Source organism: Rhyacophila brunnea, unplaced genomic scaffold, assembly GCF_057557595.1.
Source record: "Rhyacophila brunnea isolate RB1 unplaced genomic scaffold, BYU_Rbru_1.0 scaffold_18, whole genome shotgun sequence".
Lineage (NCBI taxonomy): Eukaryota > Metazoa > Arthropoda > Insecta > Trichoptera > Rhyacophilidae > Rhyacophila > Rhyacophila brunnea.
Genome location: NW_028232837.1, coordinates 31,302,724 through 31,374,812, shown reverse-complemented (window position 1 = coordinate 31,374,812; position 72,089 = coordinate 31,302,724). Strand labels below are relative to the sequence as shown.

The 72,089-nt window shown below is 33.5% G+C and overlaps 1 protein-coding gene across 1 annotated transcript; it reads right to left on the bottom strand.

The window, feature by feature from the left end:
- Positions 1-43,174: 43,174 nt before the first annotated feature.
- Positions 43,175-51,896, bottom strand: LOC147073435 (pfs47 receptor-like). The gene is made up of 4 exons (XM_085945547.1): positions 51,521-51,896; positions 46,504-46,712; positions 44,421-44,570; positions 43,175-43,336 (listed from the first exon to the last, which is right to left on the bottom strand). The coding sequence occupies exons 1-4, from the start codon at positions 51,696-51,698 to the stop codon at positions 43,244-43,246; spliced, it is 630 nt and encodes a 209-aa protein (XP_085801673.1). The 5' UTR covers positions 51,699-51,896; the 3' UTR covers positions 43,175-43,243.
- Positions 51,897-72,089: the final 20,193 nt, after the last annotated feature.

Genomic DNA, 72,089 nt, shown 5'->3' with positions numbered 1-72,089 from the left:
TAAAATATTTTACGAAAAAACTAACGGTTAAGTGAGCAAGCAAAGCCAAGATAGTACCTACCCACAGAACAAATAATAAATAGAATTCCGATTGGCTCTATACCAATACAGTAAAGTTTGACCCAGGGTTTTGAATGTGTGAGTGTCCTTCAAAAATTAGCCACGCATTATATACGTGCAATAGTGTGTGTCATACACCAATATTAAATGAGCGCCATTGCATAAACCGAGAGCAGTTGTCAGTATTCGACGTGTGACGTATTCTTGAAACGTGTTTAAATTTATTCCGTATTCCTCCTTACTCGAGAACGGTTGCCTGCTTCTCCTTACCCGTTAGGTATTTCAGTTCCCATTATTTCTGAGTTCCCTAATAGTACTCTTCATTCACTAATAACATAGTATACTGATAGCGACAAAAACAGTTTTTTGAACCCCCTGAAAAATTGACTATAAATGTCAGATAGATACTATTGTCAGATCAACGTCGAAGTATCACATACTTCCATATAAAATAGATAGGTAGTTATCGTGATTCAGTAATAATTGTATTATTTTTACATTTAGGTAGGTAAATGAAATTGATGTGACGTTTAATACAAGTAATTAAAAATTAATGATGTTTATATATTTTATAATAATAATTATTGCATATAAAATTACAATAACCTTTCTTCTTCTTTTATATCATTAGTAACTATTAATACCTACTCAATAAAAATAACATTCTAATAATGCTTCTTATTATGTATGTTTGCTATTTTATCATTCATCACTTATAAGTGAAATATAATATACTTATAGTCAATTATGACATTTTTATTACACAATTAGGTGCAATATGTAAGTAGATACCTGCTACTTTTTCCAATTTTGTACATGATAAAAATAATACTTTTTTTATTTCCCAGATAATTTGTTAAATAATAAATTTAGCAAGTTGGAATTTATTCATGAGTATATTAAGTACTTTGAAGAATTTTAAAATAAAATACCATTTTTGTTCCTAAGCAAAGCATAATATGGACACACCGCTTCAGGGTGGTAATTACGAGTATCTTAAAAGACATTATGAGAAATAGTTTTTACATTTTTTCAATCTAATAGAATCTTCCCCCATTGAATAAATAAAACGTATTATAACGCAATAATCTAAATGTATGAAAAATTAGACTATCCTGAAGTGGCGATGGGTGGAGGTAGGGTGGATCCACCATAGATAGTACAGAATAAACTTTGTCAGTTATACGTATGTGTTTACATTGAACTAAGACTACAATTTACAGATGGTGTTGGTTAGTTTTAAAATTCAAATACCCCCTGGGAAAACCAAGCCATAATACGTATCTGTCCATAAAATATTTAAAATTATGCTATTAAATCATAAATCATTTTGGATATTTAATAGATAGAATAATATTTCAACTACTATTGTTTGGTTTAGGCAGGGCTTAATGAATTATAAAAAAACTAATCAACAACATGACGTGTAATGTATGTTCTTAGTTCAACAAAAACAAATAAGAATGAATAAAAAAGTGCAATATATAAACATATTATATTCTATTAAAATGTCAGTGGTAAGTGGTGTCAGACGATATTGTGAAGGCCAGACTCCAGAATAGACTACGCATATGACCCCAAATTTATATTGGCAGTGACGACCTGCAAATCGTAAAACTGAAAAATCGGCGAAATTTCAAACTGAAGTTAAGGTCCCTCCACCAAACCCGCCCCGTACCACCCTCGGTCTTAATCGAGAGTATCGCGGGACCCGTCAATTGGTGATGTAAAGCATCTAAGAATTGGCCTGGGAGTGTCCTGGGAGAAGATGCCCAAGACGTAGATTGCTACGCTCAAAGTGAGCTCTGACTGAGTTTACTGAGTTTACTCTAATGCAAAGTGCCAGGGAGAGAAAAAGCACATGGAAATTACTAAAAAGAAAATGAAGCTACTTGTTTTTTAAATTAAAGAACGAAGCTAATCATACAGGCAGCAAAATTTATGTGAAGAGTTCTTCACGCCCGTAGTAAGACGCCGCAAATTTTTTGAAAGCAAGATAATTGGCCTTAGTAGCAACCAGGTCGGACGGGCCGATGGGTCCAACAGCTGGTTGGACCGACCTGAGCATTTCCTCCCGTTCGGAGCACATACTCAGACACTCCCATAGGATGTGGTTGGCATCCTGTATTTCTCCTCCGCATGGACATGTCGGACGGCTTGCAAGTCCAAGCTCGAAGAGCTTGCCAGCGAATCCACCATGACCAGTCACAAATTGACTGGTGTAATAGTCTGGAGTTAGATATTTGGTTATCTCCATTTGCCACTGTATGTCTGGAAAAAACATATATGTGTGCCGGCCCTTGGTCGATTCGTCCCACTTTCGCTGCCAGGTCTTATTGGCCGCATTGAGCGACATGAGTCTAATTCTGCGCCTCAATAATGCTACTCCTTCGCCAGCTAGCCGAGGGGGGGGGGGGACGAGGTGAAAATCACCAACGTCGGCCTCCTCTCCCTTGAGGAGCAATATTGAAGCGCCGCTGACCTGAATATGCAGGTCAAGTGGGAGAATGCCGGCCAGGACCGGGAGCGCGTCAGTTGAGGTAGTACGGTAGGCCTTGGTAATGGACAGAAGCGCGATGCGCTGTCCTCTTAAAAGAGAGATTCTAAGGCATAAAGCCCATTGACGCAGCGAGTGCGGCGCTCGCGCAAAATTTCTACAAGTGGCGCGTAAATCAACGAAAATACAACGTAATCAAATACGCCAGCGCCCACTGGATTTGACGACGCATTTTACGCGCGCGCCGCATGAATCATCGTTTTTTCGCGAATCACCGCTTTTCGGCGATACGAATGAAAGAAAATACAATGGAGTCCATTCATTGAACACAGCGAGTAAAAACACGCTGCGCGAGGCATTGTCGATCGACGGGCGGAAAGCAATTATTTAATTACAGAGAAGTCATTGTTTTATTTTATTGCGTGTTCAGTTTATCGCTGGTTGAATAATGTCATCGTAAATTTTAATTACAAGCCCCGAAATAATATAATATTTTTATTGCTTTGTTATGAGAGGCGCTGTAATAATATTTATTTTGTGCTGCTTGGGCCGCTTATAACATAGGTGAAGGGTAATGCGCGGGAAGAGACGTGTGATTATGGTTATGAATAAACACTGCATACGCGGACTTCGCGCGCCCGACGCGTTCTGTGGGCATCATCGCTAAGTTTGACACTTTTGGGAATGCGCGGGCACCAAGTACTGCGGCATAAGCCGCGATTCCCATAAAAATGGCGCCGTAGGCGATCTTTAGCGCCCTTACTGTTACTTACTTGAAATTTCAAAGTGTCTGAGGTGAATGAAAATCCATCCCGAAGGGAAAACTATGGCGCCGTCTATGCATACTTCACAATTATATTAATATCCAACACTGCCAAGCCGTCTGTAAGACCTAGCGAGACAGACTGGCGACCGCCAGCTGGCTCTGCTAGTATATATAGATATCCTATTGCAAGCTTAGGTAAGTATAACAACTAGATTGGGGCGATTGCCCCAACAAGCCACTAGCTAGATAGGTACATAATATTATATTTATTATCCATTATTGGCATCAATAGTGTCGATTAATAATTTATTAGGATTAATTATAATATGCGGAAGTATAGTTTGCTGATTAATTAATATACAGATTTATCTGATGTATACAATTCAAATAGATTAGTCGATTTGTATATAAGATTAAATAGCTCGTGATTCATTACAATGTCAAATGTTTTTCCTTACCCAGATTTATTTAAATATTGATAAGATAGCGATGTTTATTTTGATTAAGTTAGAGTTAATGACCCCACCAAACTACATCCGGTCTTAATCGGGCGTATCACAGGACTCTACATTTGGTTGTGAAGCATCATTTTTTTATGACTGGGAATGTTACAGCAGCAGTTACCTAAGACTGAGGTCGCCATGTGCTTTGACTGAATTAACGTGACTTTAATTTAAGAGTCGACCAGGTCCGATGGGCTGCTGGTTGAATCGACTTGAGCAGCTCTTCCCATTCCATACACAAGTTAGAAATGTTAAAAGGTTAAAAAACTTACCATAATATCTTTGACCATGTCCGATCTAATAAGATCATATGGGCCTCCCCAGAGTGGAGATTTAGTTTTTACGAGAAATGGATCTCAGCCACTTGCTCAACCTATTAGGTCCATTCTCTGACTCATCACAAATTTAAAAACAATATGTGAACTTGCCAGGCCCAGGATTCGAACCTAGGACCCACGAAGCTTAAACTACGGGGCCATCGTGCCATACCTATTACTTTTGTTACTTCATTATATTTTTTTACTGATTTTACTCATAAGCTTTTCAGTTTTAAAAGTTTAGTAGTCAAGTTGAAAAAATAATTGTTTCATAATAATATGTCGCAGTAAATAGGTGTGTTAAAAATGGAGTTAAGCATTAAGGCGATTTGCTCGAATTTCCGCTGTTTTGAATACAACCTTTATCTTCCAAGCACGATTAAAGCAAACTGGTACGTTTAAGTCTTTTAAAGTAATTTTTAACACCTTAAACCGTAAAAATGTGTTAATTGTTCAATAGGAATGTCATATAATATATTTTCGATGTTTTACGACATGGCAAATTCTAAATTTGAAAATATACTGACAAGTCAAATAAAGGAATCATTAAATAATCGGCTCGGGAAAGAAAACAAATGACAATCATTCTCATATTAGTTTGACAGATAAGTAGGTACCAGAGTCGTGTATTCAAATAATATTAAGCTTGCAATTAGTGAAGAAATATCCTTTTTTACAGTTCAAATCTAATTAATAACTATAATTAATATACTATAACGTTAATATAATGCAGGGACTCGCTGAAGTAAGCAACAAAGTTGGCTTGAAAATAAATGTAATAAAGACAAAAGTCATGTTCAACTGCTTTGCGGGCCAAAAAGACATCCTCATCAATGGCACCCAGCTCGAACAGGTGAAAAACTACACCTATCTGGGACAACAAGACGTGTCTATAAATGGATGTATAGTTGATGAAATTGTTCGCAGAGTAAAGCTAGGTTGGAGTGCTTTTGGTCGCCTGAATAATGTCTTCAAATGTGACCTTCCACTGTGCTTAAAGCGCAAAGTGTTCAACCAGTGTGTGTTTCCCGTAATCAGATATGCGTGTGAAACATGGATCCTAAGTAAAAGAGAGATTCAGAAACTTAGAGTAGCACAACGTGGTATGGAGGAGTGCATACTGGGCATAACGCAAAAGGACAAAAATAGGAATGAGTGGATAAGGAAGCAGACATGGGTTTGCGATGTGATAGAGTTCGTTAAAAGCCTCAGATGGAGATGGGCTGGACACATACCTCGAAGAAGAGACAATCGTTAGACAAATTTAGTGATCCAGTGGTATCCAAGAGGAACAAAAAGTCCGCAAGGTAGATCTAGAGGCCGCTGGATCGATGAAATGATAAAGTTCTGCGGAAGTACGTGGCAACGCAACGGACAGAACCGAGAGAAGTGAAACCTGCATGGAGAGACCTTCATCCAGCAGTGGATAGATTCAGGCTGATGATGATGAAGATTATAATGTTTTAAAATGGTATGAAAATATTGATCTAATTAATCATTTTTACAATCTATCAAGTACATATTTTTTTGATCGTTTAAGCTGGTCAAGTCAAGTTTATATGATTTAACAGAAAATTTAAAAACGTTGTATATAAAAAGTTCTTTTTATCTTGTAATTATTATTCTTTTAAGTTATTTCTAATATCATGTCCTTCCATCAAGAATTCACAGAAAAACAAATTAGTAATAGACAATCAATTACTACTTGTATTGCTTTAAATGATCTATATTATGATTATTAATTCGTTGTTCTCTACGGAAGATCCTTGAGCGATTAGATCAACCCAGTGTTTTTCAATTTTTTGTACCATGGCACCCTAAGTATATTATAAAGATTATTTCAAGACGCTTAAAAAATATTGCCAGTTGGTGAAATGGATGAGCCCAGTTATATCCGTACGAAAAGTGCTCCTTTTGAGTTAAAATACCATTGGCTTCATGCTCTGGGATCCAAACACACAGAGTGATAGTAGTCCAGGCAATCTGTACTTTTTGGTTGCAAAAGGTGGGGTAGAAGATTTTTTTCCTACTGGTATATATATGATAATGAGTAAGAAAAAAACAAGTTTGCCAATTCGGATGACTTCGGCACAACTTTTGGCGGGCAAAAAACCGCAAAATTTTTATATTTTTTTTGGTTTTTCGCTTATATCTCAAAAACGGTCGGTCGTAGCTAAAAATATATTGTTTTATACAATTTTAAAGCTTATTAATTTTTTATGTAATACATTTTTTTTTTATATCTCTGACCATTTATGAGATATTTGCTGTTGAAAACAGTATATATGTATTCGAAAACACGTGTTTTAGTAAAAATAAATCTTTAATGAAAAGAAATACCATTTTAAACTTAAGATCTTACAAATAAACAGTTTGGGGTTACAAACTAGACTTTATGGTTAATGGGTCTAATGTTCCAGATGGTGCGTGGGAGTGGTAGAAAGGGCCACTTTCCAACCAGCACCGCTGGTGCCACGACACGAATCAGTACCACTTTTGCTTAAGCTTAGTCTCCATCGCGCGCGCAGTTATGTTAATTCTTTACATGTGTATTGTGTTGGGATACAATAATTGAACTTACCGAAGAAGAAGTAGGTGCACTCCATCACCCTACTAGTAATATCTCTATCATAGTCTAATGATACTGTCCTCAAAATGTTCATAAATAAATTTAAAAAACCCATGAGTTTGCTAGAAAATAATGGTCCCACTGCAAAGCGACAGTATTACAACCCACGGTTTTAGAACTTTCTGCGATTATTACTATCTAATCAGTGTATGTAGATATTATGATGAAATCGCTTTATGTTTCAGATTTTATTTATATTAAGTATTTAAATAGTGTATTCGTCTTCTTCTAATCGTATGTAAGGTTTTTTTATATAATTTATTTTAATTTATTTTTTAATAATAATTATACATTAGGATTATTGGTGGAAAGTGGGTGATAATATTTTAAAATAGTTGATATTATTTATTATAAACATTCGTTTTATATTATTTTAAATTACTCTACCAGATAGTGGCGAAAGGTGGAGATAGGCTGTTAAGATCCGGCATAATTAGTACCTACACACTAAACTTTGTCAGTCAAATATATTTACTTTTATTGAACTTAGACTACAATGTATAGATTCAATTAAGCCCTGCCAAATCCATGCCATGGTATATACCTAATAATCAAAAAATAGTCGTTTATCTATAAAAAAAATATAAAATTATGCCATTCATCATTCATCATTTTAGATATTTTATTGGTAGAAGAATATTTAGTATCGATTATGGTTTGGCTTAGGCAGGCTTAATGAATTAAAAAAAAAAACTAACCAACACAATCTGTAATAGGTGCCTAATAAATATGTATTCTAAATTCAACGAAAACAAATACGTATGACTGAAAATGTGTGCACTATTTTTTTCCGAATCACCCATAACATACCTTAACTATTATCGTTTGGTTTATGCAGGGCTTAATTAAATTTTAAAAACTAACTGGCACCATCTTTAATATGTATTCTTCTTTTGACCATGTCCGATCCTAATAAGATCATATGGGCCTCCACAGAGTGGAGGTTTGCATTAACAGATTTTTTAGTTTTTACAAGAAATGGATGTCAGCCACTTGCATAACCTATTAGGTCCATACTCTAACTCATAAACAAATTGAAAAACAATATGTGTACTTGCCAGACTCAGGATTCGAACCTGGGACCCACGACGCTACAGGCCGATGCTCAAGCCGCTTAGTTCAATGAAAATACATAATTTTGACTGGCAAAGTTTAGTGTGCACCATTTATCTCGAATCTTAATAGCCTTCCTCCACCCCTCGCAACTGCTACCAGATTATATACAAAATAAAATAGGTACATTTTATGTGAATATTACAATAAATTAGATTATATATCTACTTATAATTAATAGTCTCCTAGAATATCCGATGTCTATCCATTAAATTACAAATTCTTAATTTTATTTTTATTTTATATCGCTTCCATTTTTTTATATCGCCGGTTTCGTCTTTACTGCATCTTCAATAGTGATGACATAAAAGTTTAAGGGAGGTTCTACGTATTTATTCAAATTGGTAAACACTTACATCCACATAATCTAGAAATTCATAATTATTAACAATAACAATTCGGTACCGTGACGGCAGACAGCTAAACTGCTGTTTTTTCACTGTTTTAGTTTTCTTCCATAATATATTCCAAATTATAAATTCTTTGTTGTGGCAAAATATTAAAGCTACAACTTTATTTGTCACAAAGTTGCGTTAAAAGATATCTGCATCTGACAAAATGTGAAAAAAAGGTTAAATGGCAAAAAGATATATCTGCTTAAAATGCAAAATACATAAAACTTCAAATTTTTAAAGGAAATGATTTAGGTTAGTATTGGGATGCTAATTCCGCTTATTTTGATATAAAATACTTCAAAAACTAACTGATTTCAAAAATTTGTTTTTGCTGTCCTGTAAAATTGTGTTAACAGCAGTTATAACCGTTTCTAATCACAATACTGAATTTTGATACAAAATTGAATCAATGAAATCAGCAATCATTTATGTTTTTATTTAGATTTAGATTATTACAATGGACGGAACCCACACAACCAAACCCACAGAAACTTCTGGAAACGACATGACGTCGACGGCGGGGGATAGCATCGCAGGAGGTTTTTCGGGTAATTAGTAAACACCACCCTATTAATCCCATTGATTATTATTAACGTAGTCAACAAAATTAATAAAAAAACAATTGTAAACATAATGATGTAGTCATATATTTCCTAAAGATTTTCATTCATTCTTCGTAAATGTCTATGTCGAAGAAAATCTTTTTCTACAAGAATTAAAAACAAAGAAGTTAAGTGTAAAAAAATGCAATATAACAATAGGTGGAATTACCAGTAGAACACATACAAATGTAAGAACATGTCATAAAATAAATTTATTGAAAGATCATTCGAAGAAGAAAGTGCCAATGGTTCAATTTGATACTATATAGGTATTTGTAAACATCAGCATCTCTACTATATTATCTTACTTTTACCTATTTTAAAAGTAACATGATAATATATTATGTATGTACTTATTTAGATATTTTTGCTATAAAATATTAGATTTTTATATCTTTATTTATTGGTTTCTGTTTTTTTACAAATATCGGTATTGGTATTTTCATTCAGTATTGCAATCCCTATACGTCAGTGGCGAAGACTCCATACTAGGCGATTATTTGAGGCCTACCTTCTTAAGAAAAATATTTTTTAATTGCATATTAACTTATTTATATAATCACTTGATTATAATAATATATTCTATAAAATAATTTATTTTGCCAACGAGAGATGCCGTATGTGTAGGAATGTATTACACAGATAATTACAAAACAATCGGCAAAGGTTTTAGAAAATATACAACAGCGCGCCATCTGTCTTGACGTAAATAAAGATTGGATCATGTTTCAAATAATTCTCATTTTTTTTCATATGGACTTAACGTCACGTAGCCCCGCCCAGTCTATCGAATTATATGAACTAAGATAAGCTCCGATCGCAGAGCCTAAAACTAAATAATTAATAATAAGATAATTTAAAAAAATATTTTCTATGTTGTTTAATCGAATATTAATAAATATATACTGTTTTTTTCTAAACTTTTATCTAATGATTTTGATGTGTATAAATGTTTTGAAAAAATACGTACTTAATTTAAACTGATCGCTTAATTTTATGTCGTCAGTGAGTTTTGAAGTTTCATTAAATTAGTGTGTCATTGTCATTAGTGTGTAGGTACCTATTCATTAGTAGTAATATCGTATTATCTTCTTATTTCTCGTAAGTATACCTGACAAGTGTGTTCTTTTTATCAGATCTCCACAGCCTACCTCTTTCCAAAAGTCACCCTTCGCCACTGCTACACGTATATCCTATAATAGCTAGTAAATTTAGGGAAAGGTTCAATAGCCGTCAAGACACGTTTAACAAATATCAAGCTAAAAAGCTAAAAGCTAGCAACTCTGGATATAGTGTTTATTGTCAAGTGCGACTTAGTTAATAAAAATGATTCTGCATCACGATCCTAGTGCGTATTTTTATTTTTTTTAAACAGATTTAACTGATTTTCATCTTCCTAGGAGCCGTCCATGGCGCATCGATGGGTACACTGGCATACCCTGTTATTGGAACAACAATTGGAGCTGTCATTGGAGGAGTCATCGGAGGAATTTATGGTGTACAAAACGGATCATACAGTACCGAGGGAAATACCGCACCCAAAGCAAATCAAAACAATCAGTAGCCGAACTTTAAACCCTCTTCCCTCCTCCGAAGAGAATCAGGGCTTTTATTTACATAAGAATTTTTCTAAAAGTTATGATTTTTATTAAAAAAAACTTATTAAAAACTAAACTAAAATGTGAAATAAATTTAACTGGTTTTACGATATTTGAGTTATTTATGTTGACAGAATGATGTTCCTGGTTATAAATCCACTCTTAGAACGATCGAAATTTAAAAAAAATTGACCACTTAAGATTCTAATTAGTATACACCATAAAAAATTAAGAATTTGGGGTATCATTGTGAACGCAGACTGAATAATCATCGTAGTTTAAAATTGGAAATATTTTGGTACGTTGGGAATATCAAGATCAAAATTTGTCCTTGGTCAGCGCTCGAAACGAACAATTTTACGAACTGGAGCGCTCGATATTTTTCGGTAAATATTAACATAGTTGTTTAATTATATATAAGTGGGTATATTGTGTAAAAATAAGTGTGTTAGATTTTTTGTTAGTTTTCTAGTTCAAATGGTCAAAATAACTTTTCCTTGAGACGGAGCGATAATTTTGGGGATTTCATGAATAGCAACGGTGCTCCGGTCCATTTCAAGCCCTAGTTATAGAACTTTTTAAATATATTATTTTATCATTTTGCGCGCTATGCCTTTAATTTTAATAATTATTAATAATAAACTAATTTTAATAATTAAAATAATAAATATTCGGTATAATTTTATCAGGGTTTGCAATTAGTGTCTCATAATTTTGGAGAAATTGCAACATTTTTCGTTCTGTATTTGCCATGACATCAGGGCCTCATTTACCTTAGGACTAAAATGGCTATAGTCCAGGACCCCTGAGCTTAAAAAATCCCTGAAAAAACCTTAAGACAGAAAAAACCCCCGCCTCTATTACAATATTATAAATAATACTATTTTTTTTATTTAGTTCTGAATATACATTAAATTTGAGAATGTTAGATTTTTTATTATACCTACTTAAATGCATAATTTTGAAAACCCTCAGTACATTACTTTCTAGAAAAAATATATATTAGATTTTGATTTAGGTAATGATTTCACCATCAAACAAGAAAGAAGTGTAAAATCAAAAATGAAATCACGTTTTAAAATGTTGGGTTTAAGGGTGGGGGAGGAGAGGATAGAGGAGGAGGGAATACGCGTTAGCTCGGGGTATTTTCAAGTCTAATCTACCCCTGCATGACATACAGGGGTACAATAATACAGGGGTACAATATAAAATAATATACAATTATATATTATTTTATTTACCATTCAATAGGTGCTTAAAAAAGAGAAAATAGTATTTTATAAATACTACATGGTTTTTCATCGGTGATCTATCGGTAATTGTAGACACTTATTTTATTTCAAAGCAATTTCGTTCCATTTTCAAACCGTATTCTATATTAAAAATTGATAATTTAATCACGTAAAATTTTGGCACTTCTATTATACAACTTGAAGCGTAGATCAAATTTAAATAAATATTAATACAACAGAAAAATCACGTCACAGATAAGAATATGTATAAACACCAAAATAATATTATATTTCCAATAGGTAAGTCAAAGAATTGCAACACTGAAATGGTGGTACAAAATAATATGTATCTAATTCAATCAAGAGATACCTACAAGAGATCTGGAACCATTAAGACTACAATAATTTGAGTTAGTGTAAGTATGATCAACCAATTATATATTTTTTTCAATTCTGTGTTCACGGAATTATACAAAAACAACGTAAATTTTTCATATTTTAGTATGAGGTAGATACCGATAAAAATTCGACTCATTCAATGATGATTATCAGACGTATACAACATGTAGTGCGCCTTAAATGTGAAAACTTGTATTATTAAATTTGACGATAATCATGTAAAATATAATCCCATAATATTCTTATGGAAATTCCGACGAAAAACGAAAACCATATAAATTTCTGATGACAGATTGCGATTCAAATAAATCGTGGGGTACTGCCAAAAGATGGTAAATTTATAACCTGGATATTTAGAGTTAACAACGGATTGTGTGTCTATATAAATATGTATCCTAGAAAAAAAAATAAAGGTCATCCGATATTATATAATATAACATGCACATAAAGCACGAAGAAATTAGCATTATGCCTGATTTTTAAATTGCAATTACTCCATAATATGATTTCGAGACTTTTGGCAGTTATGTCTTCCAACAGTTGTTTTTTTCTGATAATTCAAAAATTAATCTGTGTTTTTCTTGTTAGAAGTGTTACGTATTATTGTTAGAAACGCATATTTAATTCATAGTGTATATAACATCATTGAGACCATGGATAAGAATGATGCCAACACCAAAGAGACAAGTTTGTAAGACTTACATAATAATATAATGCCCTAATTTTCACTAAAATACTATTTCACGTATTTGTGCTCTCACTTAAAGGCTCGTGCGCTTTATGGTATGTAGGTATAAAATACAACGAAATCAATACACTGCATGAAATCATGTTGGACATGTAGGTATACTTTTGAATCTAATGACCAGCTTTAAATAATATTCAAAATCAAACTGCGTCTCTCATATGCATACGAAACTAATACCCCGTTTACACGTACATGGATTTACTGCTGACAGTACGTATTATCGCGGCCATAACAAGAAATTGCACGTGTAAATACGTATTAGGTATACTGCAAGGTCCAGATTGCATGCATAAATCAAAAAAATTCGGAAGCTTCTGAATTTTCACGCGACAGTTAGGATTTGTTCGATATCTGCGCCTGCGCAGTAGAACGACAGTGGCAAACCTGCCAGGGAAAAAACCAAACTACACTGCGCAGAGACTTATTTTGAGGTTAATCGATTTTTACGACTGTCAAAAATAGTACCATAAAATGACATCATCGCGTCTCGCTTGCTCTTGAAGAATGAGATTGGCGAAACAGTCAGCACTTTTACATTTACAGTGTAACCCCGATTCTACGATTTTTAAGGGACCCTAAAAAAACGATAAATGCGGGATACTTTATATAAAAAAAAACGACGTCTTGAAATATTTTAAGTTTCTCAATTTAAATGGGTATTAGGATTTCTATTTAAGAAATTTATCTTCACATTTTACGTGAAGGTGGAGTGAGGTCATTGTGTGAATAATTATAATATCAATATAAATCAGTAACACACTTATCCTGTCAACGGTCAAAATACGAATGATGACAAAAAAATAGCTTCATGCAAATTCCTTTCTGCGATATCGCATTGAGTATGACTTAGTGCAGTTTCGCACGGAGAATTTTGTGAATATAGCCTAAGAAAATGCACTAAGTCCCTTTAGTGCCTTTTCTCTTAATAGATGTATGTTTTTTCCCACTTATAACATAAATTATCTTCGCCAGTTGTATAGATATGACTGTGTGTGTTTTTGTAGACTATAGAGCAATGATACTCAACCTTTTTTTTCTTCGGGCCAAATACATATATATGTAAAGTAACGCGGGTCGCATCACTACTGGTGTGACGAAAAAAATCATGAAACCCCCCCTTTTTACAAAACATTTTTGAGATTTTAAAACTTATGCGTGTTTTTTAAATTAATCGTGTGCAATAGCAACACTCTTATACCAGATCTGATGTGGACCATAATGACAGTCCTCTTCGGGTGTCACTATCTGCGTCAAAGTCGAAACGAATCTCAAGATATACGAAATTACTGATAATAAATGTGTTTCGGGCCGTACATAAAAGCTTAAAGGGCCGCAGGTTGAGTATCGCTGCTATAGATCGTTCGCTTAATAAGATTACCTCATTATTAAGTCAAAACAGAAAAATTTTGACTTAGTGCTTTTCCGCAGAATACCCACGATAAATATAGTATTGATAATAGGTAGCTACCTACTTTCATACTTACTTAAATAATCGTGATACTAAAAAATAAAGTCACAACATACCGTTAGTGTTTAGTAACCGAGCAAATATTCTTTGTGTTAGATTTTAGTTTTTGTTATGTTATGAAACTAATAATTTCGTATATATTACAACGTTTTTATTAGCTCGTATTCTTGTTTGTCCGGTGGTTGTTTGTCTAGTGCAAATCTTGCAATCGATTTTTAACTAACTTTCCGACTAGCTAGAAATTTCAAACTTTTAGAATATATCAGAACACGATGCCAATGCATTATTTTAATACGTTTAGCCATCTTTAAGCAGAATTGATTTCATTTTCAGTTAATTGATTTATATGGAAAGTTATTTCAGAAAAATCCGTAAAAAGTAAGACTATTATTGGTTGCTAAGAGGGTGGTCCTATCAACTAAATGGGAAAATGGAAATCAAAATGAAATGTCAAAATGACATTTCAGTATTCTATATGTGTTTGTTTTTTATTTACTTTATAATATCAAGTACAAGTTTGAGCATATTGAGCATAATAATTCAACAGAAAATTTAAAAACGTTGTACATAAAAAGTTCTTCTTATCTTATAATTATTTTCAATGTTCTCTCACGGGTTATAACCGATGCGTTATAGGGAACATTTCGGTATGTCGATATCATTATTTACTGTTTACTGTGTTTTTTTTCAGACTAATAATATTGATTTATTTACAATTATCCATTCAGGCAAATTCGATGAAGAACGTACCGTTACCGTATCCGTATCCGACGTTACCGATCACGGATTGGTACTGGAGTGGCAATAGTTGTGCAGGATTATCAAAATCAAGAAGATAAATAATTGAGGTATTTACGCCGAATGGCCACCGGGCAGAGATTATATATATATTATTATATATTTATTTTATAACCTTAAGTTTTGTAAGTATTTAATCATTAACTACATACGACAAAAATTAATGTTTTATTTTTTCCCTGTTCCGGAATTGTCATAGTTCTGTTTATCGCAGTTCTGTTTTGCCACCGTTCTGTTTCTTCAACAAATATAATATTACGGTTCATATTACATAATTTTAAAATGGTGTTAGAAATAATACATTATTTCAGAAATTATACTTATATTATTATATTAATACTATCTACCGAAGGTACTTGATAGAATTTGAATTTTAATTTTAATTTATTTAAGTTTGTACTAATCCTTTTTCTCTCATCACACTATGACGATTTATTATTGATAAGGTAGGGGTTTTTTTACAAACACTTCAACTATTCATCATTTGTTTGTTATATAGTTCTATTGTGATCCTTCACTTAATAGGTAGGTGATAAAATTTTACCTACTTTATTGTAAGTATTGATTTGTTATATAAATTAGAGTTAATAGTATTCGTTGTCAGTGTGTATTTTCCTTTTGGTGATTGTACATAGTGCCGGAAGATGCAGAAAGGTGAAACCAGGGTTGCAAAAAACGAGTCAAAATGAATAGTACTAAAACACTTAAATCCATAAGAATTTATACTTTTATATTTTTTAATTAACCCATAATAAGCCATATAGATTAAAATTGGGTAGTACGTATTCCTACTACTATTTTAAAATATTATGTTTATAAACTTTACTATTAGGATAGACGAAATTCCAATAAAATAGCTTGGGAGGCCTAATACCGTAATAAACAGAGTTATATAATATACCAATTTATAATGTCATGTATGAGCCAGTGAATTATTTTGTTTTTAACCTTGCTATAATTTCGTTCTAGTAGTCAATTTTTTATATCACTTTCACTCCGGTACATTACATTTTTAATAGGCCCGAAGCTTAAAAAATAAGATTGCCCACAAAAAAATTACAGTTGCTCTTGAAAAACAACTTTACATCCACTTACATTGAGGTGAGTTTGGTCTGATATGTTTTATTAATATGTGATAATTTATGTTATTGTCTTTATAAAAAACGATTCGATACGGTTGTATTAAAAGCATTTATTACCGCTTCTGTAAAGAATATAATCAACTGCGTTATCTCATACACTTATGTCTTTTTGAAAAATATCACAGGTTAATTTCAATGTGTATTATTTTTTTTCAACAGAACAGGATATTATTTTTTGTTACATCAAGTGAATGCTGAGTAAAAAGAAATTTTACTTTTTACGTAACCACCTATGTACTTACTTGTTTTATAAACATAAAGCTACGCGCACACAGTTTTATTAGCTATGTAAACAGATACAGTTTAATAATAATTGCTATCTTAAAAGTTACTGTAGGTGAATTTTTGTATCAAGAAAAATATGCATCAATAATAATTTACTGACGCTATAATAGTTTGAAGCACTCAAACCCCCCAGTTTGTGGTAGAATTCGGCCCTGTGCAGAAGATTGTGAAATTAATGTGCATCTGGATGAAAGTAAAATTATTTATTTATTTGTAAATTTATTTATTTATTGAAGAAAACAAAACATTGTGGACATAACAAATATAAATTCAAGACGTACACAACATGATATTTACATTATAACAAATATTACCCTTACAAGAGAGAAGAAGAGAATATATAAAATAATAATAATAATAAATAAAATTAAAATAAAAACATACTTAAATACAATTTTATACAGAAAACTAAAATTTTGAAAACAAAAACATTCAATTTTATACAGAAAAATGAAATTTCGAATACAAAATTATGCATATCACCGAAAATAATATCTACGTCTTTGAGGAGTGCATTGGCTAGTCTTACACCCCTCGGTAATGGTGCCTGATAAGCTTGACACGAGGAAACAGTTCCGATCCATAATAAATCATGGCTGCGACCACGTAGGTAATTGACAGGCGCATGTAAATTCAAATTCATTAGGACACTAGGATTGGAAACCATCCCTCGCGATAACAGGCAAAAGTGTAATGGTAAAGTGTCACATATGATATTAGCCCATTCTACAAGAAGAAGAATATAGTATTTAGCATAACCAGGAGCTCTCTAAATTCTTCCAAGAAAAATGTATCTCTGCATTCCTTAAACTTAGTAGGCTCCGATGGGCGGGCCATGTAGCAAGAATGGACAGTGCTCAATCGCCGAGAGCAATCTTGGATTCCAGACCTCATGGTCGGAAATCAATTGGCAGGCCCAGACTCCCATAGTTGGACGGTGTTAACGCAGATGCAAGAGCGGCCAGCCTATGATAAGGGGAGATGAAAGAAGTTCTTGGAAGAGGCAAGGACCCGCCTTATGTTGTCGGGCGACATGATGATAATGGTAATTCGGATACACTAATTTCGTCATTGTGGTATTTTAAAATGATGCATTTTCTATAATCTTGTGTTTGCTTATTCAATATTAAAGAAAAAAGTAATAATTGTGTTGTAGTTAATGGTTACGTTATTATTACTTCCCTCGAGAAACTTATGCTGTGGCCATATGCCAGTGGCGAAGGGTGGAGGTAGGCTGTTAAGATTCGCTATAAATACTGCACATTAAACTTTGTCAGCCATACGTATTTGTTTTCATTGAAATAAGACAACAATTTAGGTACTTACAGATGGTGTTGGTTAGTTTTTAAAATTCAATTAAACCATGCGAAAACCAAGCGATAATAGATAATAGTTAAAAAATACTCATCTATCTATAAAATATCTTAAATTATGCAATTCAATCATACATAACTTTAGATATTTTGGAGATAGAATAATATTTTTTATCCATTATAGTTTGGTTTAGGCAGGGTTAATGAATTTAATATAATATTATGATAGTTATACATAATGAACCAACAATATGTGTAATAATATGTATTCTTAATTCAACGAAAACAAATAAGTATGAATGAAAAAGTGTGCACAATTTTATCGTATCGTCCAAAAAATACCAATACGTTTATAATTTGGTTTAGACAGGGCTTAATTGATTTTTAAAAACTAATCAATACCATCTGTAAATTATAGTCTTTGTTCAATAAAAACAAATACGAATGACTAACAAAGTTTAATGTGCACTATTTATGGCGGATATTAACAGCCTACCTCCACCCTTCGCTACTGCCATATGCTCCACCTCATAGTGAACATAGATTTTGATTAATTGTACTAAAAAGAAAGAGTAAATTCAGTAAAATAATATTATGGGTAGGGAAGCAGACAAAAACATGTTCGTCAAACTCATTAAATACGTGGCAACGATGAACTAAGGACATGAAAGATTAAAATGAATTAAGAGAGGCCTTTCCGTCTTTATCTAGCAGTAAATATATAGACTTACAGTGGCGAAGGGTGGAGGTAGGCTGTTAAGATTCGACATAAATAGTGCACACTAAACTTTGTCAGTTATACTTATTTGTTTTCGTTGAACTGTAATAATACAATTTGCAGATGGTCTGGTTAGTTTTTAAAATTCAGTTAAATCATGTATAAGCCAAATCATAGTAGTATAGGTATGCTATGGGCGATCCGACAAAAATAGTGAACACTTTTTCAGTCATACTTATTTGTTTTCGTTGAATTAAGAATGTATATTACAGATGGCGTTCGTTAGTTTTTTAAGATTCATTAATACCAAACCATAATCAATAAAAAATATTCTTGTATCTATAAAATATCTCAAATTATGTATGGTTTAACCACATAATTTTAGATACTTTATACTATGGCTTGGATTAGGCAGGGTTTAATTGAATTTTAAAAACAAACTAAGACTATCTCTACATTGCAGTATTAGTTCAATGAAAACAAATACGTTTGACTGACAAAGTTTAGTGTGTATTATTTATGATGGATCTTAACGGCCCACATGCTCAGCGTAGGTCAAAATTGAGTGTTTATTGTATTTTCAAACCATGATCCTGGACATTCATTAAACGTTGTAGATAAACTATTTATATAATTTTGAAGCCTTATTATCTTTTATATTTATTTTAAACATTTGATAACTGCATAAAGTATTTTTATTACATAAAATAGTATTCTTTTAAACCTCTCGCTATAATGTTTTAGAATATAGTCATATTTCAGTAGGTACATGAATGTGCAGTGGTGTTAAAATTTTTTACATTTATTAATTTTTAATCGCATTTATAAAACCATAACTATAATTTATGACGAGATAATTTTAGTAAAATATTTACGATAAAAAGTATATTGATAATCTCTGTGATCCCAAATTTGACAAGAATTAGGCATTTTATTATTCAAAAAATCGGCAAGATTAACACATTTGAAGATAATTCTAAAGATACTAATTATAAGCTATGTTTTTGACCATTCAAGTGTGATAAACATCTTACGAATAATGATTGCTTTATAATAATTATTGACCTAAGAATAAGGTAGTGTTTTTTTGAAATACGCCATTTCTTTTGTCATTCCCCAGTGGTTAAGCTACAACATACGGCCGTAGCCATAAATTGACAAACTATAATTGAAGTAGAGAGTAAAATAATATTGACGCGCGTGTTTGAACATGTACCGTTTAAAAAAAATAAAAAAATTGGTTAGGTTAGGTTAGGCTCCCTACTTTAATAATTACCAAAAGAAATGGCGTATTTCAAAAAAACACTACCTTATTCTTAGGTCATTAATTATTATAAAGCAATCAATATTCGCAGGATGTTTATCAAACTTGAATGGTCAACGACATAGCTTATAATTAGTATCTTTAGAATCATCTTTAAATGTGTTAATCTTGCCGATTTTTTGAATAATAAAATGCCTAATTCTTGTCAAATTTGGGATCACAGAGATTATCAATATAATTTTTTATCGTGAATATTTTACTAAAATTATCTCATCATAAATTATACTAATGGTTTTATAAATGCGTTTAAAAATTAATAAATGTAAAAAAATCTTAACACCACTGCACATTCATGTACCGAAATATGACTATATTCTAAAACATTAGAGCGATAGGTTTAAAAGAATATTATTTTATGTAATAAAAATACTTGATGCAGTCATCAAAAGTTTAAAATAAATATAAAGGATAATAATGCTTCAAAATTATATAAATAGATTATCTACAACGTTTAAGGAATGTCCAGGATCATGGTTTGAAAATGCAATAAAAGCTCCATTTTTACCTGCGCCGAGCATGTCCCCCCTTAACAGCCTACCTCCACCCTTCGCCACTGATAGATTATATTATTGTGATGATTATGAAGATAAAATAAACATAATGACAAGTTCGGTGTGAGGCTCCCCTTGTTTAATACAAAATTATTATGCGTAGGTATGTTAGAGATTTGTTTAACACAACAGTAAAAAGTTGTACTAAGTACTACGTAACTTTTCGAGATTTATTGCTATCCAGTTTTGGATTGATTTCAAAGTCAATGGCATCTTGTTGGTATGATATTGTTCTGTCACGCTGGAATAAAAATGTGGTAATGAACTTTACAATATAAGCACGATCCATAAATTGCCATTTTATATTCTAGATCCGAGAATGTTACTCGAAGAACACAACTTTTACGGTCGATTTGTACATAAGTATATAATAATATAATTTATGTTCTGTGATTTATAATAATATGTATACCAAGTATTTAATTTTATTGTATACATTAGCATAATCGAGCTGGATCGGCCACATGCATAGAATGCCGGAAGATATACCGGCGAGGCGAGCTATGTATGCAACCCCCGATGACAAGAGTAGACCTGGATGGCTGAAATTGAATCACTGTGAAGATTAATGTTCTGCATTGGACAATAAACTGTAACCTAGATTGGTTGTATATATATGAAAGTTTAAAAGTGAAAAGATGTGAAAATGTAATACACATAATCTACTGATAGGTATGTATTGCAAAATTTGGCGCCCAATAGATCTTGGAGCTCCGTGCGGTCGCCTGGCTCGCTCTTTCTACGGGTCAATTCTGAGAGCACATGCGCAGTGCTACGGTTAAAAGCAGAGAATTGAAATACCTAACGGGTGTGGAGTAACAGGCAACCGATCTCGACTATAAAAGAATATGGGATAAACCTAAACACGTGTCAATAATACGCTTGTCCTTCATTCTGACAACTACTCTCGATTTATGCACTGACGCTCATTCAATATTGGTGAAGTTGAAGGTTGCACCATTCACTATTGCACGTATATAATGCGTGGTTCATTTTCGTATGATAATCACACATTCAAAACCCTGTATCAAAATGTAGTAATAGCCTATCGGAATTATATTTATTAATCTGTTGTTATTACTCTGTTATGTGGTGAAAAGGAAGAATTCACAGATTTATATCGTCCATTTTCTTGCTGTATTCTTGATTACTCACTGTTTACCTGCACTCAGCGGCAGGGCTCGAAATGGACCGGAGAGCACCGGATCGCCGTTCCGGTTCGTGAAATCGGTAAAATTATCGCTCCGTGTCATGGAAAAAATATTTTGACCGTCTGAGCTAGATAGGCTATAGGTAGATATAATAGAAAATCTCACACACTTATTTTTATAAAATACAAATAAAATTTGATAACTTTGTAAATATCTTTAGAAAGTTGTCAAGCGTTCCGGTTCGTTAACATTTCCATTTCAAGCTCTCTCAACGGCAATCTTTGCAACTGCCTTAATAATAATACTTTCAGTATTATCCAACCCTAATCCCTTGCATTCGTTGCTTTCCAACGTTGCAGGATAAGAAACCACTTCCGAAAATAGTCTATCCGGGTGTGGCAGCCTTCTATAGTCCACCGGTTTTTCGTAAAGCCTATCATCTGGCAGAAAACCTGCGAGGCATAATCCAGAGGCATAAGTCCTGCTAGAGCTTGCGTTGAGTTTAGCAAAGCCGTGCGGATAGCTCTGCATATTCGTATCACTATGGGCTCAAAATTGATGGCGGTACTGGCGCAGGGTTTGTGGCATACATTAATGGCGGTGAGATAGCGGCTCGTAAGTACCGCCTTACCAGTTATTGTACGGTAATGCAGGCTAAACTCTATGCCATCCAACGCGCTCTGGAGTGGGCAGGCTCAGATTAAATCCAACGAAAGCTCACCGAAAACCATAGTATTTATATTTATTCGGACTCCAAAAGCTCAATCCAAGCAATTGGAGATCCCTTGCCTACTAATCCGATTGTCTTTTCTATTCACAGCGAGTCCGCAATACTGAGACGGCGCCACCCCGAGGTGCACTTCAAGTGGATAAGTAGACACACCGGGATAGAAGAAAATGGAAGAGCCGACAAACTGGCTCGGCATGGTGCCTCTGAATCCAAGACCGCGATAGCTTATGACTAATTTCCTCTGAGCTACGCAAAAATTACAGTTGCAGATATGGTGAACAACGAATGGAACTCACGACACATAAACTCTTCGACAGGGGAGTTGACCTGAAAGTTTTACCCTCAATTTCAGCAGCACGAGACGTTAGGGTGCATAAGGGGTTGTGTTTTCAGATCCTTCCAGGTCACGGAGTCATGCGAGCATACCTGCACCGGGTTAAAATAACATGTAATGGAAAGTACCCATGCGACGAGGGAAGCGACCAGCGTCCTACATTTACTCCTAGATTGTCCAATTTAGTAGGGAGCGGCACAACGGCAGATGCGGACATTCGAGACCTTCCGGGGACCATGGCAAACGAGGCCGGAAGAGATGCACTTTTTAATTTCTGTATTGATGTAATAAAAAGAATCAAAATAATAAAAGGCGACATGTAATGATGATTCATGCCTTTCAGATCCAGTGATTGCAGTCATATAAGATAGGATAAGTATATGCTCAGAATATCAGTCATATGCGATATTTTTTTTAACACGGGGAAAACGCGGCTACAAATTGCAGTTCTCAGTTCCCAATGAATACGACAAAATATTCAGAATCTGGCCGAATACAAATTAGCAATACCAGATGCGGGTAGAAGAATAGTTTTCAATAAGGCATATTCCTCAGCCGGCACAATTTTCATTTGACTAGCATTAAGTAGAGTAGTTTGCGTGCCAAAGTCTTCAAAGAAACCTCGATAGTAAATGCGAGATATCCATAAAGGCGTCTAGAAAAAAAACTCCTTACCCTTTAAAATAGACACAACTGGTTTTTTAGAGTTTCAGTAATAAATGCAGCGAACAGGTAAGCATGTTTTTTTTGTTAATTTAGAAAGCAACAGGAGAAACTATTGATAAAATTTTATCTGGACAAGCCAATTAATAAATAATATTTAGATGATCTTATTAAATTTATTAGTTTTTAACTGTCGATTGATATATTGGGCGATCAAATTAAAACTAACATTTTTATGACTTGATTATACTCACCCACTTTACTAGTCTTTTTTGCCTGGTTGTAGTATAGTTTTTTTTTTAATATGATACCTACCTACTTATAATGCAACACTATAAACGGTGTAGCACAGATAACATTAATATCTTGTCACTGTAAAATTGATTTATTATAAAATTCTGAATAAACCTTGTAATTTGGCACATAGAAATTCATTCAATATTTTTATTGAACATACATAATTTGAAAACACCTCATTATAGGTACCTTCTAGAAAAAAATGACGCTAAGCGGTACTTGAACCTGTATACACTGGATTCGCGCCGTGCTTTTACCAATTAAGCCACGGTCAACCTACCTAATTACGACAAAATTAACTACTAATTTAATATGAAATGATATCAAATTGTGATAATTTTGTAAATCAGTTTTTGAGTTTTAAATCAATGTATCAATTAAGTGCCGTAATTAGGTACTAACCGACGTCCGGATTATTCCAAATTTTACTTATAATGTACTTGCACTTGCTAATAATTGAATAAATTATGTATTTCATTCAACTCAATTAATCCATTGGGTACTGTTCGGTTATCAGGAATACAGCGGAAAACACATTTTGAAAATACCCGATATACTGGATTATTTGCTAGTTTGGGTTAGTTTTGGTTAGGTTAGGTTAGGTTAAACACAATAAACGATAGCCGACATTAATTTAATTTGATAAGCATTTTATATAAAAACTACTAGTTATTTCGTCGTAATTCGATAAAATACCCATAGCTTAATTGGTAAAAGAACGTTGGTGCGAATCCAGAGGTTACAAATGTTCAATTCCCGATGGGCGTCGTATTTTTTTCAAAAAAGATTTTTTCTATTAGGTAAGTATATAGGTATCTGAGGTGTTTTTAAACTATATAATATGTTCAATATAAAGAATGTTATATTCTCAAATCTTTTGAATTATTCGTTGAAAGAAATAAATAGTTCATTACATTAGTATTACAATTGAATCTCTTCCGCAATCTATAAACGTAAATAAAATGAATGTGAAACGGTTTAGTATAAAATAAGATGTCCGAATGGAGACTGACTTATTGTTTAAAACAGACAGAATTATACCGCAAAGGAATTAAAAAAATGAAGACACACAATATGTAAAAAAAAGTAGTTTTGATATTCAAACATTCATAAAATACGGCGTTATTCATGGGATGATCCAATAATATACATACATAGGTATTGAACATACATAATTTTGAAAACACTTTTGAGAAAATATCATAATATAGTATACATAATAATAATAGAAAAAATCTTTTTGAAAAAAGTAAGACACCCTACAGGAAACGAACCTGCATCTCTTGGGTTTTGTGCCAGTCCACATTGACCACAATGCTAAAGGCGCCGTAGTTAATTGCGACAAATTTTAACTAATGGCTCTTAATTCTTTTACCTATTTATTTATTCATTGTACAGAAGTAGAAAAATAACATTTAAATACCTTAAGAAATCGAATAAACCCTTATTGCTTAGAAATGGAGTCTAACCGGCGAAACATATAGAGACAAGAAATACCACTGGGGGCAGGGAACACAGAATTAATGGGAACTGAAATACCTAACGGGTGTGGAGTAACAAGCAACCTATCTCGAGTGTGGAAGTAAATGGGATAAACTTAAACACTTGTCAAGAATACATCGCTATAAGTTTTTCCTTCGTTTTGACAACTGTCGCTCATTCAATATTGGTGTACTTGAAGGTTTCAACACACACAATTACAAGTCTTTATGTGTGTTTCATTTTCGTAGGACACGCACACATTCAAAATCCTGCATCAAAATGTAGTGTATTGAGGTATAGCCTATCTGAATTCTATTTATTTTCATAAAAACTCTTAAATGATTAAATACTTGAGTTACTTAAGTACCTACTATATTTTTCGATACAAAAATGGCACTTACGTCAAACTAGAAGCTGCTTCAGTTATTTTTGTATGGACACCACAGAAAGCTCTATCTGTGAGAAGATTCATTATCTATGATAACTCCATACTTTTGAGGCATTTTATAGCTGTTTTATTAATGTGCACTACAAAGGCGTGTTCACATAATTATTAAAATTATTTTTCAGAATTCTGTAAACTCAATAAGGAATAGGTATATATCGTCACCTCAATACTACAACTAGATAACTCTGATTTGGCCATTGTTTGGAAAATGAATTTTAAACTTTACTGAATTAACATAAATCTAGACTATAATTATTATTTTAAATAAAAATGGGAAATTATATGCTTGTCTGATTGGGAATAATTAAACAATGTTCAATTATATGAAAAAATATTGTAGATATATTATTTTATTTATTTAATGCATTTATGGTTTAAAAGTTATCTAATATTTTCAAACACAAAATTAATATAGTTCCCATTAATTTCTGACTTACCTAGTTTTATCATTTTGTAGATAAGCAAATGTAGAAACACATTCAATAGCTATCTCAAAAATAGTGAAAATCAAGTTATCTAATTGTAGTATATTGAGGTGACAATATTATTATATAGCCTAATATTGGGACAGAGTTCTGCTGTTTACCAAAAATAATATGTAGTATACAATATGTGTGTATAAGAAAATCTAGTTTTTCTTCTTCCTTTTATTACCTTTTTGTATACAATTTAAAATTTAATAATGAGATGGATGACTGATAGGTAAATCATTTATTTCGATAAATAAGTACTGAAGGTGCCTGTCTACCTTCAAAGTAATTAATTGATTATTTTTATACTGACAAACAAACTTGATTAATTATGTGTTAAAAACATTATGACAGGTATTGAAATTCCCAATCTATTATAGTATTACTTTTTTGTTGTATTTACTATTAATGGCTCGTTAAACTTCCTACAAGGCATTAATGGCCAAATTCTTTCAATTAAAAATCGAAAACTCATGACGCCATGACCCATAGCCATAAGGTTATTAACAGGTCCGTCATTACCGGAAAGATGTTTATTAGGTATCTGACAATTTTGAGACATCAGTATTAGTATATCATTATCTGTAGTCCTTGTGAGGTTTCCTATAAGCTTGTTTTAGAGCGTGTTCAGAAAAAATGTCTACGACAGATGTATCTATAGTCTAAATTTTAATGTACCTACATAATTATATTGCTTTTAACAATCTTTCAAACGAGTATTTATCGACTACATAATATTTTTCTTCAAAATATGATCGCATGAAGCTTGTACATAGTTTATTTTCGCTATTAGTGCATTTTTCTCTGATCTGGCGTCGTACGGCTTCGATTTTAGTAGTTATGTACTTATTTTGTTTAAAGTTTTAGGCACCTGTTAAAAACATGATTTGTTACAGCCATTGTCTCTTCTGGATGAAAACGGTTTTCTCGTGTTAAATGTATCAGGCACCAATAGCGAGAGCTATGCGACTAGTCAATGCGCTTCTTAGAGACGTATATAATATTAGAGAAGCGTTGTAATTTCTCACAGCTGCTTTGTATTACTAGTATCCGCCTTGATTTACCCGTTCTTTGTAATCTAAATATATTTGTTGTGTATTACTTTTTTAAATTAAATAAATACTATTAATGTAATTAATTATGTATCTAGTAAAAAGTTGGGTAAGTACGTACCTAGCGGATAGATGTTTTTTTTATTTAATTGTTAGCAATGGTAATGTATGGGGCAATCAAAAGAGTATAAAAAATAGGTACATTGGTGCATACATATAATATGTGCAAAAAACACCACCATTAGCGTTTTTGTTCTTTTACTTATAGAATAAGTTCATTGAATTTAGATCAAGAACAAACCTAATAATTGTTCTCAGTCAAAACGCAAATCGCCCGAAGCTTGTGAAAACGTCGATAACATAACACTAAACAGTAGATAGATACTCAGTTTTGTAAAGCAAAATAAGTAGGTAGGTATTTGAAGAGCCACGTAATTTAAAAAAGAAAGTAAAAACTATTGCAAGTACTTAGCACATAGTATGTACGTTGATAATATATTACTGGATAGACAATCAGTATAATATTATTATTCAACGATTTCAATTGGGCTAAATTAGCTTAATGCTTTTTATAGAGTAGGCACACATTTAAATTATTAATTGGCGCCTTTTTAAATACAGAATACTCAATTTTTATTATAGTTGATCAAAAAATTAACAGATAATTAAGTACATAACATTATCATTATATTATATATATATTTTTTAATTGAATAAGTAGATACAGATTTATTTCATGCTATCATAGATTAAAATAATAGAATACGTTTCGACCGTGCTTAGGAAAAAGGGCGTAACCCACACAGAATTTTTTTTACAGGAGAGGCAAAAAACGTTTTTTGAATGTTTTTGGTTCAATATTAATAAAAAAAAAATAGACACAGACATTGGGTGCATGATGATTGATGATTTGGTGTAATATCTTTTCGATCTAATAATAATTAAAGAGTTATTACAGAAAAATCATGCAAATTGAATTAAAACTTAATTAAAGCTCAATTAAAACCAGAATTTAGATAATAAATCGGCATTTGCGGCTTACTATTTTTTTACAGAATCTGTATTTAGTTGTATACATTGTTAATATCTAATATAAGCACTTTTCGACCATAAACCACTGAGTTTAATGAAAAAATTGATTATTTCACTACATTATTGAACTGTGGGTAACCCTTTCTTTTCTTCCCACCACCCGCCACGTCTCCACTAGGAAAATACAGTGGCGTAACGAACGTTTGGCGCCTTTTAATATTCCGCTGAGTGTCCCAGGAACAACTTCCCAAGACCTTGATTGGCGTGCACTGGGAACTATTATATACCGCACCATATTAACATGGCAAACACCATGACCGTAAATATTTTTGATATATAACCGCAATTGACTTTCAAAGATAGGTACTCTTCCCTTCTTGATAAACGATATATCTACCTACTATTATTGCTCCAAATCAGTGACGTCCCGTGGGGGTGAGCAGGTTGAGCGTCGCTTAGGGGTGGCAGTTACTCGAAGGGCGGCAAATCGAGGATAATCATATATGGTATATATAGAAATAGCTACCTAAACTGAGTATTTGATAACGAAGATATCTTTCCTTTAAAAAATCAGCTCACTGGTTGGAAACAAAATGTATTAATTAGCATATAAGGTTTAATAGGATTGTATTTTTTGTCGAGTTTGCGATGTCTAGTTCACATCCGTTGCCCTTCGACATCCTTGGTAAGCAGAAACGACACGAGCACGGATAATAAAAAATATTGTATAAAAAATGGGGCGGCATTTCGTCTAGGGACGTCACTGATCTAAATCTAGGTAAGGTGTGAAGATAGGAATCATAACAATTTTTACGGGGATTGATTGTTAGTAATTCGCTCAAACTAGCTGTTGATGAATGCATTGTATCCAATCAAACATGGTTATCCTAATTCTAACGTGTTTAAAGAGCGGTGTTGTGAATTGAAACTAAAATCTATAACATGCAATCTTGGCTTATTTGACAGAGTCGAATTCAACGCCAATATGTATATACTAAAGAGAAAATAAAACAACAAATAATTATGATATCTAATAGCTATTCAAAAATGCAATTTCCTGTTAACATTAAATTGGAAACGAACTTATGATACAACTTAGAGGTACCTACTTACACAATTGAATGTTTCGTACAGAACAGTGTCTGCCAAACTGTGTGCCGCGAAAGTTTAAAACGTATATTTTGATTACTTCCCAGGAGTAAAGGCTTTCTCAGATATTAAAAAAAAAAAAATGATACATCTCCATCATTTTCTTACTTTTTTCTACTACTTGATTATCAAATTAATGTACGAGTTGGTCATCAATCGTCTCGCAAAATACAGTGGCACACACCTGATATTAATACTGGGAGAAAAATTACTTGACTTAAATACGGATTGAGATAAACATAAAAGATCCAACTGAAAAATCACTAAATGGATATTGAGCTTCAAAGTCTGTTTACATTAAGTAAACAACAGGTGATTCTCTCTTTTATTAATCCATATTACATACTTGCAAAGTTGTAAACTATTCATTTATCATAAAATATGAAACCACAAATAAATATTTCTATATCTTTAATAACCTAAGCAAAATAACTACACGTAAAGATATCATCAAAGAAACCTTGACATCTTGCTTCTTCTGATACTTTGACACTAACTACGACAGATACTTTGCAGTTGGTTCCTTTTTTATAACAGAAATTTAGACGTTTAAAATATCTGTCCGTTAGAAAATAATGTAAATAAAATGGGAACTACACCGAATATAACTTCCATCGATTTAGCAAATTGAAATTTGGGATATTTAGGACTAGTTCCCATTGCTAACTCACAATATATAAAAACGTTAGTTTGGTCCTTTATGTTTATCTCAATTCATTGACAATCTTATGCACAAAGCCTCATTTTCTGTGCTAAAGTTGTCATCATTTTGATTTCAGTTTAGAGTCAATACCCTCAATTAAATAATACAGCCATTAAATTAAATTTATGTTGCCGCTTGTTTCATTGTATCGTTGCAAATTAGGCTTCTGAGTGATTAGCACTCATGAAAACACAATAAAAAAAAGACGGGAATGATTGCAGATGGTATAATAATCACCAGGGACCTTATAAATAATGGAAACTGAAATACCTAACGGGTGTGGAGAAGCAGGCAATCGATCTCGATTGCGGAAGAATACGACATAAACTTAAACACGTGTCAAGAATACGTCATACGTCGAATACTAACAACTGCTCTCATTTAATATTAGCATTGACGCTCATTTAATATTAGTGTATTGAAGGTTTGCAACACACACTATTGCACGTCCATAATGCGTGGCTCATTTTCGTAAGACGCTCACACATTCAAAACCCTACGTCAAAATGTAGTATATTAGAATATAGCCTATTGGAAGTCTATTTATTAATCTATTTTGCGGTAGCTACGCATTTTATCTAATTTAGAGGCAGGTATTGATATAAATCCTTTTTAAAATTATTTGCATCATCTCATTAATAAAATCATATATATTTCTACATATATTATATATAATATTATTATGTTGATAATATTAATTTTATCGTTATACTAAGTTTTTTTATTCGTATTAATAAAGTACATACATTTATTTTTTTGGGGGATTTTTATTTGGTGAGCCATTAAACAAAAATCCTCTTCCACAATGTGTCGTCAGGTAAAAAAGTTTGACGGACACTGGTATAGAAATACCGACCACTGAATCTATTTTCAGGCAAATAAGCCAGTTACTAGTATCGGCAGGAAATTTCAGAGAGAGTGTGAGGCCTTGGGCATCCGTTTTTTTGAGCCTGTCAACATTATAAACTCTGAGGATAAAAAAGTAAAATGTAAGTGCAAGAACGTAGTGATCACGCGGGGGCGGCGCGGCGGCGTCTTGCGAAACTCAAACGTATTACCGTGTGTAAAATGTTCGTAGACAGTGTCTTTTTTGGGGCATAATACACACGGTTATACGTTTGAGTTTCGTAAGACGCCGCCGCGCCGTTTTAGTTTTTTAGTTTTTGTCAACGGTCCTTACTGTAATATTATTTTGATAGGAAAGCAGATACAAATAATAATATGTCGTACTAGCAAATTTGGGGACTATTTCTGAATAATCGAAAAAACATGCTATCGACGTCAGTCAGTCTACACTAGAGATTCCAATCCCGGGATCCCGAGCTATTTTCGATACCTATGAATCCCGGGATTGATAAACATAATCCCGAAGATTTCGGGATCGATTTTTATATCAATTTTTATGGAAAATAAAATAAAAACGAAATATAACAGAAAAAATATTTTTAATAACAAATAACTAAATTAGAAATAAACTGAGTTTTAATGAAGTTTGATTTCTACCCATAATATGTAAGTTGCCGATTCATTTTATTTTTTCACATGAATTAATAAAAATGAGAAAGATTAGAAAAAACAATGCTTCGCACTTTTAACAAAGTAATTACACCATGATCTCATACGTTTTAAGGCAGTTTCATATTTGGCTGACTAATTAGATTTATGAAGCGTAAAGGCCATACACCACGACTTGCTTTACTATTTTAAATCTCGCTAACCCATTATGAATTAAGTCTTAACTATCAGAAACAGCAATCTCATATTAAATTCACATTATTACTTATATTACAATATTATTTACTCCATTAAACTTATGTATTTTCAAGATTGAACGTACACAATATTAACAATAAAAATAGTATGAATTATACTAGATTTATTTTTGACCGATTTTATCAATGTTATTTGTAAATATTAAAAAAAATATTAACTATGGAAAAAATGTCAATCCCTGGATTGTCAAATTGTAATCCCGAAATCCCGGGATCAGAATTTTGGCTTGGGATTGGATTCCCTAGTCTACACCTGTATGTATCTATTGTCTAAGGTCTACACTTTACGAGTATTAAATTTAGTCACACTTAACTCATTGTAATAGATTCTTAAAATCTTTAAATATTTTTTTGGTAGATCGAAAACATGGTTAAAAAAATTGAAGCTCAATAAATAGTTAGTTATTAACATTATACGAATGATATAATTTAATTATACGCACTGCAAACAAATTGCAAAATTGAGACACCTAAAATCGTGTGGTCTGGGCAACTGCCCCCACTGCTCTGAATTATTTGGGTAAATAAAATATTACTTCTTCTTTTTCGACAGGACCTCATGACTGAGGATCCTGATCTAGATGATTTGTCGAACAGCCTTCTCAATGGACTGGCCTAAATCCTCTCAGTATTTTACGACACTCAAGACATGTGGCCACTGGAAGAACCACGGCAATTGGTGGGCATCTAATGTTTCCTTTAATATTTCTATGCGGCATGTCTTAAGGATAAGACAGCGCGGACGACAGAAACGGACATTAACGATACTAATAATAGTATGACCGTTAAGCGACGCGAATTTGATAACAACTTGCACAACAGCTCACGATAACTCGTAGGTGATAACCTTCAACTATAATTATCGTAGGTTAGATGTTTATAACTTTATTCAAAGTGTAGATGGTATATATATGTAGTGGGTATAGGTAATGTATCTGGAAAAGTACAGTGGTACTTGCTAGATTTTTTTAACCCCACCTTCTGGATATTTTTTTCAAAATGGACCCCCCAATTTTTTCTTCTATGCGTTCCTAGCTAAACCTATTGGGTCCATACTCCGGGTCCGAATACACAATTAAAAGAGAAGTTATCAGTGATCGACTTGCCAAGCGGATACGTCAGCTTTCGCTAACCAAAGTTACGTCATTCATTCATAATCCAATCTATGTATCGAAATTATGAATGGATAATTATTACCATTCCAAGGTTGGACTTTTGGTCAAAACAACTCAGAGAATGTATAAAGTACTTTGTTAAGTAGTTACTTATATATTTTTGGATTACATGTAAATAATTGTACGCAAAACATTTCTCCGTGGCACAGTTCGCCGTGAGTTTTCTTTCGGAAAGAGATGACCGTATTCCTACTATACGGTCTCCAATTTTATTAGATTCAATATAAACATTAATTCAATTTTCTTAACCTATTTTGGCATAATTCATGAATTCAAGAATGAAAACTTAACCTAACCTAACAAATAATCCAGTATATCGGCTATTTTCAAAAATCTTTTGCCGCTGGCTTCCTGTAAACCGACAAGAACCGTGTTTTATTTAGACATGAATTTTATCTCAGTAATATACGACCTAAAGAGGATGAATGGTCTATATTTTGGATACAACATTTCACGGTGAAGTGTGATACGGCGAACTGCATACGTACAAATTTCCGGACACGATATTTTTGTCAATAAATGTAATAAATAAATATGAATGTTTTCACATTATTCTCCATTTAATGCGAACATGATGGGATAGTCAGACTGCTATATTGTTTTACTGTGAAAGTCATTATATAGATTTGTATTGGTATTAGCCACGTGTTAGGTAAGCTGAGGTTATGGCAGCTTATTAAAGCATGTATATTTATAAACCATTTCTTTTAGTCAACGAATAATTTACAAGATTTTGAGAATGTAAGATTCCATATTATATTGAACATAGGTACAAAACTTGAAAACACATCGGATAAAATATTATACCCACTAGAAAAAAAATCACATTTAAATTAGTAAAGTTATGTATGTTCAATATATAGAATGTTACATTCTCAAAATCTTCTGAATTATTCGTTGAATAAAATAAATGGTTTATTAAAAATTGTTAGCAAGTTCAAGTAGATGTTATAACTAAAATATTTGGCGAGAGCCGGGCATCGTTTAGTAATTAAGGTAATTAATATTCCTTGATTTAATACACAAAAACCGATAGTTAATAATAACGCAATTTGATAAGCATTTCATGTATGGCCTACTAGTTTAAATTGTCGCAATTAGATAGGAAGCTCGTAGCATAATTGGTTAATGCACAGTTGGCAGGATACCAGTAGTTATACGGGTACAAATCCCTTCGGGCATCGTATTTTTTCAAATATGATTTTTCTAGTGGGTACATTCGTCGGTGTTTTGTAAAAAGGGCGAATTAACCAAAATGCTACTTTACAGGAGGAGGATTTTTAACTTTTGACATTTATTTGTTTTTTTACCTGTAGATGATTATAAATATCTTACAAGTTTATAATAAAGCTTAGAAAGAATACTGTCATTATAATAGGTATTATTATATAATATTTTAAAAGGCCTAATATGTCACATTTGCTTTTTATTTTGTAATTTTAATTAATTTTATTTTAGTCGACTATCGTTTTTAAGTACTTTCCTGTGGAGATAAAAATTCTCCGTTTCTACACAACAAAGCTAGTGGGGTACATATTGTATTTTCATTAAAATCTCGATTTCGCCAAAATGGTTGATTCGCCCTTTTTACAAAACACCGACGATATCATATTCAAGTTATGCAATTACTATGTTCAATATATATACAGTCGAACTCGGTTATTACGATCTCGGACGTAGCGAGATCTCGGATGTAATGAGAAAACATTCGTTGACATTTTGGTTTTTGATTTTCACAATACATTACTTATTCACTGTTATAACGAGCAACTTATCGGATATACCGAGCTAAAATACTGTTAATGTGTCGATCGTTTAAAAACATTTCGACCCTAAGCAATAAAATCCTATCAGACAGGATGCTGCCGGAGACGGATTACGTTTATGAGTTATGACACTAGTTAAGTGTCTAAGTACCTACCTAATTGTTGCCTTTGCCGACAATAATGAAAAAGTATCCACGCATATGGTTGAAAAATTCAAGGTTTGTGAAGTCAGTAGGTACCAGGGAACTCAGAAATAATGGGAACTGAAATACATAACGGGTAAGGCGATAGCAGGTAACCGACTCGAGTAAGGAAGAATCCGGGTTAAACTTACACACGTGTCAATAATACGTTTTACGTCAAATATTGAAAACTGCTCTCGGTTTATGCATTTACGCTCGTTTAATGTTGGTGTATTACACACACTATTGCACGTGCATAATGCGTGCATCATTTTCGTAGGACACTCACACATTCAAAATCCTGCTTCACCATGCGGCGTATTGAATATGGCCTATCGGTATTCTATTTATTATCTGTTCTGTGGTAGGTACCTACCATCACTTCATTACAATAAACAACTTATTTTGTAGTTTATGAATGACATGCTTATTTCGGGGAAAAATTCTAATTGTGTATTTTTGTTTGAATTGCGACTTTTTGTGTTATGTGACCGCTCATTTAAAAATACCTATTCTCTGATATTACGAGTAATGCTTATAACGAGCAAATTCAGTCGGTCCCATCTTCCTCGTCATAACCAAGTTCGACTGTATATATTATATATATACTCCCAAATAGTAGAAATTACACAACAAAACTCACTCAAACTCTGTACCAATAAATAAAATAACATTAGAAATATTTGCAAATCGTTACAATATACGAATAGTTTATATGTTTCTATACATTAACAATATGGCATCGTAGAAAGGTAAAACTTATTCATTGACTGTCTTTCAGTCGCGGACAGTTTTTTGATTGATCACTGCTACCACTGAGATTCGAATCCTTGATTTCAAGATTTGTAAAAGCGTCACGGATATTATTTGCATGATTTTTGACTATTTTGTCACACTTTTTGTGTTTTTTTTACTATTTTCACAAAGTAGTGTGACAACCCCGTATGGTCCCCATTTGGGGATGTCTTTGTGTATCTTGAGAGGCCCGAATCGGTATCGAAGCCAACAAATAATAACGGCTGATTGCGAAAATAATTGAACAATGTTTAATACCACTAATAAATATCTGACCGGCAACATTGTCCAAAAAAAAAAATACGAATGGCAACGTCGCATTTGGCACGGCTCAGAAAAGGTAACCGTTTTTGTTTGAGCGGGAGAAGCTTCCTGCTGGGCAAATCGCGAACACGCCGATTGCGTCCTCCACAAAATTAAATTATAAAAATGTAACGATTATAATACTAACACGTAAATAAACTCGTCGTTTTCCAACATAATTCCGGTGTGTTAATTATCCACCTTCCATCCCGAATGCAGACGATAAAAAAAACCATACTAAAAATAAAAGTGACAGTTGAGAAATTTCACACACAAAATGGAGGGAAGTGATAGTAGGTATAACCAGGAATTTATGTTTACCCCAAATATTAAAAAAAAAATAAGTTAAATTAAGTAAGTACTAACAATCATTCCAATTATTTCAGACATTCTCAGAGTATTTTTTTTTAACAAAGAATAGTTATACAAAAACAACATTTTTGATTTTCTATAAATTTTCTTGATCTAGCACTCCTTGATAATCAGTGAGGCTGAGGCCACATAGAAAGGTGCCTTGCCCGGTGGCTACGTGCTAGGTGACATATCCTAGCGAACGGACGCACACTATACTATCGCAATGGCCACACTGCACGCTTCGTGATTATTAGTCACCTAGTGAATCTCCCAGCGAATTAAAACCCTACGTAAACCTAACCACAATATTTTAGTTAAGTATAATATGGGCTATCCGACAAAATAGTCCACATTTTATCAGTTAAGTATACTTTTATTCGTTGAATTATGAATAAAAACATATTATTACAGATAGTGTTGGTTAGTTTTTAAAAAATGCATTAAGCCATGCCTAACCAAACCATAATCGATAAAAATAATCTTCTATCTACAAAATTATGTATGGTTTAATGACCTAATTTTAGATATTTTATCGATTAACGAATATTTTTTTACTCTTATCTACTATGGCTTAGATTGGGCAGGGTTTAATTGAAATTTTAAAAGTAACAAACACTATTCACACACCGTGGTCTTATATCAATGAAAACAAATACGTTTGACTGACAAAATTTAATATAGGTACACTATTTATGTCGAATCTTAACAGCCTACCTCCACCCTTCGCCACTGGCAAGTACCTTCATAAGTGTGTAAGTAAATAAAAATCCGCACATTTCCTATTGAGTAATTTACCTTCAGTGCTGCAAATAGAACCCGAAGTGAACCTTGAACCCCTTAGAACACCTTAATTATCTTTAAAACGGACTGGAGCCCTTTATTTCGAGAGTCCTGAAATGGAACCTTTAACAAATATAGGGTTCCAGATGTTCCACAGTTCTATTGTTGTTAGTCAGTTATTCATTAGTAATTATAGGGTATTACCAATACCACAGAACAGATAATAAATAGAATACCGATACGCTATATTCAATACAACGCATGGTGAAGCAGGCTTTTAAATGTGTGAGTGTTCTACGAAAATGAAGCACGCATTATGCACGTGCAATAGTGTGTGTAATACACCAACATTAAATGAGCGTAAATGCATCAACCGAGAGCAGTTTTCAATATTCGACTTAAAACGTATTTTAGACACGTGTGTAAGTTTAACCCGGATTCTTCCTTACTCGAGTCGGTTACCTACTATCGCCTTACCCGTTGTGTATTTCAGTTCCCATTATTTCTGAGTTCCCTGATACATTCCGAAGTCATGTTTTTTTTTAATAATGTGCAAAGCAGTGGTTCCCAAAGTGGTTCCTACAGACCCCCAGGAGTCCTTGTGACTGCTGAGGGGGTCTGTGGCAAAATAAAAATAGTTTGGGAGTGCGTGGACTTCACCGCGAAAGGTTTAAAAAATATTTGTGACATATTTTCATTATTAGTTAAATTTAAAGTTAGTTAAAATAAATAGCAGTTCGTCGGTTGTCAAAAAGTTCATGTTTGGATTGATTTTATGCAATCTTTTGTTCAGTGTTGGAATTCCTGGAAAGTAAATACAATGATATGCGGCTCAATTTAATTAATTCAAAAAATGACATAGCTTCCATACTGACTTATTTGCCAAATTTAACGAAATCAATTTGAAGCTACGAGGTGATCAATTAAAATTTAATCAAAACTAAAAGAATAATACATATCTGTGTTTGTTGCAAAAAAAAATCTATAGGTTCAAACAAAATTTGGGAAGAGGAGAACTCTTTCAATTTCCAAATCTTTCAAAATTGGAAACACGAGATGATAATTTGCTAGTTTATTGTTAACACTTAACGGCTCTTCTTCATCTCAGCCCAAGTTTTGAAGACATTCTTCACTTAATTATCCCAGATTGGGTGTTGGACCCTTTTGCAAGCAGACCCACAAACTCATGAATCAATACAGGAGATTTATTGAATTATCCACAAATGAGAAGCCGAAACCAATGTTTGAACAAGGATACCACAAATTCTAGTCACAAAAACGGATAACAATTTTATATCCTGCATTATGGGTCACAATGTACGGAGGCTGTCAATTGCTTTTTCGTCTTTCTATTTTGTAGAACATGGATTTAGTGCATTTATGAACCTCATCATGAGAAAAGAAGCCGACCAAAAATTAGTGCTCGTAAAGACTTACGAATGTTACTTACAAACATAGAGCCAAACATAAACAATCTCATAGCATCCCATCAGGTTCACCCATTTCATTGAAAAAAATGTGTTTTTGTGATTTAAAACAAAAGTTATAATTTCAATAAATACTACCTAATTTAAATATCAAAATGTTTTACTTTTACATGACTATTTACCATTGAAGACATCAATATTAAATTTATAACTTTTCTATTATGCACTTATGTAGAGTTATTTCACTTGGCGGTTCATGGTCAGGTTTTTGCTTTAAGAAGGGGTCCAATAGGCATAATAAGTTTGTAAACCACTCGTGTAAAGGCACCTACAAATTTTTATGTTCACAATGCATATTATGCTCAAACTGGTTAGGATATCTTGGAAAAATATTAAAGACACCTAGGTAGGTATTTTTTTAGTTTTGACATTAAAATAAAATATCCACAATATACCTAAAACTAGATAGGTGAATACGTATATTGTTTTTTAATGAATGGGAAACAAACTTGGAACCAGGGCTCCGATGTGTCATTTGATAGAACCGAACCCCATTCGATTTTTCCACAGACATCAAAACGGAACCGAATCTTTAAAAAGTAGGAGTCTAAACAGCTCTGTGTACCTACCTCTTGTTAACACATCTACAACCGATGATAAATTTGATATTATAATAAATCAATTGTCATTGTATTTATACATGCCTTTTTTGTTTATACGTAGTGGTTATATTATAGATAGGAAATGTCAATTCTCAAATCATCTCAAATCAAATCTCAATCACTTGAAACTAATAAAAAATACGACTTGACCTGAAATTACCATCATTTTAGTAACAGATCAGAATAAAACAATTGTAACACCTAGAAGCTAGTTATCCCGGGATTTTGAGATTAAAATTCTCGATCCCGATATTGGGAAAATATTAATCCATACTTACATATTATATAATATACTTTAAAAGTTGGTTATATAGTTAGAGGTTATCCACGTTAAAATTATGGCGACACAACTGACTTTTTAGTTATGGTTAAATCTGAAAATTCAGTGTTTGGTTGCACCTCACTCTTTACTATCCGAAGCACCCTAATTACAATGCAGCCATGCTCCATTTCACGTTGATTTTTAACGACAAAGCACACTGCAAGTAGCCATGCATTGCGCGCGTACGCTGTGCACAAAGCAAGTGCCAATTAGGTGTCCTGCGCCGTGCGCGCATCGCACCGCATCTTACAGTGTTCTCCGCCACTTATAAATCAAAATTCTCATTGTATTCTTCAAAACCCAAGATTCTTTCTCTTTCAAATAGTTAATATATTGGCATGTTCAATATGACGTATTTCTATTCAGGAGCTAGAGCATTCCTGTAAAAAAAAAATTTGTTCTGTCTTTTACAATGTTGCATGTTCATTTAATTCTACTTTTTCTTATTTTTCCAATGATAATTTATATTTTGTTCTTATTTTACCGTACTGTAATATTTTATTATTTTGTAACAATATTTGTATTTATGATTCCACGTACAACATTCAGATTTATATCTGAAACTTTATAAAGTGTTTTTTTATAAATAAATGAATTAATTAAAATATTATTTGTCATTATGAATAGTACACTGTTTGTTGATGTGTCAAATTAGGCCATGTCTGCCGTTGGATTAGGTATATTCAGTCAGAATGTTTTTGTTGTGAAAATGGCTAGTGATCGATCAAGGCCCTGTCAGTGCGCTTCTCAGGCCGAAGCTTTTTCGACAGAAAAGCTCTATATTATACTCAACCATATCAACTGCTAGGTACAATATGCATACGAGGTAGGTAGGTAATGTAACCCTAAGCCCTGCCGCACATTAAAAATCGACTCGTCTGGGATAAAGTCCGTGGGCATAGGCGAGGCCATGCCGCGACAGTGACGTCACGCGGCAGGCCGAAACGAATGACAAATCCACTTCTGCACATGTGCCAGTGTTGTATTTTGGAATTATAGCTGCACCCCATGTCGAGTGAAATGTGTTGATTGCAATACCAGCTGTTAAAATAACGCATTCGAGCATTATGCAGAGGTACATTAGGTTACGTGTGTTTTGTGAAAACCTACAAAATCACATCGACATATTAGACCTGTTGCAGTCGAGATGAGTTTAGATGTACCTGTATGTACCAGATGTATTTAAATAGAAACTAGCCAACGCTATCTGTAATATATATGTTTATTTCAACGAAAACAAAAAAGTGTGACTGAAAATGTGTACACAAATTTTGTCAGATCGCCCATAGCATACCTACCTAAAGTATTATGATTTGGTTGAGGCAGGGTTTAACTAACTTTTAAAAACTAACTAACACCATCTACAATTTGTATTCTTAGTTGAAAACAAGTATGACTAAAAAGTATGACTGACAAAATTTAGTCTGTACTATTTATAGCGCATCTTAACAGCCTACCTCCACCCTTCGCCACTGCTACATAGTATAGTACCCACAACATAGCTTGTCATTTTGCGAATACGAATATTATTGTCGCTTTCCCTCCACGAATTGTTTGCCATAACATTCCCTCTTCTTCTTATTGTGCCATCCCCTAGCAGAGGTCGGCCACCATCAAGGCAATCTTAGCTTTTTCATCTGCTACCCGGAACAGATTAGTGGAGCTACACTCGTACCGATCACGGAGGTTCTTAAGCCACGAAATGCGGCGGCGTCCTCTGCTACGCTTACCATTGATCTTTTCTTGACACATAATGTGAGCGAGGTACTTTAGTTTCCTGGTTTTGATACTACAACTACGCAGAACTTCTCGGTCATTTCCCATTCTATTGATAACTTCAACATTTCATCCGGTCAGTCTGTCATTTTGAGGATGCGTCTATACAGCCACATCTCGGAAGCTTCAACTCTCCGTGACATCTCATGGTTTAGCGTCCATACTTCCATACCATAGAAATGAATTGAGAGAACATAACAACCGACCATACGCAGTCTCAGACCTAGATTAAGGTATCGATTGATAAGGAGGCGTCTCATTTTGAGAAGCAGTGATGTCCCGTGGGGGTAGGCGGATTAAGCGTCGCTTGGGGGGCAGAAGTTACTCAAAGGGCGGCTAATCGAGAAAATCATTTGGAATATATAGAAATAGCTACATAAACTTAGTAATAACTAAAATATATTTTCATTAAAAAAATCAGCTGACTGGTTTTCCGGGTTCGCGATATATAGTTTACTTCTGTTGCCCTTCGACGCCCTTGGTGACCAGAAACGACACGTGCAGATTTGCGAATAATTATTGATATTTTGTTAGTAATTTATCCATACAACACATTTCTTAGATATTGGGGACTCATGAAAGGATGATAAAAATACTGTATAAAAAATGAGGCGGCATTTTGGCGCTGCCTAGGGGCGGCATTTTATATAGGGACGTCACTTTTGAGAAGGGCACTTCTTGCGATCTTAATTCTAGTTCGTATTTCCTGAAACTGGTCCCATTTCTCATTAACCCATATACTTACTTACCTAAATATTTATAATGGGTCACACGTTCAATTGGTTCGCTGTTAATGACAAAACTTGTGTTGATCTGTGGTGTCGTTATTTTTGATACTAGTAATAGTTTTGTTTCCTTGGGGTTCATAAGAATTGCTGACCTCATTAACCCTTTCTACCAGTTGATACAAACTCTTTAAGGGCCCACATGCTAAGCATAGTTTAAATGGAGCTTTTATGGTATTTTCAGAGCAAAACCCTGGACATTCCTTACACGTTGTAGGTAATCTATTTATATAATTTTGAAGCTTTATTATCCTTTATATTTTTTTTAAACATTTGATGACTGCATAAAGTATTTTTAATACATAAAATAGTATTCTTTTAAACCTCTCGCTCTTATGTTTCAGAATATGGTCATATTTCAGTACATCCATGTGCAGTGGTGTTAAAATATTTTTGATTTATTAATTTTTAAACGCATTTACAAAACCATTAGTAAAATTATTGTAACATTATATAGTGACATATTTACGCTAAAAAATGTATTTTATAATCTTTTTGATCCCAAATTTGACAAGAATTAGGCATTTTATTATTCAAAAATGGGCACAATTAACACATTTGAAGATAATTATAAAGATACTGATTATAAGCTATATTTTTGACCATTCAATTGTGATAAACATCCTACGAATAATGTTTGCTTTATAATAATTATTGACCTAAGAATAAGGTAGTATTTTTTTTGAAATATGCCGTTTCTATTGGCACTTCCCAGTGGCTAAGCTACAACATACGGCCGTAGCCATAAATTGACAAACGATAAATAAAGTAGGGAGTAAGATCATGTTAACGCGCGTGTTTAAGCCGTTAAGCCATCAGCAATCAGCTCGGTGTCATTGGCATACCGTATAGATATTATTAATATGTTTCCCATTAACCAAAATACCCACCGATTCACCTTGTGTAACATTTGGTGTACGTAAAAAATAGACACTATATGTATATTATTTGAAAGCACCTATAATAATTCATTATTTATGTTCTCATCGTGAACGAAGGATAAAACATTCGTTTCGGCAAATGACATAGGTATTATAAAAAAATCAAAGTGTAAAATGACTATTAAGTGATTGTTCAAATAAATAAACCAGACATTAGATTTTTTAATAATTATTAATATTCTTTTATACCTAAATATTGTCTTAGATAAACAAATATTTTAGAAATTTTCAGTTTTAGGAATATGTGACTGTCATCACTTCGTAGTTAGTTATGTTAACTTCTTGTCCTGCGAAGGATATATAGCAGCAGCCGTGGCTTGGATGAACCTAAAAAAATATGTTTTACATATAAGAACACAATGATAATGTTAGGCAGGTACCTTTATAATGCATGTTCAAGTATTTGAAATGAAAATGATCAGTGGAATATATAATAGTTTTAACTGAAAAACGTTACGTTTGCTCTTAATTCAATAAATCATGCATGAATGTCACTAAATTATTATATTTACACGTAAAAGTGATGTGGTGATTTATATTATAATGAATCATTCACTTCCAAGCCACCCGCGTTTATCCAGGTCAGTCAATATCCATTTTCCTTTCAGTTGTGGATTCTCAAGGTCTTGAAATTCGACTTGACACTACTACCCATCGAAATCGACCAAGCCTTTATTTTGCATTACGGATTCTTTCTTCTTCTTTCGACTACGTCCGATCCTGTGCATGTATGGGTTCTTCATTACTTTTATTTTTAAGTCGTGACTTACGTGACTTATGCCAGTCAAGCGGCATTACTTTTTCTATATAATGACATTGAAATCTCAATTTCGTCAATACTGGAGTTAGTGACTTCTGCCTTTGGTTATGAAGCATCATTTTTTATGACTGGGAATGTTACAGCAGCAGTTACCTAAGACTGAGGTCAACATGTGCTTTTACTGAATTAACATTACTTTAATTTAAGAGTATTTTATGGAGTTATGACGACCAGGTCGGATGGGCACAACTGCTGGTTGAATCGACTTGAGCAACTCTTCCCATTCCGTACACAAGTTAGAAATGTTAAAAAGTTAAAAATTTAGCCATTATATCTTTGACCATGTCCGATATAATGAGATCATATGGGTCTCCACAGAGTAGAGGTTTGTATTAACAGATTTTGTTTTTTTACGAGAAATGGATGTCAGCCACATGCTCAATCTATTAGGTCCATACCCTGACAGACATAAATTGAAAAACAATATGTGTACTTGCCAGACCCAGGATTCGAACCTGGGACCCACGGCGTTACAGTCCAACGCTTAAGCCGCGCGGCCACCGTGGGTTTTAATGTACGGCTTCTATTGACATTTATTTAATATTTTTATTGAAGGGATTGTATATAATTGTTGTTTTCCATAATATATACCTTTCCAACGAGTAATGCTCCACTATAGTGAGCCCTGCCAATATACAGAGGTTCTCCAGTACTAGTCTTGCCAGCTGCCACTGCCCCTCTAGGAATACTTCCATTTAATGCTGCCACCCACTGAAGTCTGGGGCCAGATTGGCAGTACATCTGAAAATTAAACGAGAATCAAACTTATGTTTATTTTTTAGTTAAAAAAATACATTGTACCGTGTAAGGTGAAGGTTATATTTCAGTGTCTCGGACGAGTAGAAACCGACTGACCGTGTCAGTTTTAACACAGTTGAGTTACTCGGAACCTTAAATGCGAATTATACTTAAAACAATACAATTTAGCAATAATAATGTTGGCTATCCATTTATTTTGCTAAAAAAAATTTTTTATGAATAAAAATAAATACATCTATAATAATGAAATCAGAAGAGCATCTTTTACTGTGATATCCCGTAGGGATAGGCAGATTTTTTTTTTTTTAGAATTATTAATAACCATGTCCTTGCTTTTTCGTACAAGGTGGTTGTTAGTAATTTTGAACAATCACAAACACCCAGGCTTTGAGAAAAACACATAAATATTTTTGTCATGACCGGGATCGAACCCAGAACTCTCGGGTGGAAGGCCAGCGTCTTACCCACTGCACCACGAGAGCCGCCTGGGGTAGGCCGATTGAGCGTCGCTTGGGGGCGGCAGTTACTCGAAGAGCGGAAAATCGAGGAGAACCATTAGGTATACTATATATAAAAGTCTATCTAAACTAAACTTAGTAATAATGGAAATATCTTTCCATTAAAAAAATCAGCTCACTGGTTGGAAACAAAATGTATTACCTAATTAACATATGGTTTAACAGGAATGTATTTTTTGTCGGGTTCGCGATGCCTACTTTACTTATATGTTTATTTTGGACGTCACGTCCTTGGTGACCAGAAATGAAACGTGCAGATTTTCAAATTATATTTTAATTAATAGGTAGGTACATACTTACCTAATTTTAAATTTATTCAAATGTTTTTGCTATTTACTCGTAAGTTTTGGAAGTTATCAAGTGTGTTTTTAATATATCTAAAACCGTGGAGTCCCAATATTGTCTATTGAAGCAGAGATGTCATTTTAATTAGATTTGGGTGACATAGTTACTGACTTTGCAACATAAAGGTCAGGAAACCATTTTTTATTTGGTTGAGTGTTGAGACTATTAATTAATACTGTATTTATGATTAAAAGTAAGATATTGGAGTCATACAAGGATCATATAAAATATATACATAAAATATCTACTGTATAAAAAATGGGGCTGCATTTTGGCGCAGCCTAGGGGCGGTATTTTGTCTAGGGATGTCACTGATCTTTTAAAATGGGTAGGTACCTTTTTCAGAAAATTTTCAGAATTTTTTAACAGGCAAAAGATTTTCCATCAGACCCAATAACTTGCTATAATGTGCAGGTCAAAAAACGTCGTTTAGTAAGTCATCAATATACAGGTATGTATCAGTTTTGATTGAATCGAGTTCAAGGTACCTGTATAGGATATTGGGCAGATTATTTTAATCAAATACCTTTGATGACTATCATCAATTTTAACAGTGACTATTATAATGGTTATCTATCGGACTAACCTTCTACCAGCAGCAAATATGCTCCAAAACCTGGAAAGAGTTGATTAGATTGTATATCTAGTATCCTACATCGAAAAGGCCGATGTCAAGCAGAGATAAGAAGGCGCACACAGATTGGGAAAAATACGATGACGGTTACATGTAAATTGTACATAAAACATTTCACCGTGGCACAGTTCGCTGCGAGCTTGCTTATATTACATTATTATATTATTTGTATCGTATTCAAGAAGAAAAGGTTCGCCACCCCTGATACAGACCATAACTCTAAACATTTCTAATGCTACCTAACTGATAACAATTTTATGTAGGTATGGACTATGTATGTAACATGTATGCATACGTCCACAATTTTGGTGCCAATCATTATATTTGTAAAAATTTGTGGATTGTGACATATTGCATTTTATTACATTTTATTCCATCACTGTGGTAACAAAAATAAATATTCATGCATATCGCTTACCTCAAAATTATGCACAGGGATTTCTTTTGAACCGTACGCAACGTAGGCGACACTATGCCGTGGAACGACTCTGCACGGAAGAAGGTCACCATTGTGCCAAGACCTGCCAACGTAGTTTGGACTCCTATCGTTGGCTTCGTACCCAGCCACCACAGCTTTGTATTCCAGTTGGCTGCACTGCTGCGAGGTGGTTGGGATCCAAGAAAAACCTTAAAAATCACATTGAGATCAGTGAATAATAATTACGAGATAAAAAGAACTTTTTATATACAACGTTTTTAAATTTTCTGTTGAATCATATAAACTTGACTTGACTAGCTTAAACGATCAAAAAAATGTGTACTTGATAGAAATAATACTGAAATGTCATTTTGACATGTCATATTGATTTCCATAGTAACGCAATAATATATTAATAATTTAGTTGCTAGGACCCCAGACCCCTAGCAACCAATAATGGTCTCGAAATAATATTTCATACAAAACAGAATCAACTGAAAATGAATTCAATTCTACTTACATATGGCTAAAAGTATTAAAAAATGCATTGGCATCGTGTTCTGATATATTCTAAAAGTTTCAATTAATGTCTAGCTAGTCGGGAAGTAAAAAAAAATTGTACCGGACAAAAACCACCGGACAAATACGAATACGAGCTAAGAAAAACGTTGTAAAAATAGGTGTGTACTTTTAATTTTAATTACATAATACTAAACTTTTATAAAGAAAGTGAATTCTTGTGGTGCCGATAGTGAATTAATTGTAGAAAGTATCAAATAATTAATTTAATATTAAATAGGTAGATAGGCTTGTACATCACATTTTAAAGGGTATCAATAGTTAGATTATCTTGGATGCTTTTAACTCAGAGGGGGGCAAACTGCGGCCCGCCGGGTATTTTTTTGCGGCCCGCCATCATTAATTGTACTTCTGATTATGAATAACTTTTTTATAATTAAAAAAAATATATATTGACACAGATTAAAATTTGTTTAGCAATAGTACGCGATCCATTTTCAATAGATATTCATAGTGTACCGACAGAGCTACAACTTGAGATTATTGATCTGAAGTGTGACACTGATTTAATAGAATTACATCGTCGGGAAGAAATCTCCAAATTTTACAATGCCCTTAATTCAGACAAATTCGACCAACTTATGCAAGAAAAATGTTTGTTATTTTTTGATCAACCTATATATGTGAACAAACATTTTCGGTCATGAACCTCAATAAAAATTCTTTACGTTCAAATATCTCCGATGCCCATTTACAAGCAGTTTTTAGAATATCAACTACAAAATTAACACCTGAATTTTAAAAAAATGTTAAAAAATGTACAACAGTTTCATTCTTCTCATTATTTTTTTTGTAGTGTTTATTTTTCGTGATAATAAATAGTGTTTATCTAAAAATCTTAGACAATAGATACAGATAGACGCTTCACATTGCCTTGGTACGTGAAGCTGCGTGCCGTGTGTTTGGTTGTGTGAGTGAGTGGACATATGCGTATTCAAACGTTCGAGACCATAGGCGTGCGGAAACGGAATATTATTAATATTCATTGATGTTCATTGGTGGATATCTTCAATATAATAAATACAGAAACTTCAAAATGTATTATTATTTAATTATCATAATAATATGGTACTTACATTAAAATTAACAAAGTTAATAACTAAGTAGGTACATGAGTATAATCAATATTAAATTGACAAATTATCATATTAATTTACAAGTATCAATAATTCAAAGGTATGAAATCACATCATCTAAAAATATATACCTGCAGAGTATATAAATAGACATGCACAATAGCGAATCGAATACAAAATATGGATCAAAGAAAATCACTTTGAAAAATTCAGATTATTAAAACACAAGTTGAAGGACGTGCAAAAAAAACCTATACAAATTATAATATTTGGATTATATAGAACAGGTCTGGGCAAGCGGCTCGCCAAGTTTTTCTGAGGGACCCGCGAGTTTTAATCGTATTTTTTGAAAAAAAAATACTTTTTTCTACATTTAACGCTTTGTTAAAAATAAAATTTTATAAATACATAAATTGCACCGTCGAGAAGATATCTGCAAATTTTACAACACTCTTAATTCGAACAAATTAGAACAACTTAAATAAAGATTCTGATCGAAAAATGTTGGTCATTTCTAGATCAACTTATATAATTATGTGAACAAACAATTTCAATTAGGATGATTATCAATACAAACTCTTTACAATCAAACATCACTGATGAACATTTACAAGCAGTTTTAAGAATCTTAAAAATTAACATCTGAAATTAAAAGGATGTTGAAGAATGTAAAACAGTTCTTATTCATTCTTCTCATTAAATTGTTGGCTATTAAAGAATTATTTATTTTTTTATGTTGAAATTTTTTTTCATGATAACGAATAACGTGTGTCCAGAAAATAATATTTTACTTGCGGCCCGCCGTTCATTTTATATTCCTAACTTAGCCCTTAATCTAAAAAGTTTGCACATACCTGAAATAGAACAACAAATAACAAAATACATATTATATTATTATCCTAGAACTCTTTCCATTTTGGCAAGCGATACGATAGACCTTCTTTATTATGTCCGATATAATATAATATAATTATAGACATGACAAAAAAGTGTTATTTGAGAGAAGATCTAGTTTCAAAATAATTGTCTAGCAATGCAGAAACTGCAGAACTTTTCAGTGCCTTTAAAATAAATAAAAAATCGGAAAAGACCTTTCAAAAAGTACCAAACAGCCTTACATAAATTTGCATTAAACATTATTTTGTATTCACTGTCGGCCTACAAATCGACCGTGTTTAGGAAAAAGGGCGTAACCCACACAGAATAAATTTTACAGGAGAGGCAAAAAACGTTTTTTGAATGATTTTGGTTTAATATTAATAAAAAAATAGGCATAGACATTGGGTGCATGATGAATGATGATTTGGTGTAATTTCTTTTCTATCTACTAATAATTGTAGAAGTTATTACAGAAAATCATTAACATTGAGGGTAAATGCTTTTTTCTTTAAATTAAAACTTAATTAAAGCTCAATTAAAACCTGAATTCAGATAATAAATCGGCATTTGCGGCTTACTTCCTTTTTACATAACGTGTATTTACTATTTAGTTGCATACATTGTTAATATCTAATAAAAGCACTTTTCGAAAAATCGAGGGTTACGCCCTTTTTCCTAAACACAGTCGAAATATATTCGATGCATATTTGACATGTACGTGCCACACTCCCCTACACTATAGTCCGACAACATAAACGTTAACTTTTTGATGTTCGGTTGGGGTCGGCTGTTTTCGGCCAGCACAGAAGCGACTACGAAGGGGACAGCCCGTATCACACGTAGCAAATCGCCTACCTAACTAAATGGCCATTCGACATCGAAAGATATGGGATGGCAAGAAATACACGAGATTCGTAAATATGCAGATGGAAGTGGAGAGTGCTTGCCAACAACTAGCAATGTCTTGTTGCCAGTTTGTATCAACGAGGAATGAAAACTGTCAGTGGAATATTTTTTAGTTAGCGGTTTTAAAAATTTCTAAAGCAATTGAACTGTGTTGGAATACTTCTAAAGATACATACAAATACATCACCCTGATCAACAATTTCTTCGATCTATTTAATTCTCGGAATTTTAGGCAAAGGGTATTCAAACGTCATATTACTCATATTAATAAAATTGAGATTCTTACATTTTTAGATCAGGCTTTGGACTACATAAAATATTTAAAATATCAATGGGAACGAAGAAAATAGTTAAGATAAATAATGTTAAGCAGGAAAAGTATAAAAAATCAGAAAAAAATATAAGCAGGAAAAAACAAGATTAATAGGATTTATTATATGTATGTATAAATAGTTTTAAAGCCTTCTATAATGATTTAGTAAAAAATTGAAAAATATGTTAAGTACATTCACACGTACAGGCTAAGCCAGGAACATATTGAGTTATTTATTATTGGCAATATTAGGAATCAAGGTGGCTTTAATAAGAATACCAATTGTTACCAATTTGCATCTACAAAATTCTGTTAAACCACCTAGAACTCGGATCATCTTTTAATGAAAACTGCCTAACCACGTAATAACTATTGACCTTTAAATAATACTATTTTATTGTAGAAATTTCTTATTTTTTCAGTCGGTTCATTAAGTTTACTTGTTATGTAGTGTGTTCTTACAGTTAAGTACTTTTGGATTATTAGTTTTATTAGGAATACCACTTGCTTACATTTTACTTGCGGCCCGCCGCTCATTTTGAATTTTTGAATTTGGCCCTCTATCCAAAAAGTTTTCCCCCCCCCCTGTTTTAACTAATACTTTTGAAATGTGGTGTTGGTGGCGTCCACGGACGCGCCAAGGATGGCTGCCGCCTGGGTACCAACCAAAATAACCGTCCCCTCAAATAAAAACTATTTTTATTCGAAATTTAACAGAAGTCAAAGAAAAGTTGAAATAATTATTTTATCGTCATCAAAATATTCACTTATTTTACATATTACATAATGTAACATTCTGAATTATAATATAACGCATCTTTAAATCGATAGATATGTATGAATATTAAATAACATGATGAAAGAGAATTGTGCCGCAGATGACATTTTCATCATAGAGTTAATTTTATATAGCTAATAATAGAATAACATACATTTGTTAATAATATTATTAAAAACGTTTTGCCGGACTTGCCGACCCCTGAATCCTGCCACCAGAATATTTCATACCCCCTAACATGCCCCGCTTGGCGCACCCCTGTATATGCTACTATAGTCCAACATAGTTATAAACCACGTACCTACCTGAGAACCAACGAGTTCGAATAGGTATCTACAGTACCTACCATAATTAATTATTAGTGTTCGCGCGCGAACTGATTCAAATCAATAAAGTGTCGCCCTGGTCTTCTCTAGTAGATATTCATTAAAATTATCTATTGAAATATTATTTATTATAATAGGTACACATATTTTTTAAACTTACCAGCTTCACTCTTGTTTTCCGCCGGGGGCGCCGTGGGCGCCGTGGGTATATTGGGATAGATTTGATTAGATTTAACTGGGGTAGTTTGGATTACCGGGGGAGATTGGAATACGGGGGCAGATTGGATTACGGGGGCAGTCTGGATTACGGGGACACTTTGCACTGGCACGGATTGCATCGATGATCCTATTTGAATAACTGGCGGAGGTGGTGCACTCTGGGTGACGACGTGGTGAGTAGTTATGATAGGAGGATTATGGTAACCACCGTGGTAACCGTCGTTGTGCCCACCGTAGTACCCACCGTGGTGTCCACCATGATGACCACCATGGTGACCTGGCCATAGTGAAATGTTGAATCCGAAACGCTTTTTATCTATAAAAGAACAGTCATTTTACGGGTCTAGGACGATTCAGTGCCGCTGAGTGGGCGCCACTGACTGGGAGCCGGGACAAGCGGTCGCCAGGACAAATTGGCGCCAAGATGAGTGGGTACTACACAGTCGAATGAAATGCGCATAGATTACATTATTTTTTAAAACAAAAAGTAGACAAGGATGTTTAATACTCATAATAATTCATATTCAGTAAATGTACTTAATACATTTTACACTTGACATATTTCAGTGACGGATTGAGAATTAGTATGCTTGACGCTGTTTATAGAAATAAAATAACTTAATTGTCTACTCTCTGTATCAAATCGTAACGTATCTATATTTCTTTACTCATTTCATTCAACTGTGCGCGCCCAGTTGTCCCAGCGCCCAGTCGATGGCACCCACTCGGCGGCGCGGAATCGTCCCATTTCCTATTTGACTTATTAATTAATTTATTGTAGATTGTAAAGTATATATAGCCAAAAAGGGAATCGAAATATTGACAGCTGTATATTTATACAATACACCGGATATGAAAAAAACCCCTGAGCAAGGGCGGCTCTATCTTAAGGGTTCATAGGGACCATCCCCACATCGATATCATGTCAAAAATACAAGTCCGATATTTTCATCATTGTTATAATATACCTACTTAATAAATGCTTTAATGAACTAAATATTTAATTTATTTTATCCATCTAAACCCGTCGCAATTTTATAGAGGTATTTATTATTATTATACAAATAAATAAAGCAATGATTGTAAATTGTGTAATAACATTATGATGTTTACGTGGTATTAAATTGATTAAGTAAATTAAATACGCCCTATTTTACGGTGGCACCTATGTAAAATTAACAATTAAGAATGCTATGACATTTATTTTTCACTCATCTGGGTGGGGGTCACTCAGTCTAATCCCGTCGCCACGGTACAAATCTCGTTCTACAAAGTATGTGAGTGCATTAGCGTTAGTATACGCATACTGTAGAGCGAATCAAATAACCCCATGGTGAGTAAAAATGCTCGCTGTATGTCGTTGTTCAAAACTGATACTCACTCATGTCTATTATAATAATTATTATTAGTAATTGTTAATATTTAAAGCATGCTTTTTAGATGTGATTAAGTAACGACCCATATAATCATATTGTTTATTCTGAAAAATTACTTTTTCCTCATTAATAAAATCATATTATTATAGTAGCTTGGTACATTCTGTATAATATGAAAAAGTAGGTAGGTATGCATATTTAACAATTAATGGCCAAACCCCACCACCTAGAAAGTCGTCGAGCCGCCACTGCCCCTGAGTCTAGGAATTTATACCTACCAGTCGCGAAGGGTGGAGGTAGACTGTTAAGATCCGACATAAACAGTGCAAACTAAACATTATCAGTCAAACTTATTTGTTTTCATTGAACTAAGACTACAATGTATAAGTAGTGTTTGTTAGTTTTTAAAATTCAATTAAACCCTTCCTATCCAAGCCATGGTTATAGCCATAGTTAAAAAATATTCGTTTATCTACAAAATATCTAAAATTATGCCATTATACGACACATAATTTTATATAATTTATTTATAGATAGTTTTATCGATTATGGTTTGGTTAGGCATGACTTAATGTATTTTAAAAAACTAACCATTACCATCTATAATAGTATTATGTATTCTTAATTTATTCAACGAAAACGAATAAGTGTGACTGAAAAAGTGTGCACTATTTTGTCAGATCGCCCATAGCATACCTAAACTATTATGGTTTGGTTTAGGCAGGGTTTAATTGAATTTTAAAAACTAACAAACACTATCTACAGTCTACACACTGTAGTATAAGTTCAATGAAAACAAATACATTTGACTGACAGAGTTTAGTGTGCACTATTTATGTCGGATCTCAACTGCCTACCTCCACCCTTCGCCACTGATAGATATATAGACATCCTTAAAAAAATTAAATGCAATAGACGGCGGCTTTTAGAATTTTGCACAGAGGCGTATATATATATTATTATTAAGGTACGAAGTCTCAATTGAATCTTATTTAGCTTCACGTTTACACATACATAGGGATTGCAATACCGAATGAAAACGTCAATACCGGTTTTTCGTAATTTCTTATTGAATACCGGTATTAATACCGGTATTTCTTAAACATCAAAAAAACAGGAGTTGGTGCTTATTAATATAATTATATAGCTATTAAAATCTTTTTAAAAATTATTTTATAGCAAAAACCTACATACTCACCTACATTTATTATGTTGATATTTAAATATATTGATCATAATTGTAGAACTAGTGATTATTTACAAATAATTTGAATATATTGATAATTTTAACTAAAGCCCTCAAAAGTTCATCAAGTGCAAATAAGTCCGGCTGCAGGAAACAGTCATCAATAATTATAGAATAATTGAACATTTTTGTCACGGATGTTTTATATTTCGAAATAATATTATGATAATTCATCGCGACAACTACTTATTTAAATATATTTCATGAAATTTGTTTTATTATTTTTTCACCTCTGTTGGATTCACTCAGTATATTTGCATTTTAGCAGCAGATAACTCACTAATTCATTTTCAAAAACTTAAACGAGTGTGCTTTCTTAATACCGAAAATTCCGGTATTTTGGATTTTTAAAACTGGTATTTCGGTATTGATAAATACTCGAATACCGGTTTTGAAATACCGGTATTGCAATCCCTCCACATACACTATTAATACATATTTGTATACCTACTTAAGACTAGATACTTATACTAAAAAATATATAAGTTTAGTAGGTACCTACCACTTTCTCACTAAATTACCAATTAATTATTTTGTGTTTGATAGAATAATGAAAAAATAATATAAACTTACGTCCAGACATTTTAAGTATCCACTAAATCTATGCCACTCAAAGCTAAATAATATTTATCCTGTATTTAAAATTATTGTTGTTGAACTCATTATTGATACTTAATTATAATTTAATAATTATTTAATTTCAACTGTATTCATTGAGAAAATCTATACAACTGATGGGCGATGGCCGTAACCATAATATTATTATAAAAAAGCGTGACAATACAAAATCTGCTACCGCTTCCTTTTCAATTTATTATAATTTATTTGTTAATATTACCATCTTGCGGATTTTTTGTAAAACAAAATATATTTTATTATTATAGGCGGTGAAACAGAAATCTGTACTGATTTATCTAATGATCTTTAGACGTTTGACCACAGAGGCTTCTTATCAAACAATAAAAAAAAATATTTAATAATAAGAAAAATTATTCAGGAAAACTTTTCTTTTTTATTTATATTGATATAACTAGTCTATGTTTCAGTACAAATATTAACACACAACTCTTCAATTACAATCAAAAATACCTCAATTACACTAAATACCTAATAGCTTCTTTAAACGTGCATGGATACATATTGTTGCGACCAGGGCTTTTGTTGTAATGTAACGCGGTGGAACGGCGTTCCAGCACCTTTTTCACGGTATTTTTAATGTGTCAAAAGCAATTAGACGAAACAATGTTCGCAATTACATAGTACAAATTAATTTTCCTGAATTCCTGAATTTCAGAATGAAAAAACATAATATCCTGAAAAACTATCTCGTTTCATATATGCATTGAATTCTATTACCATTTCTTCAAGTGAATGTGATCGCAAATTTTCGCAAATGAATCTAATTATTACGCCATTAAGAGCTTCATTGAAGACCAAAATGGTTTCGGTACTTTTGTTCATCAAACTCGTCGGACCACCTTTGACACTTTTCACAAACGCACAACACAAATTTGCTCTAATTGTAAAAAAATTACGCTAATTTCCTTCAGGCGCATTAACATTGTGAAATATGTGATTGTGTAATAGAATTTTTTGGTTAATGATTGTTAATACACTGAATACCCTTAATTTTACCTCGAACACCATTTGAAAAACGCTACTATATAGCGTCACACTACCTTTAACCTTACTGATAGGTAGGGGGGCCGCCAAATATCCTGGACTGGGTGACCATTCCAGGATGTGGGGGCCATGGAAATCACTATATACTTTTATTCAAATATATTATGATGTTTCTACAATTTTATTTTTTACAACTTTAGTTGTTTATTTGTATTAATGTTTGTTTGTTTAATTTTTCGTGCGCCTCGTGGCATAGGAAAAGTTACTTTAAATGATATTTGAACATAATTTTCTTTAGTAGGTAAGAAGTTTGGCAATAAGTGAGTTCCGGCACCTTTATTTTTCAAAAAAAATGCTCTGGTTGCGACCATAACGATAAAAATGTTAACATGTATTGTTGTGCAAGTTTCAATACTGCACGCAAGGATCAAAAAGTTTACCGGCTTCTGAAATTTCACACAATGTTGCAACTTGTATGACATATACGCGTACGCAGTAAAACAATAGTGGCGAACCTGCCGTAAAAAATACAAAGTACACCGCACAGAACATTTTGACATTTACCGATTTTCACAACCTGTCCGAAACTGTCAAATAGCACCACACAATGACAACAAATGCGTTTGCTTACGCTTGAAGAATGAGATTTGTGAGACAGTCAGCACTTTTGTATGTAAACAGTTATTGTCGTGATAGTTTAATTTACATGCTATTGTTACCAGTAAATCCATGCATGTTTACAGGCGCTATACCTTACAAATACAACTAAAATCAGACTAATATTATCCTTAGACTATAATATATATATATATATCTATATAAAATTGATATATATATCTATATAAAAGGATCCCCTTCTAGAAGAGAAGAGGCGATATGACAGCGAGTCGCAGTCAAAGCCTCGGTAAAATCACAAAAAAAAAAAAAAAAAAAAAAAAAAGGATTCTGAATAGTCAAGAATAAATATGAGGTTTAGTCATTTTTTTCATCAGTATATGAATGCCTGATAATACACAAGATACAGAGATAAGTTCTTATCTCTATGATGCTATATTTATACTTTTCATTGTATTAAAAAATTCTACAGTAATTTTTAACTTTCAAATACATACCTATATCATATATTTATATGCCTATCCAAATACAGTCGAACTTGGTTATTACGAGGAAGATGGGACCGACTGAATTTACCCGTTATAAGCGGTACTCGTTGTATCAGAGAATAGGTATTTTTAAATGGGCGGTCACATAACAAAAAAAGTCGATAATAAAAAATCTGAAAACCATCGTAAGCATCCCCGAAATAAGCATGGCCTTCATAAACTACAAAAGAAGTTGCTTATTGTAATGAATGCTGGTAGGTACCTACGGACTTCACAAACCTTGAATTTTTCAACCATGTGCCATGTAAAAATTATTTTTCTGCAATAATGTTATTATTTCAAATTATGTGTTTGTACAATATAATTTTTAATTGTCTATCGATACTCCACAACTCCATATTTCAAATTGATGCATTAAAATATACCAAAAAAACACTAAATATGCACATTAATTTGACCGCGTACACCATTAGGAAAATGCTACTGTAGAGCGTCACACTGCCCTTATCTTTAGCGATAGGTAGGGGGACCCGCCAAAGATCCTAGCCTGGAGGACTGCTTTAGGATGTGGGAGTCATGGGTAGAACACAGTAACATTGTGTACATATTATTCTAATGCACGGGTTACCCAACTTTTTTTGAGTTGTGACCCGCTTTTACAATAGTCAAGTAACCTGCGAACCCCAGCCACATTGACATAAGAAAATGAAAAGCATAAAAATAAATCTCACTATCTTTACTTCTGAATTCACAATAGATAATCACATTTTTAATCCATTATTTTCTGTCATACGATATTACAGTAAAAACAAAGCATTGATTCGGTTCGTGAATTGTATACGTATGAAAGCTTACGAGTACGCGCTCATCGGCTGGCAGGTGTTTAGTACGGCCCTCATCTGCACGCACACCATCGACCAACCGATTCATTGTTTTGTTTTTACTGTACATTGTTGTGCACAGGATTTTTAAATAGGTAATTGAACATTACATCTTCCATTGTTGACTGACTGTTTATGTTTTTGGGTATTTTGACTTCTTTTTTATTGACCAGAGTGGAGGTTTGTATTAATAGATTTTTGTTTTTATGAGATATGGATGTTAGCCACTTGCTGAACCTATTAGGTTAGGTTAGTCTGACTCCAAACACATTGAAAAGCAATATGTGTACTATCACCAGCCTTTTTCGCGCTTAGGCGGAGATGGCAGACCGTGATAATGTCATGGCCAAAAAGCGGGTGTGGGAGACAGAAACGCACGGTGTAAGCTGTTGATGCTGGCTTATTATAACTTCTAAGTCAAGCAATTAAGGAAGTCAATGATGCTGATGGCCACGGCAGTAGGTGTACAGCTTGGCTGGATCGTAGGTACGCCGCTGGCTCGAGGGTGATGCGCGAATAGTCAAAAATGGTGGACGCAGCGGTATGGCGCTCTGTACTGTGGTACGCGACAAAAATCAGTACATATTTGACATTTTTAGCCGCATGGCCATCATGGATCATATTGATTATTGCTCTTTTATCAATTTTCTGCTAAAACTGCTTGTTCCCACTTTCAGCTGAAGTTAGCAACCACCTAGAAATCACCTTGCAACCCTCCCGGGGGTTGCTGACCATTGATTGGAAACCACTGTGCTAATGTTTTATGACACATATCTAAAACAATTGTCATTTCTCTATAAATATGATGTAATTATTTTCATACTGAAATGACAGGTACCATAATGTCATAAAACATATTCCTAGAAAATTTTCGACATAATAACAACACCATAGATAAGTGTAGTCTTCAACTAGGAATAGGAGGTATTGCACTACCAATTATACATATTTATATGCATCTCTTTCTATCCATTATCTATTTTAGACAGAAGATAAGCATATTAGTATTATATATAGTATATTGTTTTCCTTATCTAAAGCAAAAAAAAATCAATTCATATTACATGTATCATATCATAATAAACTGATCAAACGTTATTCAGTAAACCATCAATCCAGTCACATATTAAATTCTTTTGTTTTCCTTCTGTAGTGAATAAAACAAGGTGAGACAACCATATTTTTTAAATTTTAATAAAAAAAACCAAAGGTATAGTTTTTGTGATCATGGTCTCTTGACTCTTGAGACCAATGACATTATTAATGGACAACGCACTCAATACAGTAGCTAGCAAGTAAATTCGCGCATAGCGATATTCGAACGTGTATAAGTAGACGTCACGCAATTTCCATTATGTGATATCACGCATAGGGAATTTATAGCAATATCACCTTTATTGTAATGGCGTTAGAACAGTGTTTCATTTCATTTGAGCGAACCCGTTCAAACCGAACCATTTGGCAGACCCGACAACAAGTATTGGGAATTTATAGCAATATCACCTTTATTGTAATGGCCTTAGAACAGATTATGCCATTCGGCAGACCCGACAAAAAAGTGAGCGTCATTATTTTTTCCAGATGCTTCGTTCATATTAATGTCATTGCTTGAGACCTAAAAATAAACATAAAACCTAATAATCTATTTTACCCTAAATAACTAAATTGTATCAGGCAGTGGCGAAGAGTGCAGATAGGCTGCGGAAATTCAATATAAATACTGCATACTAAACTTTGTCAGTAATACTTATTTGTTTTCATTGAACTATGAATACAAATTGCAGATGGTGCTGGTTAGTTTTTAAATAGTTCTATCTCTAAAATAACTAAAATTATGTATGAGTTAATGGCATAATTTAAGATAGTTCAATGAAAGTTTGACCGACAAAATTTTACGTTAACTATTTATGTCGAATCTCCACAGCCCACCTCCACCCTTCGTCACTGGTGTGTGGTTATGTTTTGCTTTAAGTAACTAATATTTTTGTACCAATTTCATATTTTTCCCTGCTGGAAAAAATATGACAGCATATTCACCCCCACACCAGATTAAAAACTAGATGAAAATTTGAAAGAACTTAAAAACAGATATAAATAAATTGTCATTTTTCCCCCAGATAAGTTTTATAATTCAGTATGTATGTGGGGCCATCCACATAATATGACATCACATGATTTTGTCTATTTTTAACAACCCCCCCTCCCTATATTGTCACATTTCGTCACATAACGTTTTACCCCCTGTCTACATTGCATCACATTTTTGACACCCCACCCCCCCTAAAAGTTAAACAGAAAAAAAAATATTTACCCTTAAATCCCCGATCCCTAATAATATGTATTGTGTTTTCAGATCCATTTATATTTTTTCTTTACTTTGTGACATCACATTTTCTCTGAACCCCCTCCCCCCTTAAAGTGTGACTTCAGACTTCATATGGACGGCCCCTGTAATTATCCTTGCGTACTGCGCTTAAATTTTACTGAATGGTGCATATGTGCTATTATGAAGTGTATTTACAAACTAAAAAATTTGTTTTGTTTTGTTTGTAACAGAAATCGTTTATTTTAAATGTGTAAGGAAAGTACTGCACTAAAATAAATGTCTCACATTTGATATAAGTATTATTCTTTTCAATAGTTTTGTGGATTCTTGTAAAAAGCGTCAAGTGCTAACTTTTACACATTTGATGTAATAATATTTAAATATTTGACATAAAATGAAAGCAGAACTGAAAAGATTTATGGCTGCCTTCTAAAATCGGCTGCTCTTGTGTAATGCCTGTTTTGTACGTTTGGATTAGCAGAATATACTGTATTTTTACTAAAATAAATGGTTGGTCTATCAACAAATGATTCAGTGTGACTTACGTCAGATAATAATATGTTTCACAATCATTTTGAATAAGCAACGTACAAACATCTTATATCCTTTTCTATTTTACATAGTAACAATTAAGTTTCACTATATATCACTATAATTAAGCGCCCACGGTGGCCGCGCGGCATAAGCGTTGGACTATCACGCCGTGGGTCCCAGGTTCGAATCCTGGGTCTGGCAAGTACAAGTACACATATTGTTTTTCAATTTGTGTGTGAGTCAGGGTATGGACCTAATAGGTTGAGCAAGTGGCTGACATCCATTTCTCGTAAAAAAAAAAAAAATCTGTTAATACAATCCTCAGCTCTGTGGAGGCCCATATGATCCTATTAGGATCGGACATGATCGGAAAAAAAAATATTAAAATATTATTACTTCTGAGCTGCCGTATCAGCCATCTCAATATCGGCTGTCCAGGAAATGTGTACCTGCATGGACATGCTAAAACTGCTCCGACATTCTACGCATGTGGCCGGGTATTTTCATATTCTTCCATATCAACTTTTCACCCACATGATTTGACATTATTACTATCTATTTTTTGAAAATGAAATTTGCAATAATTATGATACTTGCTTTTCCTACCACCACCCACTATGTTTCCACACCTGTTATGCAGGCGTATACCATGACGTAACAAACGTATTAATTATGATACTCATACATTTATTATTTTTATTGTTTTAGTGACTTAAGTATAAGAACTGTCAAAATGGGAAACAGATGTCACAATAAGAGACACCCGCCAGTTTACGTTGAGAGTGGTAACCACGGTTTCGTTGTTATTCCACCAGCGACTCTTCCACCGGATTATGTAAACGTTACATACAACCCTTCTCATCATGTGTATCCCGGATACGGACCTGGAATAATCGTTGGCGATATTGGAATCAATCACAGCTCGCATGGCCATAATCACTGGAATCATGGTCACCACGGACATCATAGTCAACACGGACATCATGGTCATCACAGACATCATGGTCACAATGGACATCATGGTCACCATGGACATCATCAGGGGCACCATGGGCATCATGGTCACCACTGACATTTTGCACGATGAAGTGCCATCAATACATACCGAAAAAAATATTTATTCTAATGTTGTTGAATCATACTAAATTTGGATAACTTTTAATGACTGCTACTTGTCACAATATGCAGAAGATACTTCTTACATCATTGTCATTGATTCACTTTTTCTGACTATGATTTTTATATTAATATGTACCTATCAACAAATCGTTTAATGTTGGCATTAGGATAGTAAGTGTAGTTATAATAATTATTATTTCTTTAAGACTAGAATATAGTATATATTATTTTAATTTATTAGTCCATAGATGTAATACTTATACCCTTAATGTATGTCATAATATTTATTATTGAAATACAAATCATGAATAATAAAATATATCCAATGGAGAGTTGTGTATCTATTTTCTTGAATTTCTATTACTTATGATACACCCCTGTTACAGGCGGGCTTCTCCCGGTGTAAAATAATCATTTAGTAGCCATAAGTCGAAACGTAACCCCGGCTTCATAAAACATCTAATCTGATTCCTTGCTCAACCAGGTAAGTATTTTTTTATTCATAGGTAAAGGCCTTCGTCCGGTGTGTGAAAATCGCATATTGGGCGGAGGTGTAATTAAGATAAATTTAATTTAATTTAAAAAGTAAAAATGATGATGGATGAAAGAGATAATTTTAATACTAAATATAAGGATTCAAAAATAATAAATTTTGCCGCACTTGCCGGCTACGTCGAAATATCTGCGCGCCTGCGCCGAGGTGGTCCTCGTGACTCGTCAAATCAAAATCATGCGATAAAATTTGGCCAATCACGAGAGTCCTTTTTGTAGAATGGCGTGGGTACGCGAAGTTTGAAAAAGAAAAAAAAAGGGTTAGTAAGCGTCCCTTTTCCAATAGGATAGGACCTGCGACTATAATCGTAAAAACCCAGATATAAATTTTATAGCTAAACAAAGCACAGACCTGCGCAGAAGCATACTTACTTTCATGCGCATAGAGTAGCTGTGTAAACGCTGCGTCTCTTTGTAAAAAGTCTGTTTTACACGATACAATAATATATTTAAAGTTTAACAATCTCGATCGCGCCTCCAAAACCTTTACAAAGACAAACATGAGAAATTATTGTTTTTAATGTGACCGAATATTTAAAAGTGATGAAAAAACAGTAATTGAAATGTAATATTGTTAAATCGGCAAACGAAGCAACTGACGTACCTATTAGCACCATTCACGGACTAGGAAACAAATCGATAGATATGACGTAACATAGAATTTTTGATCGGTTATTCCTTAATTACAATTAAGCAAACAGGATGAGAGTAGTATGGATATCTTTGAGAGGAGTTTTTTGAAAAGAATCTTTAGGGCTGTTCAAGAAGGTGGCATTTGGAGGTCAAGGTATAATGAGGAGCTATACACACTTTATGGGGGCAAAAAGATCACATGGCATATGAAAATGCAAAGACTAGGCTGGATCGACCACATGCATAGAATACCGGAATGTATACAGGCGAGACGAGCTATGTACACAACCCCTAATGGCAAGAGAAGACCTGGACGGACGAAACTGAGATGGCTGGACTATGCCACGGGAGATTTAAAAATGCTAAGCCAAAGCAATTGGAGAGTGTCGGTGCTGGACCGTCCAGGATTGAGGAAGTTTTTGAAGGAGGCCAAGACCCACCAAGGGTTGTAGTGCCATAAATGATGATGATGATGATTCCTTAATTACACTCCGAATAAATGGAAAAAAATACTGTGAGTACGTTATAAAAATCTAAGATTCTTACATGGCAAGTGATTAAGGAATAGACACACATATGGAATTCTTGATAATAAACATTGGTGCGGAGTTGGATGACAGCGATGATCATTATTTTCAGAACAGAACAGTGAATCAGATGAGATGTCATAGTAATGCACGATTTATATTGTAAGTAATTTTAACAATTTGCTACGTGTAATACGGGCTGTTGTTTTCGTAACTGACTGAAAACTTGCGAACCCACTCTAACTTGTTGTTTAGTTATACCTACATATTTATTTTTGTCATAAAATATGTGGTAATTTTTCATTATCATAAGCGCTACAGCTCAATGTGTGGCAACGGTTGGTTTGAAACGGTCTATGTTTGTGTTGGTAAAATGAGTGTCTACCACTCTTCTAGGAAAGCCGCCATTGTTATGATAAAAATTAAAGTGTAGTATTCAATGCAATGTCCTATAATATTAAATATAAAAACAACAATGATCTTTTAATCTTTATTTAAGTACTGTATAAATACAATTTTTATTTTCAAATTGTTTTGATTATTAAAAATTTAATTTTTCAAGTTTTAAAGCAATAAAATGGTCACAATTTGTGCAAAATAGCCAATTATTAGATTTGTAATTACGATAATTTTAAATATTACAATATTTACAATCAACTGATTTTACATAACATGCAAGATTTTGACGATGAATTATTATCGTTGGAATGGTGGTCTGTACTGTCCTTGGGTCAATTGACCATTATCCGGAGACAGAGCACCATTATCAGGCACGGGGTAGTTGTTGATTGGCCCATGGCTGTTATTTCCTGGGAAATGGCCGCCCTGCTGTTGGGTTAGTTGACCATTGTCCGGAGTAAGTTGACCATAATCTGGACTCAGTTGACCATAATCTGGACTCAGTTGACCATAATCTGGACTAAGTTGACCATTATCCGGCTGCGGGTAATGAGGGACATGTCCACGCCTTTCATTGGGGTTTCCTGTAATAAAAAAATATTCCATGCATAAAAATATTCTCACTCCCCATAAAATACGAGAAACTATTTAAAAGCTGAGAAATTTTGCCTCATAGATACTGAGACAAAATGGTTGACCGGTCCAACTGAGGGTCGGACCAACTTTAGAAGCTTTTTTGTTTTAGACAATTTTAACATTGAGACACTGCTACTGCAGCGCATCTATTCTATACACAAAACTACTATCGGCCGCTATCGGTGGCTTTCGAGGGTAGTTTTTCATATTTTTGTATTGAAGTATTAATTGTAGTTGTTACAATAAGTGCTATGTTTTAACAGCACCTCTCTTGGCTGTGCTAACTTTTAGAGCGAGATTGACTGTTTAGATGGCTAACTTATTGTAACAATAAATTATAATACCTCAATATAAACATATTATGATAAACTACTACTAATGTATAGAATAGATACGCACTGGCGGCATAAGGTACTTGGAGGCCCGAGACTTTGAAAGGTTTGAAGGTCCCCTTGCAGAATTTTTTTGTATGTGATAAATACTGTAATTACTATTATGTTTTTGATTTATTTAACCTTCAATGTTTTTATATTCAGATCGTAAAGAAATATGCATATTTTTAAGATATTGATTCTAATGTATATGCATAATCTGTTTCATGAAAAACAGCCTCTTATCACAACGATAGCTCAGCAACAATGGAAACAACTGGAATTCATGGCTACATTTTGATCACTACTTTATCATCCATTTCACTTCAAGTTTTTAATTCTGGTTTTAATACTGAGTAGTTTTGCGCATGCTTTATATTAAAAGTGTGTTACGCACCGCATCAACTGTCAACACTTCTACGTCAAATAGTTTTAAATTTTTCACGAGAAACTGTGTTGTCATCTTTTTATAATGTTGATTCTAATCAAAAGATGTAAAAAATAATAGTATTTTGAAAAAACTGTGGTAGGTACACAGAACATTTTTCGTTTAGAATCCTTCAAAATTATAATATCATTTACTATTATACATTTTTCGTGGAATCATTTGGTTGGCAACACTCACATGATATTGAACAGAAATTCATTGGTGATGGGTCTACATGCGCTAAAACTTTCATCACGAAACACGACCATTTTGAAACCGGTTTAAAGCAGTATTCGACACGTTTTAGGCGAGACAAGTTTTGATTGAGAGCCGGTTAAGATGAAGACTCGATGTTGGACCTGGCTCGGCCATATGCTACAGATACCGCAAGAGAGAATTTCAAATTGAACTGTCCTTTTTTCAAACCAACTGCTTGCATGACCTGAATAATGCAATAAGATTGGGGAGCGACTGGGATTTTTGGAGGCGGCACGCAATATGCAAATCCTTAAACTAATGATCGGACATGGACAAAAATTAAGCAGTTCAGAGTTTCCAACATTTTCATTATTTATAAATATTTTTATATTACAAAATTTTTTGTATCCATAATGAAAAATCGTGTTTGTTGTTTTAATGTCTTTTTAATCATTAATTATCTTTGTACAGATAATGTACCTACCTACTATTTACAGATTGCAATGAAGTATTAATGTTGTTTGCTTAAGTATTTTTAATAAAAAATATATTTTATAAAAGGTAAGGTTTAAAATTGAGGCTAATAAATATCATTAACCCACCGGTATGTAAAATTTTAAAGATAAGAAAGATTATTGACATTAAAAAAAATATGATATTTTAAAATGTAATTTAAAGTTTGACTTTTGATAATAATATCTTGCAATGCCATAACTTTACGACAATGATAATCAAATTCAATTCATTTAAATAAAATAATATTATGTTCCTCCAATAGTATTTTTTTATTGTAATAATAGTTCTAGATTATACAGTTTATTCATTAAAATAAAAGATTATTTACATAATTGCGTTATAATGTTGGCTTCGTATATTTTATTAGTTATCGGTTTTAGTATAATAAATTACGGTAGTACTTATTTTTTTCTACAAAATGATTTTTTCTAGTGTGTATATATACGAGATGTTTTCAAATTATGTATATTCAAAAATAATTGCATTTACATATTGTGATTTTTATGTGTTTTTCAAAATATTTATAGTAGGTAATATAGGTGCCTACTATAAGCCAAAATTATTATACTGCTATGTACTTACCACCAGACATATTATTTTGGTTTTTATGTAAATCTCTGTAGAATTGTTATTGCAGGAATTCTGTAACAAAAAAGTTACGGTTAAATGAATTGTTACAGTAGCCAAAACATAGTTTGTCATTTCACGAACACAAATATCACTTTCGCTACCCTTAACGGATTATTCGACACTATTCGACATAACATTTCATGGACGTAAAAAATAGGATACTATATTATTTGAAAACACCTATAAATATGTAGTATCGAGAGAAATTTGACTACAAATCTAGTATTTTTCAATTAAATATTGAATTGCTTCTTTATATTATTATAAAACACTATAAAAATTAATAAAACATTAAGCTATTTTAGTGAAAAGAGTTTGTTATTGGTAATATGTAATATTTTTAACTTTCGTTCTATACAAAATCAATTGAAATTACTACCCTCCATTAAAGTAGTATAATCATAATATAAATTAAATAAAAAATAACTGAATAAAGAGGTTTACAGGTAAATTTCTTAAATTTCTAAATAATTCAATAAATAATACATATTATGAAAGATGCAATACTCACAATTTTCTATTGGCGACTAATAAATGATATCGTCTGTTAAAATGTTACAATCAGGTGCGAAGCAATGTTAGGTAATCTTCATTATGCATCACAGGTGAGCTTATCTTTTATCAATTTTGTATATCCATCAATGTCAGATTATATTATCCGTATATGGCACCAACAATGTTCAAGTGGAAAAATGTTTGCTTCTGAAGCTATGGTTCGCGGGTTCTAATCCTCCATTGGCAAATTTATATGACACCAAATGCCCCTAGTCATGGCCCCCACAGTGGCGGCCGGTGATAATAAAATTAGGGAGTGTAAATAAAGACATGCATTTTCCTTTTCGTGGTATTCAAAAAAATCTGCAATAGCCTTCGTGGTGGAGGTAGGTGTATGCTAAACGACGCTTACATTCATGGACAGCATTTACTTGTTGCCAAAGTTACAAAGTTCAAGCCTCTCGTATGATAAGTATGATGCAAAAGGCAATAGGTACACACTCTTTTCGATTTTTGTTGTACCTAATTACATTTCATATGTGCTGACATAGTTACCACGTTTGTCACTCCTAACTTCCATAACTGATGTATGTATTTAAGATATGTGTCATTGAGAAAACACCGCAAAATCCTCATTTGTCATCCCACATTATTCTCATAAACGCGCTGTATCATTTTTATAAATACTAGGCATAGATCATTAATTTTCCAACGGGATATCACTTGTGTTAAAAATTTGCTACTACTTTTGTACACCTCAACTCCAGAATTGCACTCCAACTGGGACTGATTTGAAAAACATTCAACGTCAAAATAATAGTAAGTATAAGTAGGTATATTATATGTATTATGTTATTTACTTACTTTGCTGTAGATATTTATATTTATATTGCTGTACCTAACTTAATGATCACAATATTAATCAAATTGATATTTTGATTGATTCAATATTAATATGCCGCATCATACAATAGAGCATTTACCTCATAACGTCATAACGTATGAAATAATAATATACCTAGTATTTTTAAATACTGCGCGGGAAACTTTTACCTACTTCATACTGATACCGGCCTTTCTCCGTTGAGGAGAATGGTGAAGGCCGTTTCACTAGCAGGCCAGAAGCGGGGTGGAATTGAGAGAAACGCACGTTGAGGTTGTTACTGGCAGTTTATTATATCGCATTTGCAGTTAGTTAGTTGCAGGGTATAGGCGGTTTTTGCTGGCGGTTAGCTTGATGTTTACTTGGCGCCGACGTGGTCTTCTTGGCTGGTTGTTGCTCGAGACTTGGAGATGCTGACTTGGCTTAGCGTCCGAGGCGAACAGAGACGATGCTGGCTGTCCGGCAGCCAATCGAAGAAAGAATTGGGGCTTGTGGCTTGGCTGGAGGTTCCGAGGTGAGAGAGATGCTGGCTGGTCGACGTCTGATACGAGAGAGAGATTTTCGCGCGCATCTAACTGACAGATTCGCGGCGTCCTGTTTTTCGTGTCGGTCACGAACCTCCCTATTTTACCAACGGCGCTGTTTCGGGCGGCCGTTTTTGGTAGACCGCGTCTGTGTTTTGGCGGGAGCGTAGACGAATTCGAATTTCGGATTTTTTTGAGGCGGGCTCCGCTCGGCCGAGGGTTGCGAGAACCGCGAAGAGTGGACGTAGGCTGTGGTGTAATGGGAATGTTGATGGTTCGGTCCGCCCTTTGAGGTGGTCTCCTGTGGGAGACTTCCATCTGGTATCAATACGTACGTACAATAATATTATTATAAACGCGACATCTGTCGGTTATGCTTAGAAGCACTCGTAGGAAGAACACTGCACAAAGGAAGGTAAAAATTGTACGTTCATTGAGCTTACATATCGGCAGCATGCAAAAAAACGTCTACGGGCGGGCAGTACAGATCCTCTTTCCAACATTCAACAAATACTATGAAAGACATGTACATAATGTATACATCCAGCTCAGCGGCCGGTCAAAAATACGTGGAGAAGATAGGTGACAAATTAAATATATTTTACAATAATAAATTATTAGGTACAATATGTAGGTATTTGAATACGGAAATATTATAACATAATAATTTGGGAGATCAGTGCATCCTTTGCTCCTATACAAGAGCCGTCGCTGGGCCCCCATATCCTGATGCAGACCCACAGGTTATGATCTTTTGTGGGCCCCCTACCCATCGCTAAGGTTAAAGGCAATGTGACGCACTACATTAACATTTTTCAAAGTATGTTTTAAAGTAAGTAAGTAAATTCAGTGTATTATTAACGATTTTTTCTATTTTTAACATATCTACTTTAATCATGGAGTTGTCGGGTATCGACACACAATAAACAAAAATTACATCGTTCAATTATATAATTTTAAATGTTAATGGTCATGAAGTATAATACACAGGTGACTTTTTTTACTATTAAAGCAAATTTGTGATGTGTGTTTATCTCACTTATCAAGCGGTCAACCCCGCAGAGCCCGGGCCCCCAGGCTAGAACCCTCTCAACCCCCTGCCCCTCGTGTAGCACCCCTCTCCCCTTAATGAATTGATTTTGTAATGTGTACATTTATGGAAATAAAATGCTACCAAAAAAATACCATATTAATTTAATTAATAATTATTATTCATTCATAGCTGTAACAGTACCTACTGTAAATTACGATTGCGGGTTGCTTTGCATGGGTCATGATTTCAGTGTGAAGGATTAATGTGTTTTAACAACAACAAATTTAATAATTCTTACACAGTTTTCGAAAAATATATTTATTTTTACAGAGATCTTAACATTAAACAGAAATAAAAAACACAATATTATAACGTTATATACATAAAATTTTATTACAGACAGGAGGCTAGGAATATGGTTGAATATTCCTCCTTGCCATCCGACAATTGAATGGAGTGGCAACTACATTCTATAATGTTTGAGGCTTTCACGGTTGTTTTTATCGTAGTAGATTTTTGGGTTTCCACCGTATGTCCTTCTTCCTTCTTTACTCGACGTTTCGGGCTCGTTGCAGAGGCCGTTATCAAGAGATTATATGTTTTATGATGAAAATGTAGTGTAGGTATGTGAATGTAAACGTTGCTCTAAGAATATAAAAAGGAAACCGATTAGCTAAGAGCAAACGTTGCTCAGAGTAATCTGTCAATCGTTACGACCAGGGATACCGGCTCGAATATTGGATTTTGCTGATAGTGCCGGAAGCCATGACGTTTTTTACCGTAATCCATCATCCCTATTAATATTTTCAGGGTTTCTATGGATTTCAATGGCCTCCTTTACCAATCGTGCGAAATATCCTTTATTCCGACCCAATATCTTGGTTTCAAAGTCAAATTTGTATCCTGTATCCATCGAATGCTCGGCAATTGCCGACATCGTGTAATGTTTAAGTCGGTATACCCTCTCGTGTTTACTCACACGCTTCTTTACTGTTCTAGAAGTTTGGCCTATATACAACTACATTCTAATTTCTATTATTGGTCACACAGTGAGCATTGTCCGCTATCGATTAGCGAAAAAAGACGGGTCAGGTAGTTGACGAAGCCAATCCTCTGCGATTGTGGGCACCTCATGATTTTCATTCGTAGCTTGCTTGTTATGAAAGGGTGCGAAATATTAAATTAAAAATCAATGGGACTTTTTTTATACAAATTAATCCTAAGCGTAATACTGCATTGTGTCGGTATCTTCCATATGTTCAGTGGTACTTTAATTAATATCGAGTTAATGCTCCACAATCGGGTGCTGACGCCCCGTAATCGGGAGGTATATATCCATTCATCGGCATGTAACTGTTGTGAGTAAGTTGTCCATAGTCTGGTGACGGATATTGCTGAATTGGTTGGGTTAATTGACCATAATCTGGTTGCAGGTATTGTCCATAGTCAGGTTGTGGATAGTGCTGTGTCGGTTCGGTCAATTGACCATAATCCGGTTGCGGATATTGCTGTTGGGTCAATTGACCATAATCTGGTTGCAGATATTGTCCATAATCAGGTTGTGTATAGTTCTGTGTCGGTTGGGTCAATTGGCCATAATCTGGTTGAGGATATTGCTGAATTGGTTGTGTTAATTGACCGAAAGCTGGCGATGGATAGTGCTGTATCGGCTGCGTCAATTGGCCAAAGTCTGGTGGAAATTGATTAGGGTAGTGCTGTATGGGCTGACTAAAGTCTGGATGGTAATGAATTGGTCTGTGACTATTTTGCCCATTCATATTAATTGGATAATCATTCACGGGAGGATCACAGCAGTTTCCCATGCTGGAGAATGTTTTGTCCAAACTAGAAATCAGGAAAGATAATATTACATTAGATTTTTTTATCATTATTTTGTATTTAGATCCAAGACCGGGTTAAGTGTACTTCCACAATAATATAAAGCTCCATATTCATTATCTCGAAGCAGAAACAATGATTTACCCTTTTATGACATTGTATAGGTACCAATGACTGTAAATTTGTGATCAAATTGAGGTGCATGTCGCCTACTATCATGTGACGTCACAGTAAGCTGCTGCTACAGGAAAAAAGTGTCATTTTTCTTGGTGTTTAACGGATGCTCCCATCCCATAACACATTTTGAACCTTTATACGAACGCTGTCAGTTAGCAAAATCTGCCGAAATCACCAGGACAACAATGAGGTCACCTCACATTGAAGTGCACTGCATCGACACCTGCATGACTCAATGAACGTTTTTTATCATCTTCTACATGCCTACACATTTTCGACTCATGTCAAAACTACGTTTTTTGTTTGTAGCTGTTGGTACTATGTATTTTCTATTAGAATATTGTCTATTAACTATGGTCTGCAGGTTGAGTTCTGTTCAAGAAATTATCTATGAATGTCATGTCGCAAGTGATTTTAATGTACGCACACGTATAAACTGTTAAAATTAATTGAAATTAGCAT

Bases quoted from the DNA above. Each gene is read 5' to 3' on its own strand.
- LOC147073435 (XM_085945547.1), bottom strand. From the start codon at position 51,698: ATGCAATCCGTGCCAGTGCAAAGTGTCCCCGTAATCCAGACTGCCCCC. The intron at 44,571-46,503 runs GTAAGCGATATG...TTTAATTTTCAG, and splicing joins TCCCTGTGCATAATTTTGAG to ATGTACTGCCAATCTGGCCC. The intron at 43,337-44,420 runs GTATATATTATG...ATATTTTTTTAG, and splicing joins GAGCATTACTCGTTGGAAAG to GTTCATCCAAGCCACGGCTG.